General features: G+C 44.7%; 2 protein-coding genes across 7 annotated transcripts in view; one reads left to right on the top strand and one right to left on the bottom strand.

The window, feature by feature from the left end:
- CAMKK2 (calcium/calmodulin dependent protein kinase kinase 2) overlaps nt 1-2,162 on the top strand; it is a 65,356-nt gene extending 63,194 nt beyond the window's left edge. For all 3 annotated transcript variants that reach the window (XM_036754781.1, XM_036754789.1, XM_036754771.1), the window contains one exon: nt 1-2,162. This exon is cut by the window's left edge and continues 1,270 nt beyond it. The gene's annotated coding sequence lies outside the window, so the exon portion shown is untranslated.
- A 16,371-nt stretch (nt 2,163-18,533) lies between these two features.
- On the bottom strand, nt 18,534-54,749 carry P2RX4 (purinergic receptor P2X 4). Of its 4 annotated transcripts, XM_036755235.1 has the most exons (12): nt 54,548-54,749; nt 47,699-47,846; nt 41,941-42,012; nt 41,702-41,774; nt 40,808-40,904; nt 31,862-31,942; nt 31,331-31,472; nt 30,949-31,085; nt 21,210-21,303; nt 21,000-21,065; nt 19,860-19,955; nt 18,534-19,215 (listed from the first exon to the last, which is right to left on the bottom strand). In XM_036755235.1, the coding sequence occupies exons 1-12, from the start codon at nt 54,679-54,681 to the stop codon at nt 19,192-19,194; spliced, it is 1,164 nt and encodes a 387-aa protein (XP_036611130.1). In that variant the 5' UTR covers nt 54,682-54,749; the 3' UTR covers nt 18,534-19,191. The 4 variants fall into 4 exon arrangements, with proteins under 4 accessions (XP_036611130.1, XP_036611121.1, XP_036611104.1 ...); XM_036755226.1 differs by lacking the exon at nt 18,534-19,215 and having other exon boundaries at nt 19,242-19,955; XM_036755209.1 differs by lacking the exons at nt 18,534-19,215; nt 19,860-19,955; nt 21,000-21,065; nt 21,210-21,303; nt 30,949-31,085 and adding an exon at nt 21,316-23,912.
- Between the last annotated feature and the right edge of the window lie 16,976 nt (nt 54,750-71,725).

Here is a 71,725-nt window from a genome sequence, read left to right as displayed (position 1 = left end):
GGCTATATAGCTGGTGAGATACCACAGCTCAATTCTGGGGTGGAGCTGTGTAGGAAGTTTCCTTTCAGCAGCCATGCAAATTGCAAACCCTGCTGTGAAACCTCCACAGGAAGCCACCAGGTCACTTGTGGCCTCCTCCTGGAGGAGATTGTACCATCTGGGAACAGTCCCCAGTGACAGGTGAGACAGGTCTCCACTGTCACGTTGAGATGTTCTTCCTGGTGGCAGGAAATCGGGCTAATTCCCCTTTTCTCTTCTCACCAAGAGCATGACTATGCATTCTTTTTTAGCTTGGAATCTGCTTCCCGCCAGAGACACAGGTTGGTCCCATCTGAAGCCCCAATGGAAGGGGAATTAGCAAGGTTCCACCTTTGTTTCTAGGCTTCAAAGCACACCTTTCTTATACATTTTAAGAGTTTGATTGGATGGAGTCGTTCAGGTCCCTGAGGCCACCTTCTTGAGGATACTTTTCTCTCAATAGCCACAGAGACAGGCTGGGCCTGGTGCCCTCCTCACCTCCTGGCCCTGCTTATGGGGTTTGGGCTCCATCCCTTTTAGGCAGACTTTCTGGATGTCTGGAGACAAGGTCAGGAATGCCAAGGGCTGAGTCAGACTGTTTGCCTTTCTGACATCCAACCATTAACTATTTCCTGATTGTCCTTGACCACAGAATACTTCCTCCTCCAGCACATTTTAAAATTGATGATAAATCCCTGCATAGATCTGAGATCCACCCCCTGTTGTTGGTAAGTGGTTAGTTAGCTCATGAGAAGCACCTTTGGAAATAATGACTGTTAACCTTATTCTTAGTCCCAGGGTGTCTGAGATGGCCGAGCAGTACATAGACATTGTATTGAATCTCCCTCGTGTTTACACCACTGCATCAGGCAGTGCCATGGCTTTACACAGTTTAAGGGGCCTGGGTCTCACTGCAGCTTCTGATGTCTGTGCTGCGGGTCAGCTAACGATCAGGGATTTAGAGCTCAAAGGGACCTTAGAGGTCATCCAGTCCAACTTCCTCCCTCTTATTTTACAGATAAAGAAACTGAGGCCAGAGGTCACACAGATGGGTAAGTTGCCAAGGGCAGGATTCAGACCCAGAGCCTGTAACTTCTGATTCATCACTCTATCCAGGTCAACCCCACACCAGGGGGTTTTCATGGACACCACAGGCAGGGGGCACTCAAGGGTTACAACCTTCCTTTGGCACAAACTCTTTGGAGTTCCAGTCCTTAAAAAAAATTAAGCACATTTATTAAGGAAGATGAAGTGACTACTAATTACATTGGGCTTTTAAAAAAAGTCCAAACAGCAATTGAGTAAATGCAAGTGTGGAAGAAAGGGACACCAGCCTTTTCTCCCCCTGCTTTGAAGGGGGACAGAGAAGAAGGGCCTAGGTTCACATCCTGGTTTTGTCCTGTATGGCCTGTTTAATAACCTTGGGCCATCACCTCTCTGGGCCTCAGTTCCCTCATGTGTAAAACTCGGCGGGGGGGCTTTCCAGCTCCTAAGTCAGTGACCCCAGAGCCTGTTTTCATCACTCTGCCAATCTTCTGTCTCTGAGGTCAGAGTTTGGTGGAGGCAGCTTGTGTATGTGTGAGTAGGGGATGGAGGGTGGGAGGAGGAAGCCTCCAGGTTAGCATCAGAGGCTAGAAGCTCTGGCCACCTCATGCGCCTCTTTTCTCCCACTCTTCACTTCTCCTTCAAGCGGCACTGTGTGGGCCATGCAGATCCCCAATATTAGAATACAAGGTGTGACTCTCCCCTCCCTAGGTTAGGATTGCCCCTCTCTATTTTTCGGCAGCTGTGAGCTTAGAGTTCTTCTAAATGTTAGAGAGCTGTGATCTTCACGGGTCTCCAGAAATGCCATGGAAAAGAAAGACACTGATTCTGTCTTTGGTTCCATCTTCTCTATGGTTCACTGGATTTGACAGGTTTCGAGAGATTGCTGCTGCCTCTTTGATTCTGTGGTTTATTTAATGCCCAATGCTTGTGTTCATCCCTAGTCCTTTTTACTATGCATTTTCCTTTTATCAGGTGTACAAAGTTAAATACTGTGTATTTATCACTTAAATTACATGAACTTAAGAGAAAATGAAACTTTGGTGTTTTTCCACAGATGTTGAAGCTTGTAAACTTGAATAAACAGATAGTGAAATGGTCTTGTTCTTTCATGTGATTATTATAACCTCTCCTCAGGTCCAATCCCCCCTTCAGTGTTTTCAGGTTTTGTTTACATTATTGTAGTTGCCTCTTGTCTTGTTCACCTGGTTTCCGATTACTTCCCTTGACATCGGTTCATATAAATCTTCCCATACTTCTCCGAATTCTTCATATTCATGGATACAATCAATAAATGAACAAGCTGCTAATAAGCCAGGTGCTATGTCAAATTTGGGGGATACCAGGAAAGGCAAAAACAGCCCCTGCCCTCAAGAAGCTTATATTCCAATGCAAGAACATACAAATTTATAGCCGTTCCCCTTTTGATCCAACAAGTACCTACTGTGGGAGATCAGTTTGGAAAAATAAGTTGGAGCTAGAATGTCAGGAACTTAAGTGCCAAACAGAAGAGTTGGTATTTGATCTTGGAACCCAATGGAGAGCTATTGAAGCTACTTGAGTAGAGGTTTCCATGGGCAGAGCCATTCCTTAGACATATCTATGTGATAATTTTGTGGAAATGGGGGGAGAGGAGAGCCTGAAGGCAATTAGGCTGAAGTAATTAAGAGATGTGAGGAGTGATGGAACTAGGGAATTCACTCACTGTGTAAATGGAGAGAGGAGAGTGAAGCAAGACATATGGAGATAGAATTTGATAAGATTTGGCAACTGGAAGGGAAGGGAAGGGAAATACTGTGTAGGAGGATGAGTGAAACTCTCAACAAAAATAAGGACAATAGGGGGAGAAATGGGTTTTGGGGGAAAGATGAGCTCAGTTTTAGAAATGAGCTTAAGAAGCCCAGAGGCAGCTTAGTGGAGAGAGCCACCAGGCCTGGAGTCTGGAAGACTTTTTAATTCTGTGGTTTATTTAATACCCAATGCTTGTGTTCATTCCTAGTCCTTTTTACTATGCATTTTCCTTTTATCAGGTGTAATTAGATTCCTGTGTTCAAATCTGACACTTCCTAGCTGTAGGACCTTGGGTAAGTCACTTAACCTTGTTTGCCTCAGTTTCCTCATCTGTGAAATGGCAAACCACTGAAGGAAATGGCAAACCACTCTAGCATCTTTGACAAGAAAACACAAAATGGGGTCATAAAGCGTTGAACATGACCGAAATGACTGAGCAAACAGTGTCAGCAACATGGAATTTCCACGTAAAAATGTCTAGCATGTCAAGACAAGTATTTATTTAGTGCCTATTAAGAACGCAGAGTCAGAGCCAAAGTTCAAATCTGATCTGATTCAGTTTTCTCATCCATAAAATGGATGGAGGTAGTAGTAGCCTACTACCTACTGCCCAGGGTTGTTGTGAGGATCAAATAATTCACATCTGTAAAGAGCTCTGGAAACCTGAAAGCGCTATAGAAATGCTGGCCATCAGAAGGTAACAAATATATGCAAACATGCTGTATACAGCATACATTGGGGATTATGGGAAACTACTAGAATTAAGAGCAATTGGGACAGGTATCCTGAAGGAGGTAAGATATTATCTGGGACATGAAGGAAGCCAGGAGGTGGGGATGAGGAGGGACAGCATTCCAGGCATGGGGGAGAGTCAGAAAAAAGCCTGGAGGTGGTGTGTTTTGTGCAAGAAACAGCCCTGAGGCCAGTGTTACTGGATTGAGGAATATGACAGGGAGTGAGGCTTAAGAAGACTGGAAAGGTGGAAAAGGGCCAGTTTAGGGAGTGCTTTCATAGCCAAACAGAGGATTTTACATTCCACCTTAGAGGCAGTAGGGAGCTATTGCAGGTTATTAAAAGGGGGTGATGGGGGCAGCTAGGTGGTGCAGTGAGTAGAGCATTGGCCCTGGAGTCAGGAGGACCTGAGTTCAAATCCAGTCTTAGACACTTGACACCCTTACTAGCTTTGTGACCTTGGGCAAGTCACTTAACCCCAATTGCCCCGCCTTCCCCCCTCCAAAAATAACTAGATAAAAGGGGGTGATGATGACATGGCCAGGCTTTAGGAGGATCACTCTGGCAGCTCAGTGGAGCCTGGACTAGAGTAGGGAGGCAGACCCACCAGCAGCTGTTGCCGTAATCCAGGTATGAGGTGACAAGGGCCTGCACCAGGGTGGTAACAATGTCAGAGGAAAGACGTCATGCAGGCAGTAGTTGATGAGAGCTGGAGTCATCTGCATAAAATCATTTTTAAAATAAATTATTTTTATTAGTATTTATTTGTAAATATTTATTAAAATGTTTAAAATTATGTTTAAAATAAAACAAAATTTTAATTTAAGTAAAATTTAAGGGATAGCTAAGTGACACAGTGAATAGAGCTTTGTACCTGAAATCAGTAAGACCTGAATTTGAATCCCACTTCAGACCCTTACTGGGTTGTGTGATCCTGGACAAGTCACCTAACTGTAGTCTGCCTCAGTTTTCTCAATTATAAGGTGGCCACCGCCAGTAGTCTTGACCTATGTCTTGCCACTGGACTCTGATGACTCTGGAGGAGAGAGTGACTTCGTGAAACTCTGCCTCACTCAGATCCAATTCACTTGCAAGTCAAGACATCACCCTCCAGATGTCATCGGTGCTCTTTGAGAATGGAGGATGAGCAATGATACCGTCTGTAAAATGGGAATGATGATAGCTACCTCCTGGTGTTGTTATCAATGAGACATTTGCAAAGCTCTTTGCAAACTTTAAAGAACTCTATGCATGCTAGCTATTATTAGAATGATGATCGAACCCATCGGAATTGATGCGATCCCCAAGAAAGGAGAGAGAGAGAAGGGCCCAGGATAGCCCTGATGCAGGCCCTGGGTTGTTGTTTGTCCTCTCGAAGAGGACCTTGACTTCAGGGTGGTGAAGCCATGACATGGAAGTGAATTGGATTTAAGTGAGGGAGGCGAAGGCCTCTTTGGCCCTGGGACAAGGGGTGGAACATAGTCTGGCAAAAGAGACAGAAAGAACAGCCAGACAATCAGGAGAACCAGGAGAGAAAAAGTGTCATGAAAGCCCAGGGAGGAGAGTGCCCAGGGTGAGAGGGTGATTCAGAGTGGCAAACCACAGAGAAGCCCAGAAGGGTGGGGATTGAATAAGTGCCTTGGGCTTTCTGCTCCATTTCTAATGATCTGCTTAGAAGAGTGGAAACATAGTTTACATACTTTCTGCAGCCCTTCATTTTGCTCATGCCAGTCAAGGGCTTCATCTCTCTTCTTCTAACTGCTTTGGATGCGTGATTTTTAAAAATTGGGCCTGTGATTTCACAAGTGTAGGAAAATCTCAGTGAAGACATTCCCTCTGCTTGTGTTGTTCCGGCACCTGGTCTACAATTTAGGTGTATTGAGAGGTTGTGCATTGCCCAGGGTCTCACTGAGGGACGCCACGAACTCGGGTCTTCCTGGCTCCCAAGTTGGTTCTACCACACTGTTTGACCCCCTCCAAACATCCTGGATCAAAGAGAAATTCTCTGTTTGGCCCTTGAAGGCCTCTTCCCACCTTCCAGTTTCCTTAGACTCCGCCTGCCTACCCCATGAGCCATTGACATTGGCCTATTTGCTGTTCCTCACACCACAAGACACTCCATCTCCTGAGTGGGATGCTAGCCTGCATTATTCCTTCCATACACACCAGGGACATAGGCTTCCTTGCTCTTCCTCACACATGACGCCATGTGCCTTTGTGCTGGCTGTCCCCCATGCCTGGAATGTTCACCCTCTTCCTGTTATCTTCCTGGGCTTCTGGGGTCACCCCGGTAGTAGGTGACAGAGACAGGATCTGACTCAACTAAAATCCTACCTTCTGCAGGCCTTTCCGGCCCCCCCCCCCCCCCCCCCCGCCAAACCCCTTCTCAGCCGATGATAACGCTTCCATCTGGCATCTGTATATGGAAGGTAATCTCAGCTATACCAGGCTACTAAAGCTTAAAATTGTACTAAGAAGTGAGCAGAACCTGGAGAACATTGTATACAGGAATAGCAATATTGGGGGCTGCTAAGTGGTGGCAGTGGTGTAGAGTGTTGGCGTGGAGTCAGGAAGACCTGAGTTCAAATCCAGCCTCAGACACTTACTAACTGTGTGATCCTGGGCAAGCTGCTTCATCCTATTTGCCTCAGTTTCCTCATTTGTAAAATGAGCAGGGGAAGGAAATGGCAAACTCCTCCATATCTCTGCCAAGAAAACTCCAACTTATGATGGAAAATGCTGTTCACATCCCAGAGAAAGAACTTTGGAGTCTGAATGCAGATTTGAGGTATACTATTTTCTCTCTCTTTTTTGTTTTTTCTTTCTCAAAGTTTTTTTCCTTTGGTTCTAATTCTTCTTTGTCCACAGGACAAATGTGGAAATATGTTTAACGTGATTGTACATGTGTAGCCTGTATCGGATTGCCCGCTGTCTGGGGGAGGGGGGAGGGGAAAGAGGAGTAGAAAATTTAAAACAAAATCTTCTAAAAGTAAATGTTGAAAACTAAAATAAGTAAATATTTAAAACAAAGAAAAAAGAAAACTCCAAATGGGGCCATGAAGAGTCAGACACAACTGAACAACGGACAGCAATATTGCAATGATGAGTAACCGTGAAAGAATTAACTGCTCTAATCAACACAAGGATCCAAGACAGTTCCAAAGGACTCGTGATGAAATATGCTTTCTCCCTCCAGAGAGAGAACTAATGGATTCTGGTGCAAATTGCAACAGATTTTTTTCATTTTCTGTATTTTCCTTGCTTTTTTTTTTTGACATGGCAAATATGGAAGTGTTTTGCATGACTTCAGATGTATAATGGGTATCATATTGCTTGCCTTCTCAATGGGTGGGGGAGGGCCTGGAGGGAGGGAGACAATTTGGAACTCAAAATTAAAAAATGAATCTTAAAAAAATAAAGATAGTAAAGCAATTTTTAAAAGCTTTTCTAAGATGTTTGGGACACCCAGGCTAGCTCATATGTTTCATTATTTGCATATCGACTTCTCCGGGCTTCATCATGGTCTCCAGAACCTCATCACCCCAAAGATCTCATCATCCCTGGAGCTTGTACCTCCTCAGTACCCTCGCCCTGGGGCGCCTCTCTCCTCTCCTCCCTCTCGTTGGAGAGGATGGAAGGCGGACATCAGAGAGCTCCTCCATTTAAGGCTGGTGCCCAGGACCACCATCTCACTATTTCTGCCTTCCTCTGTGCTGGGCACCCTCTCTCCCTCCTCTCTCTTTACCTTCTTGTTATATGTTGTCTCCTCCATTAGACTGTGAGCTCCTCAAGGGTAGGGACTGTCTTTTCACCTTTCTTTGTTTCCTCAGTACTTAGTACAGTGCCTGACACATAGTAGGTGCTTTATAAATGTTACTTGACTGACTCCCCTATTAGAATGTGAGCTCCTTGAGGGGTAAGGACTGGTTTTTATTGTTTGTTTTGGGTCTTTTGCTTTTCTTTGTATCCACAGAGTTTGGCACTGTGCCTGACACACAATAGGTGCTTTATATTGTGACTTGATTGACTGACTCCCCTATTAGAATGGGAGCTCCCTGAGGGGTAAGGACTGGTTTTTATTCTTTGTTTATTTTGCTTTTCTTTGTATCTCCAGAGCTTACTACTGTGCCTGGCACACAGTAGGTGCTTTATATATGTGAATTGACTGACTGACTCCCCTATTAGAATGTGAGCTCCTTAGGGTAAGGACCAGCTTTTGTTTGTTTGTTTTGGGTCTTTTGCTTTTCTATGTATCTCCAGAGCTTAGGACTGTGCCTGGCCCACAGTAAAAATATCAAAACACTTATTGGCTGACTCCATAAATGTTAGTAAAACCCTACCTGCGGCCTTTCTAGCAGAGAGACTCAGTATTACCAGCTGCCACTAGTAGACAGCAGAGATGTCTACTAGTCTAGCCTTATAAAATGGGCAACTTTGAATAGAAACAAGGGAAGGAGTCCTTTGACCTTTGGGACCCAAGAGGGACGTCTTGGTTCCAGGATCAGATCCAAAGCCTGGAGGAAGGGGAGGTTGACCTGGTGCTGGGGTACAAGATGAAAACATCTTTCACTCCTGTTTTTATGCCAGTAGTTGTGAAAGTGAGGTCACCTGGCCCTCAGAAACCTTGAGAGGCAATATCAGAGCAGCCCAACAGATGGAGGTGTGATTCCATGGAAGCTGCTTTCCAACAACTCAAGGTCAGATCAACAGGACAGTGGGAAGTGCAGGCACTTTTCCTCCCTCTCCTCCAGGCCCATTCTTGCCATACTTTCATAAGATCACAGATTTGGAGCGGAAGGGGAACTTAAAAAGCCACTCTGTTCATTTTTACAGACAGGTCCAGAGAGAGACTTGTCCAAGGTTACACAGACAGTATGTTTGTTAGGAGGCAGGGTCTGAGCTCTTAAGTGAGGCTCTTTATGACCTGTACCATGTTAGACCAGTAAGACAGCTGGGGCTTATAGTCAGTCTACAAGCATTTGTTAAGCACCTACTGTGTGTCAGACACTGTGCTAAGGGCTGGGAGCACAAAAGGCAAAAACAGTCCCTGCCCTCCAGGAGCTTACAATCTAAAATGGGGGCAATGACATGTAAATAACCATGTACATACAAGATACATCCAGAGTCAATTAGAAGTCACATGGAAATGTCTTCAGCTGAATCTAGAGCAGGGGCTCTCCTTCATTTTCTTTGTGTTTGGGACCCCTTTGGTGGTCTAGGGAAGCCCATGTACTCCTCATAATCATATTTTTGAACACATAAAATAAAATGCACAGAATTACAAGGAAATCAATTCCATTGAAATAGTTGCCAATACTATTTTTAAAAAATACGTTCATGGAGCAGGCCCAGGGTAGAATTACTGGTTACGGCAGTGATCCCCAGGCCTCTCAGCCCAGGACAGGAGTCTTTTGGAGCTACTGGAAACACCAGTGCAGAGCCTGTGGCCTTGGAGGCAACTACCCCTGAGGCCTCCAGCCCACAGTCTAAAGGTTTGAAACTTGCCTTCTTGAACTTCCAAGAGCCATGATGACCAAGCAAAACAGCTCTCATCCCTCCCTTCCTTACCCAGATAATACTCCCTCGGGAGAAACCCTGAAGTAGAGGAGCCAGAAGTGGGGCTTCAGTAGCTTTGTAGCTCAGGAAGCTGGGGAGTCCCCCTCTTGTGGTGGTGGAAAGAGAGGTGTCCCAGTAGCCCCCACCTCAGAGAACAGAACAAAGAAACACCCAAGCAGGGTGGAGCTAGCAATTGTCAACACCAGGACCCGATGTGCCTTTGCACAGCCAGGGGAAGTGGCAGACCCCACTGCTGAGACCACCTAAGCTGTAGGGCTGGCCTAGAGGAAGAGGATACTTCCAACCCTCCCCCACACCACCAGATACTAGAGGTCACAACACACAAAGCCAGTGAGCACCAGAAGCAGAGATCCACTTTAAACAAACACCATGAAAAAACAAACCAGAAGACCAAAGACTATTGATTCCTATTATGGAGACAGGGAAGATCAAAATACCCATTCAGAAGAGGATGGCAGTGACACTATACCTACATCTGAAACCTCAAAATGGAATGCGAGTTGGTCTCCATCCCAAAAAGCATTCTTGGAAGAGCTCAAAGAGGATTTTAAAAACCAAATTAGAGAGGTAAAAGAAGAGAACAAATCTTTAAAAAGTAAAATTGGCAAAATGGTTAAGGAGGTTCAGAATATATTTGGAGAGAATAACTCCTTAAAAATTAAAATTAATTAAATGGGAAAGGAGATACAGAAGCTAAATGAAGAAAACAATGTGTGAAAAATTAGAATTGGTCAAGTAGAAGCTAATGACTCTATGAAATACCAAGAATCAGTCAAACAAAATCTAAAGAAAGAAAAAATAGAAGAAAACATGAAATATCTGATTGGGAAAACAACTGACCTAGAAAATAGTTCCAGGAGAAATAATCTAAGAATTATTGTTCTACTGGAAAGCCATGATGAAAAAAAGAGCCTAGACAGTATCTTCCAAGAAATCATTAAGGAAAATTGCCCTGAGGTCCTAGAACCAGAGGGTAAAATAATCATTGAAAGAATCCACCAATCACCCCCTGAAAGAGGTCCCAAATTGAAAACTCTGAGAAATATTGTAGCCAAATTTCACAATTATCAGGTCAAGAAGAAAATACTGCAAGCAGCCAGAAAGAAACAATTTAAATATCATGGAACTACAGTCAGGATCACACAGGATCTTGCAGCTTCTACAATAAAAGACAGGAGAAATTGGAATATGATATTCCAAAAGGCAAAGGAGCTTGGACTACAACCAAGGATTAACTACCCAGCAAAATTGAGCATAATTTTTTAGGCAAGGAGATGGACATTCAACGAAATAAGGGAATTCCAGACCTTCCTGATGAAAAGGCCAGAGCTCAATGGAAAATTTGATCTTCAAATACAAAACTCAAGAGACATAAAAAGGTAAACGGGGTGAGGGTGGGGGAACAAAACTATGTTATTCAATAAGGGAAAATTGTTTACATCCTTATATGGGACTATATTGATTTACATATGTTATATATATGTCAATCTTGAGAATGGTACAGTTATTATGACAATTGAAAGGGATATACATAGACTGAGGGTGTCAGTATAAAGTAACTGATGTGAGGATAAAAAACATAATTAAGGGGTACAAAGGGATTGTTCTGGGAGAAGAGGTAAGGAGGAGGTAGAAAAGGGTAAATTAAGTCGCATGAAGAGGCACAAAAACATAGAGGAAAAAAGGTAGGGGAAAAAAGCAGTGTTTGAGCTTTACTCTCATCAGATTTGGTTCAAGGAGGGAATAACATACTCTGATAAGTATAGAAATCAAACTTATCCTACAGGCAGTAGGAGGGGAAAGGGGAAAGAAAAGGTGGGGAGTGGATAGAAAGGAGGAAAGAAGTAGCAAGGGAAAAAGGGTAAGATAGGGAGGGGTGTCATTAGGGAGGGAAAACTGAGGAAGATGGTGGTCAAAACCAAAACTCTTTAGAGGCGTGAAAGGGAGAAGGGAGAAATAAAAGCAAAAACTGGGTGGGGGAATAGGATGGAGAAAAAGACATAACTGTGAATGTGAATGGGGTGAATTCATAACTGTGAATGTGAATGGGATGAATCTCCCATAAAACAGGGGTGGATAGCAGAATGGATTAAAAACCGTAATCCTACAATATGTTGTTTACAAGAAACACATTTGAAACAGGGGGTTACACACAGGGTAAAGGTAAAAGGCTGGAGTAGAATATATTATGCTTCAACTAAAGTAAAAAAAAGCAGGAGTAGCAATCCTAATCTCAGACAAAGCAAAAGCAAATGTAGATCTAGTTAAAAGAGATAAGGAAGGACACTATATCCTGCTAAAAGGCACCATAAACAATGAAGCAATATCGTTACTTAACATATATGCACCAAGTGGTATAGCATATAAATTCTTAGAGGAGAAGTTAAGGGAGTTACAGGAAGAAATAGACAGCAAAACTATACTAGTGGGGGACCTCATCCTCCCCCTCTCTGAACTTGATAAATCTAACCTCAAAATAAGCAAGAAAGAAGTTAAGGAGGTGAATAACATTTTTAGAAAAGGTAGACATGATAGATCTCTGGAGAAAACTGAATGGGGATAAAAAAGAATATACCTTTTTCTCAGTGGTACATGGCACATACTCAAAAATTGACCATGTACTAGGGCATGAAAACCTCTCAATCCAGTGCAGACAGGCAGAAATAGTCAATGCATCCTTTTCAGATCATGATGCAATTAAATGTATTTGTAATAAAGGACTATGGAAAGATAAACTAAAAATTAATTGGAAACTAAATAATCTAATCCTAAAGAATTAGTGGGTCAAAGAACAAATCATAGAAACAATTAATAACTTCATTCAAGAGAATGACAATAATGAGACAACATACCAAAATGTATGGGATGCAGCAAAGCAGTTCTTAGGGGAAGTTTTATACCTCTAAATGCTTACATGAATAAAATAGATAAAAAGGAGATCAATGAATTGGGCATGCAATTGAAAAAGCTAGAAAAAGAACAAATTGAAAATCACCAATTAAATACCAAATTAGAAATATTGAAAACCAAAGGAGAGATTAATAAAATTGAAATCAAGAAAACTGGTGAACTAATAAATAAAACTAAGAGCTGGTTTTATGAAAAAAAAAATAAAATCAATAAACCTTTGGTCAATTTGATTAAAAAAAGAAAGAAGAAAATCAAATTACCAGTATCAAAAATGAAAAAGGTGAATTCACCTCCAATGAAGAGGAAATTAAAACAATAATTAGGAATTATTTTGCCCAATTGTATGCCCATAAATGTGACAACCTGAGGGAAATGGATGAATATTTATAAAAATGTAAATTGCCCAGGTTAACAGAAGAGGAAGTAAAATACCTAAATAATCCCATCTCAGAAAAAGAAATTGAGCAAGCCATCAATGAACTCCCTAGGAAAAAATCTGCAGGGCCAGATGGCTTTATATGTGAATTCTATCAAACATTTAAAGAACAATTAATTCTCATACTTTATAGACTATTTGGGAAAATAGGTGAAGAAGGAGTCCTACCAAATTCTTTTTATGACACAAATATGGTACTAATATCTAAACCAATTTCCCTAATGAATGTTGATGCAAAATTTTAAATATTAGAAAAAAGATTGCAGCAACTTATCAAGAGAATAATACACTATGACCAGGTAGAATTTATTCCAGGAATGCAAGGCTGGTTCAATATTAGGAAAACTATCAGCATAATTGATCATATCGACAACAAAACTAGCAAAAACCATATGATTATCTCAATAGATGCAGAAAAAGCTTTTGACAAAATACAATATACCTTCCCATTAAAAACACCAGAAAGCATAGGAATAAATGGAGTCTTCCTTAAAATTGCAAGTAGCATTTACCTAAAACCATCAGCAAGCCTTATATGTAATGTAGATAAGCTAGATGCATTTCCAATAAGATCAGGGTGAAACAAGGATGTCCATTATCACCCCTATTATTCAATTTGGTACTAGAAATGTTAGCTTTAGCAATAAGAGAAGAAAAAGAAATTGAAGAAATTAAAATAGGCAAAGAAGAAACCAAGTTATCACTCTTTGCAGATGATGTGATGATTTACTTAGAGAATCCTAGAGAATCAATTAAAAAACTACTTGAAATAGTGAAAAACTTCAGCAAAGTTGCAGGATATAGAATAAACCCACATAAATCCTTGGCATTATATATTACTATATATTACTAACAAAGCCCAACAGCAAGAGATGGAAAAAGAAATTCCATTTAAACTTACTATAGACACTATAAAATATTTGGGAGTCTATCTGCCAAGACAAACCCAAGGCCTGTGAATATAATTATGAAACACTTTTCACACAAATAAAGTCAGATCTAAATAAATGGAAAAACATCAGTTGCTCATGGTTAGGCCAAGCTAATAAAATAAAAATGACAATTTAACCTAAATTAATTTATTTATTCAGTGCCATACCAATCAAACTACCAAAAAAATTATTTTACAGAGCTGGATAAAATAATAACAAAATTTATCTGGAAGAACAAAAGGTCCAGAATATCAACAGAATTAATGAAAAGAAATGCTAGGGAAGGTGGCCTAGCCATACCAGATATTAAACTGTACTATAAAACAGCAGTCACCAAAACTACTTGGTAGTGGCTGAGAAACAGAGTGGTAGATCAGTGGAATAGGTTAGGGACACAAGATGCAGTAGTCAACAACTATAGCAATCTACTCTTTGATAAACCCAATGAATCCAGCTTCTGGGCTAAGAAGTCACTATTTCACAAAAACTGCTGGGAAAATTGGGAAATGGTATGGCAGAAACTGGGCATAGACCAATATCTTACACCACATGCCAAAATAAAGTCAAAATGGGTTCATGATTTAGGAATAAAGGCTGATACTATAGGAGAGCAAGGAATAGTTTACCTGTCAGATTTATGGGAAGGAGAAGAATTCATGACCCAACAAGAGATAGAGAGTGTTACAAAATGCAAAATGGATAATTTTGATTATGTTTAATTCAAAAGTTTTTGTATAAACAAAGCCAATGCAACCAAGATAAGGAGGGAAGCAGAAAATTGAGAGAAAATCTTTACAACCAGTGTCTCTGATAAAGGCCTCATCTCTAAAATATACAGGGAACTGAGTCAAATTTATTGGAATATAAGTCATTCCCCAATTGAGAAATGGTCAAAGGTTATGAACAGCAAGTTTTCAGAGGAAGAAATTAAAGATATCTAGAGGCATATGAAAAAATGCTCGAAATCACTATTGATTGGAGGAAGGCAAATTAAAACAACTCTTAGGTACCACATCCCTCCTGTCAGATTGGCTAACATGACAAAACAGGAAAATGATAAATGCTGGAGAAAATGTGGGAAAATTGGAACATTACTACATTGTTGGTGGAATTGTGAACTGATCCAGCCATTTTGGAGAGCAATTTGGAACTATGCCCAAAGGGCTATAAAATTTGCATACCCTTTGACCCAGCAATACCACTTCTAGGGCTATATCCCAAAGAGATTCACACAAGTGGGAAAGAACCCGTATGTACAAAAAAATTTATAGCAGCTCTTTTTGTGGTGGCAAAGAATTGGAAATCAAGGGGATGCCCATCAATTGGGGAATGGCTAAACAAATTGTGGTATATGGATATGATGGAATACTATTGTGCTATAAGAAATGAGGAGCAGCTGGACTTCATTATGAACTGGAAAGACTTATATGAACTGATGCTGAGGGAGGGGAGCAGAACCAGATGTATCTGTAAGGACTAACTTTGATTGACTTGGCTTCTCTCATCAATACAAGGTTCAAAGACAGCTCCAAAAGACTCAAGATGGAAAAAGCCACGCACATCCAGAGAAAGAATTATGGAGTCTGAATGCAGATTGAGGCAAACTCTTGCTCTCTTTTTTCCTGTTTTTTTATTTCTCCTTTCTCATGATCCGTTCCATTGGTTATAATTCTTCACTACAACTGGACTATTATGAAAATAAGTTCAAGGTGAAGGTATATGTAGAACCTACATTGGATTACATGTCGTCTTGGGGGGAGGGAGGAGAAGAGGGAGGGAGGGAAAATTTGGAACCCAAAAAATTGTGGAACTGAGTGTTGTAAACTAAAAATAAAAAATAAATTTATAATAAAAAAAAGTTCATGGACCCTGATTAAGAATCTCTGTTCAGAAGGTTGGCAAATTTTCAAAGGAGGGCTGTACTGGTTAGCTCTGGGCCCTTGGAATTTAGCAAATTGTTCTTCTTTTGGCTGCTGGGGTTCTGTTTTCACCACTCACCTCACCCCAAATCTGGATATAAAAGGTCACATCACTAAAATCAGAAGACAAAACAGACAGCATGGTGACTTGAGGTCAGGAAAACCTGGATTCAAATTCTACCTCAGACACTTACTGTGTGACCTTGGATAAATCCCTTAACCTCTCTGAATCTGTTACCACATTGGTAAGATGATGGGGCTGGGCCCAAAGGCACCTTTCAGCTCCAGATCTCCTAACCATTTCTAACCCAAGTGTCCCCTGCCCCCTGGGCATCCTCAATTCCTTCCCACCTGACCCTATGTTCATTCTGTCCCCTCTGACAAGTAAGCTTTCATTTTATCTTGCAGGCAACTGCATCACTTCCTGGGCATCTCCAAACCAGGCTGACAGCCCCGTCCTCACCTTTCTGGCTCCCCCTATGTGCTGTCTTCCCCCACTAGACTATAAGCTCCACGAGGGCAGGAATTGTCTTGTTTGCTTGTACTTGTATCCCTAGCCCTTAGTATAGTGCCTGGCATTGTAAATGCTTAATGAATGCATCTTTCTTCATTCATCTGTGATTTTATGACTAGGAAGAGGTACCTTTCATAACCATTCTTGTCCCAACAAGGAATAGAATCAGTCAGTCAACAAGCATTTATTAAGTGCTTACTATGTACCAGATAGAGGTGGTTATAAAAGACAAATATAAAGGTTGACTAGAGATGGTCCAGCTTCAGAAGAATGCTCCTCTTAATGGAAGGGATAGAGGTAGTACCGAGGTAGATGCCTGCACTGAGTAGGTCCTAAGCCTGCAGAGAGGCAGCATATCACTTTATTAAGAATCCAGCAAAGGAGTGCAATATTTGAGTCAGGTGATGGTCTCTAATCATCAGCCCAATAGTCACCTTGCTTTTCTGCTGCACCTGTGGATTAGCATTCTAAAGGCTGCTGTTTCCACTCTCTCCTTTCATCTCCTTGCCTAGGCAAACCCCTCTACATGCACAAGTAACCCCATTCCACCCTATCTTCTCCAGCAGAACACCCCCTCTATCATCCCCACTATCACTAATCTTCAGTCTCTCCCTGTCTCTACTGCCTGCAAACATGCTCCTGTCTGGCCATCATCCAAAAATTCCTCCTTTGGTACATCCATTTCTGAGAGTTATCATCCTCAATCTCACCTCCTTTTGTGTCTAAACTCACTGAGGTAGCCTATACTCTGTCCCTCTATTTCCTTTCCTCTCGCTCTCTTCTTAACCCCTGATAATCTGGCTTCTGACCTCATCATTCTGCTGGACCTGCTCTCTCCACAGTTACCAATGAGCTCTTAATTGCCACATCTAACAGTCTTCTTGATGCTCATTCTTCTTGACCTCTGGGTAGCCTTTGATACTATTATCACCATCTTCTTCTCGATACTTCCTAGGTTTTGGGGACACCACTATCTCTGGGTTCTCCTCCTACTTGTCTGACTGCTTCTTCTCTGCCTCTTTTACTGGGATCTTCATCCAGGTGATACCCGCTAACCACAGATATCCTCCAGAGCTCTGCCCAGGGTCCTTTTCTCTTTCTATAATGTTTCACTTAGTGATCTCATCTGCTCCCTTGAGTTCAATGATCATCTCTATGCAGATGACTCTTGGATCTTGTTTATCCAACTCTAACATCTCTCTCCTAAGCTCTAATTTCCCAACTGTCTATTGGACATCTCAAACTGCATTGTCCTATAGACATCTTAAACTGAATGTGTCTAAAACTAGATTCATCATCTTTCCTCCAAACCTTCCCCTCTTCCCAACTTCCCTTTTACTGTTGAGGACATCATCATGTGTCCATCCCCCAGACTCACCCCCTAGGTATCATCTTCATCTCCTCACTCTCTCAACTTCTTCCCCACCCCACCCCCATATCCAATCTGTTGCCAATGCTGATGATTTCACCTTCATAACATCTCTGGTATACCCACTTCTACTCCTCTGACATAGCCACCATCTTGGTGCAGGCTGCCATCAACCCATGGCTGGACCATTGCCACAGCCTGCTCTGTCTCAAGATTCTATCCAAGGCAGTCTTTCCTCTACCCAGCTGTCAAACTGATATTTTTAAGGTGTAGTTCAGATCATGCCACCCACCCACTCCCCATTATCTACACGATCAAATAAAAAAAATCTTTGGTCTGACTTTTAAAGCTCTTCCTAACTTGGGCCTCCTCCTACCTTTTCAGCCTTTTTACACTTTACTCCCCAAATACTCTTTGATTCAGTGACACTGGCCTCCTGGCTGTTCCATGAACAAGACTCTCCATCTCTCCACTATTTCCCACGCTGGAACGCTCTTTCTCTTCCACTCCCACTACTGACCTCCCTGGTTCCAAGTCCCAACTAAAATACCATCTTCTACAGGAAGCCTTCCCCAACCTAACCAGTGCCTTCCCCTTGTTAATTATTTCCTATTTATCCTGTATATAGCTTGCTTTGTTATTTCCCTCATTAGACTGTAAGTGCCCTGAGGGCAGGGCCTATCTTTTGCCTTTTTCTATCTCCAGTGCTTAGCATAGTGCCTGGCATATAGTAGTTGCTTATTGCCAGAAAGGCCAAGACTTGACAACACACTGGATATGTGGGCTCCGTTTGACTCAGGAGCTGAGTATGGCGCTGAGAGTGTGGGGCCTAGGTAACGTAGATGATGCTAGTGCCCTTGGCAGTGCCTTTCCCAGTTGGGGACTGGGTAGATTTTTGTGTGGGGGAGGGAAGGAGGAGGAAGACAACGAGTTGTGTTGAATTTGAGATGCCTACAGAATACCTAATTTGGTCTGTTCAAAAGGCAGTGAATGATGTGTGACTGGTACTCAGGAGAGAGCCTAGAGCTGGATAGATAGGTCTGGAGATTATCTCTATAGAAATGATCAATGAACCCACTGAAGGAAAAGGTACAAATGTATAGACTCTATACTATGGAGGCAGCCCATGGTGGTGGAAGGAACACTGGATTTGAAGTTGCAGATCCGGGTTTCAATCCTTGCTCTGTCAAACAATTATATTATATTCATTTTGACTAAGATTTCTAAGATTCGACTAAGATTTGTTCCAATTCTAAATCCTATGGAAGCTTTTGTCTACAGTCACACAATATTTCAACTGATAAAATAGATCATGTTTTATTTTTTTAGGTCTTTAATTACAAAGGAATCAGAACAAGGAAAAATGCTCCTAAATATACATCATAATAGAGTGGATGATTTCTCTGGCTCATAGGAAACAAGTGAGCTGTGAAAAGCTCAAGGACCCTCTAATCTTGGGTGATCTTGGGTGATCCCAGGTGATCTTTCCCTCAAAAGTATTTAAACTTGTGTGTTTAGATGAAGAGATATTGTTAGAAGCTGAGAGAATGGGGCCTTTTTCAGAGGCTCAGGTGGCTCAAAGCTTTGGAGTAAAGAAAGCATCGAAAAGGATTATCCAGTGTTCCATAAGATGCACTGATGTTACTGTGCTCGGATAGGGCCAACGGACTTCAGGTTGTTACAACAGAAAGGAATGCCAAACCTGAGCAGCAAAACAGGACCAAGTAACAACCCATTTACTGGCTATAAATAAGTGTCCAGCATGCGACTCTTAGGACAGCAATCTTGGAGATGCAGAAGTAGGCAGTGAGTCGAGGCCTTGGAAGGAGGACCAGCCTTCTCCACGAAGGCAGCTGATTTTTCCCTTCTTGGCATCCTGAGGTGAGGACTCCTGGGGCAGTGCAAAGACAGGGCCAAATCTGGTCCCGGACGCCACAGGGCTGACTTCGTTATTCAGCTCTATCATCGAGCCCCTGCAAAAAAAGACAAGCGACTCCCATTCAGCAAAGGTGTTGGCCCTGTGGGCCTGCTCTGAATGACATAATGTGCTGCTGTGATGGTACACCTTTTACCTGTGTGCAGCTCTGATTCTAGGCACATTGTTCTGGCCTTATTAGCCCCAGCTGTACATCACTTTACTCCCTATTCTCCTATCATCTCCTTGACAACCTCATCAACTGCCTGAGGGCCTTCTCTTCTCCCTCGCTAAGACTGGAGCCATAATCAACTCTGGCACTGTTCCTGGATGGAACGTGCCAATCTAGTCTCTTAGGGCTCCAACCATCATCCCTGAAACTTTCAGGACCAAAATACCCCTCCTTGGCCACCTCTCTCCTCTGTGTGCTGTCTTCCCTTCAAGAATATAAGCTCCTTGAGAGCAGAGCATGCCTTTGCTTTTCCTTTTGCAACTCCAACACTCAGCACAGTGCTTGTACTTAGGTGTTTAATAAATGCTTTTCCCTTCATTTATTCATCCACTTTGGGAGCCCTCACCATGACAGCCATAGGAACCAAGTCATTACCCAAATCATTTTTCTCTTCTCCTAAGAGCCTAAAGGTGAAAGTAAGGATCTGTCTCGGCTCATTTCTTCTGTGAAGTCTGGAAAGGATCGATTACCTGGTTGTAGTCTTCTACATACTTGTATTTCTTCTCTCGGTAGTAAAGCCTCTTTTTCATCAAATAGAGGACGACCATGTCACACAGGACTGTGGCCTGAATTGGCGATAAAGAAACAACAGAAGGTCCGAGTGACTCTGCCCTCTCATTTGATGCTACTCAGACCATTCACTCCCCTCCCTGCATATCAATCACAGCTAGTGAATTAGCGGTGTGTGGAGCATTGGGTATATTACCTCGGTGGATCATAAGATGTTGGGAAGTGGGGACTATGGTTATCATTCTGTTTTGTTGCCTTTGTTCAGTCATTTCAGTCACATCCATCTCTCCATGACTCCATTTGGGGCTTCCTTAGCTACTCTAGTGGTTTGCCTTTTCCTTCTCCAAACATTCCCAGGTTGAGAGACGGGAGATTTTTTGCTCTGAGTTACACAGTGGATACAGAGCCAGATCTGGAGTCAGGAAGATCTGAGTTAAAATCCGACCTCAGACACTTACTAGCTGTGTGACCCTGGGCAAGTCACTTAACCCTGTTTGCCTCAGTCAAATGAGCTGGAGAAGGAAATGGCCAACCACTCCAGTATCTTTGCCAAGAAAACCCCAAATGGGGTGATGAAGAGCTGGACACGGCTGAAATGACCAAAACAACAACAACAAAGCTAAGAGTGTGCAAGGCAAGAGTCATACTTGGATATTCCAGACTCCAAGTCCAGATCCCTACCCAACTACAATGTAGCCCCTTGGATGCTTATGGTCCCTAAATATCATATTAAAAGAACAGATCAGGGAATGAGTTATAAGCTCTAATAGACAAGAAGGGCCTCAGAAGCCATCAGCAATCCTGCCCACAATGTCCTTAACAAATGATCATCCACTCTCTGCTTGGGGACCTGCTGGGCTCATCTGACTTCAGGACAGTTCCCAAGCTCTGGGAAGGAGGCCAGGTATTAACTCTGCCCAGCTTGGCTGCAGGGAAGGAGGAGAAGTAAACCTGAGGGAAGATTAAGTAAAGAGCTATGGGGTCAGTCCCTTATTTCCAAAGGGGCTCAGTGATTACAGCGAGATTTACCTCTCTGGGATACACCCGCCCTGCCCCCACCCCCCACTGTGGTTAGCAACAAAGAAATACAGACTTCTTACCACTCCAAACAGTGCCAACCCAGAGCCAATGTTTATCATGGTAGGGATGATATCGAATTTCCCAGCCTGACAAATGAGAAACATTGGAGATCGGGTCAAGAAGAGAAGAGAAAAAGATGAGCTAGGTGTCTCTCCCGGCCTCTTAGAGGGTTTAGTTGGCTGGTGCTTGGCTTAAGATCAGCTGAGATAGGAGAGAGACTGGGGCTCTACCTTTCCAAAGACAATGATGTCAAAGCGGATGCCGTAGGCCTTGATGAGGGTCCGGACCTCGGTGCCATTTTCATCCTTATAGTATTTGGCAAACCTGGGGAGGAAATGTGGATGTTTTAGCACAGCCCTATGGATGCTAGAAGAACTGACCCCTGGCCACTTCACCAACTCTAGGGTTCCTCAATTTGCTCATGCCAATCAGCAGGTTAATAAGCAGCAGTGAGTGCCATTCAATCGGTTTGAAAAAGTTACAACATCATGCAGCTGGGAGCCAGTGCCTTGCACATATGAGGCATATGATAAGGACTTGACAAATCAATGAGGAAGGTTGAGTCCATTTTCTGGTGGTTAAGACTGTTTTCCTTCTTGTTGTTCAGCCGTTTCAAACGTGTCCGACTCTTCGTGACCCCATTTGGGGTTTTCTTGGCAAAGATACTGGAGTGGTTTGCCATTTCCTTCTTCAGCTCATTAAACAGATTGGGAAACTGAGGCAAACGGGTGAAGTGACTTGCCCAAGTGTCGGGGGCGACCCCGACCGCCGCCTCTACTTACCCTGCCCTTGGGTCTTCGGACGTCTCCGGCTCCTCTCGGGGGAAACGAGAGGAGAAACACCAGGCAGAACACCGGAGGAGTAGGCAAACGGCTTTATTGCATGGCTTGATAGAAGTTCCCCCCCGACCCTCTCTGGGGCGTGCTTTATATATCCTATCGGGGTGTTCCGGGTTGGCTCCTTCCCAGTTCCTCCCTGAGGGTGGAGCTCCTCCAGTAAGAGCCGCCCCGGTGCTGAGGTGGCGAAAGCCACACAGGCATTGCCATGTCAGCAGGTCCAGACTCCCTGGCGTCTCACTACCCTCTCGGGGGGCCTGGGTCCAGAGCGCCCCTAACAACTCCCCCTTTTTGTTTTATGACATCGGCTTTTACAGCCTCTAAGGAGCGGCACAGAACCCCAAGGATACAAGAAGTCAAGCAGGGCAGGCACAAACAGAAGAGAAAGGCAAGTATGAGGAAAATCCCTCCAATGGAGACCCATTGGAGTAACTGGTGGATACTGAGAGCGTCCCACCAGTCTCTGGCATTGTTATAGTCCTTTTCCCAATCATTACTGAATTGCATAGTGGCATTCTGTATGGCCTCAATGACCTCATCTAGCATGTGGAGTTCAGTGGTGAAATTAGTGGCAGTGTTGGCGTCTTTAAGAAGTCTCTCTAATTGTGCATACTGGGAGGCATTGTAGGGAATAGGGGTTACACAAACAGGATAATACTTATAATGGCACTGTAACCTCATATACCGAATCAGTAAGGCTTGTTGCTGCACGACCACTTCAAGGACTTCCTTGAGGGTCTGTAGCTCTGAAAACAGCAAGCGGTCAATTTGTTCTTGGTGTTTCCACGCAAGACCCGATTGGACCATAAAGTTTTGCAAGGTGGAGGCGACGAAGGCCAACTGTTTTTGTAGCCGGATGATCTGGACTTCTTCCAGAATATTAAGGGCTAAATTGACGACGGATAGTATGTCGCTAAGACCCAGGCCTTCCCTCTTTCTACGCAAGAGTTTATTCAGTACTTCGTCAGTGGGAGAGAAGGCAAATGGGTCAGCTTTCACTGGGTGAACAGTATATGGGGGTATGCGAAGGAGAAAGATAGTAAAGTTAACATGAGAACTGTTTAGGGTGTTGGTCATGACAGGGCTAGAACAGGACACATTATACCCTTCCACATAAGTTATGGTTAAATTCCTTGGAGGGCATAGGAGGAACATGGAATTATACCCCGTCTGGACTGTTCCGGTCAAGCGGCCTTGTTCGGTGTTCGGAGTGCCATCAAAGTGACCATGAGGAGAGCTGAATATTTTGTTCCAGATGTCGGAATGATTTAAGTGGGGCGGAATGTTGGAGAAGTTTCCCACAACCACTGTAGTATAGTTGAGAGCCAATCCAATCTTCCATAGGTGCGTTTGGGGACGCCCAGGTTGGGGAACCGGGACGGGGGCAACCAGGGTAGGTTGGACTGCTCCGTCCCAAAAGCTGATCACGGTTGCATTCTTTGTTGGGCCCTGTCTGCACCTGCCTGTAGAGCACGACGCTAGCGGGGCAAATACTGATGAAGAGGCCGAGCAGGGTGGCAAAGGTGACGTCCCCGAGCAATTAGCTCCCACATGTGTGATCGCCGAAAGATGTAACCACAACCACCCTGGATGGTCAGAAGGATGAGGGGTCTGATCAACCTCTAAATGAGAGAAAGGAAAGCAGAAATTATCTGTTTCGTTATGAGTCTCATTTAAAAACACGCAAATAGGCTGGGTCCATGCATGCCAGGATAATGTCTTATTATACCGCCGCTCGACTATTGCGAGGGGCTTCCCAGACCCTCCAGTGATGATGGACACATTGCCGGACACCACAAGTGGGAGTGCCTCATGGCTCCAGGTCACCAACTGGAACATCGGGAGATTCGGGGTAACGGCCCAATGCGTGGGGTTCACTGCCAGGGGTGGCAAGATGGTAGGAGCAGCCGTGGACGGGGTCGCCAACTGGATCATGGCAAACAGGCAGATAAGGACGTTGTTCAAGGCACCCCTCTTTCTTCCGACGGTCCTATTCTTCCGCCGCGGTCTCCGTCCCCTGAGGCGTCGTTTCCGACGGGGGTATGACTTCGCGGACCCGGCGGTTGGGCACCCACACCTGTTCTCCTGTTGCGTCATCTGCAGAGACACAAAGATACCCCTTCCCTCTTATTAGCACCTTCCCTGGACCATGCCATTGTCCTTCCTCGTCTTGCCAGCAGATGGTACTGCCTTGAAGGCACGAGGCTGGTGGTGATGCCTTTGTCTCTGTCCTCTGCCTCCCGCACCAGCACCCAGCATAGTATCTTAGTGCGAGCGTGAGGCCGTCACGAAATTGTAAAAAATTGGCAGTAAAGGTAGCTGTAGCGAGCTGCGCATGGGTCAGCCTACCCGCCACTCCCCCTTTTTGTTTTATGAGAATAGTTTTAAGGGTGCGATTGGCGCGTTCCATGATGGCCTGGCCGGTGGGATTATGTGGAATGCCGGTGACATGGGTGACACCAAATTCCCTGAGGAACTGGAAGAAAGCATTGGAGCGGTATGCGGGGCCATTGTCTGTCTTAATGATGCCGGGAATGCCGGCAAAGGCGAAGCATTGGAGAAGGTGGGCAATGACAGAGGTGACAGACTCCCGGGGTTGAAGGGTTGCCATAATGAACCCGGAAGAGGTATCAACACAAACATGAATGAGAGATGATTTAAAGTGGGTGACATCCATTTGCCATAAATCGTTAGGACAATCACCTCGTGGATTAAGAGAATGCTCCGCCGGTGGGGGGCGGAAAGGGACACAGGCGGCACAGCGTTTCACTATTTGGCGTGCCTCTTCTCTGGGGACGCCGTATAGGTACCGCAAAGAGCGAGCAGAGAGGTGAAATTTCTCGTGAGCAGCCTGAGGCAAATAAGAAAGGGGGCTTATGAGAGCTGCAGATAAGGAGGAGTCAGCTATGTGATTACCCCGATAAATGGGTCCCTCCAGAGAGGTATGTGAACGTACATGGAGGACGTAAATGGGGAAGGTGCGAAATGCAAGTAGTGCTTGAGCCTCTACGAGCAAGTCAGTGATGGTGGATTGTTTGGTCATGATAGTGGCATTTTGCAAGGCAAGCAGGGCGGAGGCACAATACAGGCTATCAGTTATTAAATTAAAGGGCTCCGCCGGAAGCATTTTAAGGGCTTCAATTATGGCAACCAACTCATTCTTCTGTGCTGAATGGAAAGGCGTGGGGAACACGTGTAAAATATTTCTTTGTGGGATATACACAGAAGCCTTGCCAGATTTTGTTGCATCAGTGAACACATTGGGGCCTGTGACAGGATGCTGCACTACCATGTTCTTAGGCGGAATGACAGGCATTGTTTTCCATCCTCTAAGAACGGGAGGAAGGACGGAATGTTGAAATAGGTGGGTAGTGTATATGGCCGCCCAGTCAATATACTCCTGAGCAAGGGCCTGCAGGGTCTCAGGGGAGATGGATAAATTGATCAGTGGGCGAATCCCGTAGCTCTGGACGGATCGCTCGCTGGCCCGAAGGATGTGTAGGGCAAGTAGTTCATATTTGCAAGGTAATACCCTTTTTAGTCTGGGGCTATACAACCATTCTAAAATACCATGAGGTTGGTATAAGGCAGAGATATCTCCCTCTTTGTTTAACAGTGCTAAGAAAATAGGCTGCTTGGGATCTCTGCGGACTAGGCAAGAGGAGGTTAATTGTTAAATATGCTGTATCAGTTTAAGTGCCTGAGGGGTCCATTGATGGGGCGAGGAGAGTGAGGGGTCACCTCTCAAAATTTTGTACAAGGGTTCCATCTGTTGGTCGGAGATAGGAATGACAGAGCGTACCCACTGTATGGAGCCAATTAGCCTTTGAAAATCATTTAAAGTTGTCACTTTATTTATATCAATCGGGGGAACTGCACGAAAAATGTGGTCTCCTGTTATTCTATGACCAAGGTACTGGAAGGGATCGGTGGTCTGCACTTTATCAGGGGTGACATAAAGTCCGTACCTTTTGAGAGCCCCCGTGAGTTGCTGGAGGACTGCAGAGACCGCTTGGGTCGTCTGCGCAGCGATTAAAATGTCGTCCATATAGTGTATAATCATGGCGCCGGGGAATTGTTCTCTCACTGGCTGTATGATGGCTGCTACGTACATCTGACATACCGTGGGGCTGTTGGCCATGCCCTGAGGAAGTACTTTAAATTGATACCGTTCGGCAGGGGAGGCCAAATTAACGGAAGGTACTGAGAACGCAAATTTTTCTTTGTCCTTGGGATGCAGGGGAATAGAGTAAAAACAGTCTTTTATATCAATAACTGCCATCTTCCAACCTTTCGGGATTGCAGTGGGTGTGGGGAGGCCAGGCTGTAGCGTTCCCAGAGGCTGCAAGGCTGCATTGACTTGCCTGAGATCTATGAGCATTCGCCACTTCCCACTTTTCTTTTTAATCACAAAAACTGGAGAATTATAGGGGCTAAGGGATGGTTCAATATGATTTTCCTTTAACAGTTGCTCTATAATTTCTCGAAGGGCAGAGAGCTTTTCTATGGTCAGGGGCCACTGGTCAACCCAGATGGGGTCATTGGTTTTCCATTGCATCTGAATCGCTCTCGCCGTCGCAGCGGCCCCTATCAGTTTAACCCTGAGTGCTCGGTGGAGAGCGTTGCACCCATGCCTGCAAGGACGTCTCTCCCCCACAGATTAATGGGGAGGCCGCTGACATTGAGTGGTTTAAACAGCCCTTGAGTGTCCTCGTATTGCCATTTTAAAAACCTCAGGGATTTGGTAGCAAGCTGGGTCCCCCCCACCCCGGCCACAGAGTGGCTCACCTTTTGGGTTTCCCAAATAGGGTCCCAATCCTGACTACATATGACAGAGACATCAGCTCCTGTGTCCAGCATCCCTTGAAGGGGCTTTCCCTCTACCATGAGGGTGATTATTGGTCTCTCAGGAGTTATCTGCTGGACCCAGGAAACGAGATCCCGTCTGTGAGAGAATAAGTAGTCTTTATCAAGCCAGGGGACACTAATGGCTTGGGCTATTTCCTGTTCTGGGCCCAAGGTCACAGGGAAAGCATGAGGATTCGTAAACCAGATCTCAGTTCCTTTTGGGGGTAGGACTTGACTGTGTACTATAAGAAGGGGATAGTTGGCAATCCCTATGACCAACCGCGGGAATTCCCGGGGTAGGACAGACACTGAAACAGTTGACCATGGGGGTACCTCTAATTCGCCAGCTGTAGTTTTAGTTGCGGCTACCACCAGAGGTTCACTCAGTTTTCCTTGGTGGTTGCAGGGAAGGCTGAGGGCACAGGCCGGGCGTGGTCTCGGGGGCCCTCCTTTTGCTTTAGGGAGGACCCCCTCCCCCCGTTTCCCTGATTCCTAGGATTGGAACGGCAATATTTGGCCATATGCCCTGGCTTGCCACAGGAGAAGCATCTAATGCTCTTGGGCGGTGTTCGGCAATTGCCTCTCATGTGCCCTTCCTTCCCGCAATTGAAGCATGTTAGTTTCTTTCCTCCCCCACTCCATTGTGCCATCAGTTGGGTCTGCTTTTCTAGGCAGGAGGCCATCGTGGTCATGGGGTCGCGGTTTGGCAGATCCATCATTTTCTCAATGATCTGATCAAGGGAAGGATTATGTGGCAGCGATGCAAGCGCTGCACGATATTGCGGCAACAGCCCTTCCTTCACTAACTGCACTATTAGTGGCGGTACAGCGCCTGTCTTACCAAAGGTGGCATGGACTACTGTTTGCACTCTGCTAATAAAGTCCAGGGGTAGTTCATTATTTCTCTGCTTTAGGGAAGTTAAAGATGCCTTGCCCCCAGGGGTGCCTAATTTCTGGAGGGCCTTGAGATGACAGGCATTTACCGCTTTTCTTACATTGTCATCATAATCCAACTGTTGCTGCAGGGTACTATAGGGCCCCGAACCCAAAATCATATCTAAGGCATCTTGCTCATCTACGATGTTATTTTCTGCTATGTACTTCCTCGCTTCTCTACGGGCGTAAGCCCTGAAGGCGACCGCCGTGGCAGGTTCAAAGACTGCTTCGGCAACCTCCTGGAAATCAAAAGGCGTCCAGGGGAAGGAATAGCAAGATGATTCTAAAGCCTTTTGAACATATGCTGATCCGGGGCCATATTTCTGGACGGCCTCTTTCAGATCTCTAATGAATTTAAAGGGGACGGGCCGGTGATGTCTGGTTTCATTAGGAGCCCCGGAATTCTCTATTAGCACCGGAAGAGCCATCGGGGAGTCCCACTCTGCCCAATCGATGTCCTCCCCATCCTTAGCAGCCTTACGAAGGCTGAGGGAGAGCAGGCTTTCCGGAGCCGTGACCGTCGTTGCTTTTTCGGCACGGTACCGGAAACCTTTCGGCGCTCCCAGTGACATTGCCGCCATAAGGGCGGTGGCCGCTTCCTCCTTCTCTCTGGACTCATGAATTCCCTCCCACCAACTCCATCTTTCCTTTTCCTCTTTTCCCTCCTCTAGGGGGCGCCGGGGCGGTAAGTGAGCACTCCCTTTTTCTAGGGAGTTCCACAGTTCCTTCTTTTTTGGGGCTTTTAACAGTTCCTCCTCTGGAGGGGGAAGTGGGAAGTCCCCATTGCCTTGTTGTAGGGCTTCCCAAGGATAAATGGATTTCGGCTCGGGGTTTTTCTCCTCCTCATCGTCTGAACCCGCTAGAGATGCCCCTACTTGGGCACCTCTTTCATCCCATATAGGGGGTGGCTGGGGCGATAGGGCAGCCCCTATCGCCGAGTAGATCGCAAAGTCTTTAGGGTCTAAGAATGAGGGGTCCGTTTTATGATAAGAGGCCATTTGCTGGCCCACCAACCCCCATTTCTGCGGTCCAGCCACGGGCTGACCACCCAGATCTTCTCCACCCACTCTCTACATGTCCTTATATGAATTTTAATGCCTTGTTCTTTGCAGACCTTGTAGATCTGGCAGGGGAGTACGCCTTTGTCCTCCGGTTCAACTCGGGCTTTGCTTACTTTATGTCCCATTCTTCCCAAGGACGCTAACCTTGGGGCTGCCTGATCTTCCGCACCTCCGCGGGCTAGCGGCCTTCCGGTCCCTGTTCGGGCGCCAGCTGTCGCGGGCGACCCCGACCGCCGCCTCTACTTACCCTGCCCTCGGGTCTTCGGACATCTCCGGCTCCTCTCGGGGGAAACGAGAGGAGAAACACCAGGCAGAACACCGGAGGAGTAGGCAAACGGCTTTATTGCATGGCTTGATAGAAGTTCCCCCCCGACCCTCTCTGGGGCGCGCCTTATATATCCTATCGGGGTGTTCCGGGTTGGCTCCTTCCCAGTTCCTCCCCGAGGGTGGAGCTCCTCCAGTAAGAGCCGCCCCAGTGCTGAGGTGGCGAAAGCCACACAGGCATTGCCATGTCAGCAGGTCCAGACTCCCTGGCGTCTCACTACCCTCTGGGGGGCCTGGGTCCTGAGCGCCCCTAACACCCAAGGTCACACAGTGGCTAGTACAACGTCTGAGGCCCGATTTGAACTCAGGAAGTTGAGTCTTCCTGACACTAGGCCCAGCGCTCTCTGCACTATGGTGCCACCTCGCTGCCCATTTTCTTTCTAAATCTGCCTAACAGACCACGACAAACGCTTCCTCACAAGGATGAGGAGGGTCAATACTCATCAGAAAGTTCCTTTCTCTGTTCTCATCACAGCCTGTATCAATTCAAACTAATTCAATTTTTTAAGTACCTATTGTGTGCATGGCTCTGTTTCAACTCTGGCTTTGTGATTCATTTCCCATTGAATATTATTTCTATAAGACCACCTGACCACTTAATAAAATTAAAACACTTTTAAAAGTAGCCACTAGGTAATTAGTTGGAATCTTTAGTGAGCAGCAGAAAGCTGCCACACTATGCGCTCTTCAAGAAGCCAACATTACCTCAAGGCCTTGGTTTTTAGGGGGCAAAGCCATTCCTGGAAAGCTTGGGGATCTGCCAGAAGCAGCTCATGACCTGACTGTGACGTGTCCAACCTGCCTCCTCTTAGCTCGTGTGCAGTGACGGCCTGTGGCTGCCTTCACTATGCTCCAGTGCTCAGCTTGGTGCCTTGCACTCAGGAAGCATCTCCTACATGGCCACAGACTGGGCCAGTGGGCAACTGCCCAGCGATTCTGAAAATCGGGAGCAAGTGTGGACAGTTGACCACAAAGCCAGCCCCCGTGCTGGGACACATGCAGGGCCATTCTTGCTCTATGGACATGGTATCACCTCTGCATTCAAAAGACAGAGTGGGTTGTGGGGCCATTATGGTCAAAGAGAATTTTTTTCCATTGGATGCTGGGGGTTCTGGTGTCTAAGCTGATGACTCACCACAAGAGGGAGACCACACAGCACAGAATGCTGCTGAGACGGCCAGGAGACATTTTCTAGTGGGGCCTCTGATGTGGTTGGCATGCAAAAAGATCTGGCTGGGGAACTGCGCAGAAAAACCAAACTGACAAAAACTTACATGGCCCCATGTTGCGCTGTTTCAGAAAGGGAGGGGAAAACAAAAATGCCTAGCTCTGTTATTGTCTTACCCAAAACGCTAGCATTAGTGAGGTCACCAGTGAGGCCCCCCTAGAATTAACACCTGTGTGCTGTCAACCCCTGAGACCATCTAGCCATGAGTTCTTAACCTGGGGTCCAGTGATTTGTTTTTAGAAAATATTGATAACTGCATTTCTTATTTGCTTTTCTCAATAATTCTATAGATTTTATTTATGCATTTAGAATCATGATTCTGAGCAAGGGCCCACAGGCTTCCCCCAACTGTCTGCCCAAGGGGTCCAAGACACAGAAAAGGAGAGGAACTTTCACTCCATCTACTCCAGTTCCTGCATTTTACTGCGGCAGAAACAAGGCTCCCACAGGCACAGCTGACATTTGAACCTCTTGCCTTCTCACTAACTCTCAGCCGGCTACTTCCTCCACAAACCCTCCCGATACATGCACCAAATCCAGCCTGGATTTAGCTACAACAGCTTTTGGTTGCAGGAGGTTGGCCCTGCCCAATGCTGTGTCTGGCCAGGTTCTCCAAGGGCACAGGCACTAGAAATGGATAGTATTTCTTAATCCCAGCTCATCAGTAATGTTTGTCCTCTCCCCTACCCCCCTAGCATCCAAGTAATAAGTAATGTATCCTAATGTATCCTCCTACCTGAAGTTATAGCCAGGGGAGACTTTGGAGTCAGAGTCCTGGCCGTCAAGGCGGAGAAATGAATACTTTGGCAAGCAGTGGGAGGCGGACAGGTCCAGGTTACAGCCCCAGTTGATCTGAATGCCCATGATGCCTCCCTGCATGCTCCAAAGCAAGACAATGTTAGGGGTCAGTGGGAAAGTGGACGCCAGAGCAAAGCTCCAAAGAGGGCTAATATATTGAGGCCACCTGATCACTTAAAAAAATCAAGACTTTCTTAAAAGGCAGTAGCAACTGAAGAGCTCTATCCACTTGGCTAGCTAGCGGGTGGCTATCATTCCCAGGAAGGTCTTCCCCATGGAGTCATGCTAGAAGTGCACTTCCAGGGAAGAGCTGCGCTCACCTCCACGGCCATCTGCTGGAAGCTGTGTCCTGCACTTTCCACAATTTGGCCAAGACGGAATATGGGGCAGAACGGGTCTGTCTCGGCGTCGTAGATGCATGACCTGAGGTAGCTGGCGTTAGTCTTGGGAAGGATATTTCTCCTGTAACAGGGAAGGAGCAAAAGGGAGATTCAAGGTAAGGAAGGGGGAGGGAGAAAGAGTTAATGAACAGCATTCCTCCAAGACACTAGTTGAGCTACACGCTCTTCCTAATGATGTCCTTCAGGGATTCATGACTTCATCTCTCTCCATCAGTGTCAATGGCAACCCACCTGTCTTAGGAGGTAGTTCTAGGAGATGCTTTGCCTCCCTTACCCGCCACATCACCCCTGGTGAGGAGCCTCCTCTGAATTTAGAGGCCCACCCTAGCTAACAATGGGCACAGTCTACAGACCTTTCCAGTTTGGGAGGATGTACATGGCTGGCACAGGCTTCAGAGCCCGGGGTCTCAGGCACTAGAAGATGATTTTAGTGAAGGCCCCAATACTTACTTGGTGAAATTAAACTTGCGATACCAGATGTGGTTCTTAATCAACATGGTGAAGTTCTCTGCAGCTTTCAGAAAGGCAGGTCTGAAATCACACACACACACACACACACACACACACACACACAATGTAAACAGGATCCATCACAGCTTCAAGATGTATTAGTCTCTCCTTTCCTTCTCTCAAATAGGAAAAGACCCATTGCCTCCAACTGCACAAAGTAGGATGCTAAAAGCTGGGAAGAAGAGGGGTTTTCAATCAAATTTAGAGGTTTCCTCGCTTATGAGCATGGGGCAGCCAGGTGGTGCCATTGTGCATAGAGCACTGGGCTTGGAATTATAAGACCCATCTTCATGGGCTCAAAACTGGCCTCAGACACTAGCTGTGTGACCCTGGGCTAGTCACTTAACCCTGTGTGCCTCAGTTTCCTCATCTGTATAATGAGCTGGAGAAGAAAATGGCGAACCACTCCAGTATCTCTGCCAAGAAAACCCCAAATGGGGTCGTGGAGAGTCGGACATGATGGGAATGACTAAAAAACAAGCTTATGAGCTCGAAGGCAGGGCATGGTCCATTATAGCAGCTTCTGAGGGGAGAGGGAACAGACAAGCCCGAGCACTGGCTGATGAGGTGGGCCAGTGGGGCCATGCATTGTCAATACTTACAGTTGGCCCTTGGGGCTTGATGGTATGCATACATCCCCGGACAGCTTAGTGGCTACAGTCACAGAGCTGGTTTTACAAGTTAAACCAAAGTGAACTCTGCCTACACACTGATACCCTTCCCTGACGGGCACACTATAGGCATGCCTCCTCTGGCACTGTCCGTTGCCCCACCAAGGAGTGCCCCATCACTTTCTGGTTGCTTTCTGTTCACCAAGGCTGAAGCTATCCTGTTTCTTCCTTTTTTCTTAATTTTAAAATTTTTATTTTCATTCAAAATTCTCTCCCTCTCCTTACTTTACCTCCTCCCTCACCTATTGAGAAGGCATATTATACATTATACATATGAAATCATATTATACATTATACATATGAAATCATGCAAAACATTGTTTTGGCCGTGTTGTAGGGGGGAAAAACAAGAAAAACAAAGAAGGTGAAAAACAATATACTTCCATCTGCACTCAGAGTTCATCAGTTCTCTCTCTGGAGATGGAGAAGTATTTTTCATCACGAGTCCTTTGGAACTGTCTTGGACCGCTGTATTGGTCAGACTAGCTAAGTCTTTTGCAGTTGATTGTTGTTACAACATTGCTGCTCCTACGTGTAATGTCTTCCTGGTTCTGCTCACTTCACTTTGCATCAGCTCATGTAAATCTTCCCAGGCTTTTCTGAAACCATCCCCTTTATCATTTCTCCCAGCACAATAGTATTCCTTCACAAATATATATCACAATGTGTTCAGTCATTGATGGGCTATCCTCTCGATGTCCAATTAGGCTTATTTTCTTTGATGCATTTCTGTAAGGGGAGTCGAGTCTACGGGCTCTGCCTGACAACACATGGCCTCAATCTAAGCAATATGAAGTAATGCCAACCACTTATTTAGCACCTGCTGTATGTGTGGCGTAGGAGCTTTGAGAGACACAAAATCAGATGAGATGGAGTTCTTGCCCCAGTGCTTAGCACAGTAATTGGCACACAGTAGGTGCACATCTAATGCTTGTTGACTTGGTGGCCTTGTGAGTAGAGAGACTGGGACATTTAGAAGAGATGTTGTTAAGGCAGAAATGACAGGATAGGATAATGGATCTGATGTGTGGGTTGAGTGCACCTAAGGAGACGAGTATGAGTCTGAGGGACTGGAAGGCCGGTGATGCCCTCAACCGTTAGAGGGAGGCTGGGAAGAGGAGGGATTTTGGTGGGGGAGGGGTGGAGAGATAGTGAGTCCAATTAAAGTATAATTAAGAAGGATATTAGAGGATTATGGAGTAGAACCTGACTAGGCAGATTTAAAAAGGAAAACAGAAAAGATAAAGTAAGAACAGGTCAATGGAACAGCGAAAGGGTAAAGCAAATGGATGGAATGGGTTGGTACGTAGGGCAAATTGATGAAATAGGAGATTGGTACAGGGCTGAAGGGCAGGTGTGTTTGGCTGTAGAACTGGAGAGACTAAGAAAAGGAGCTGAATGGGGTTATCAAGTTACTAAGAAGTGACAAGAGGCATGAACATTCACACGGAGATAAAAATAAGCCAAAGCAAAAATACTGAAAATCTCAGCCATTCAATCAATAAACATTTATTAAGCACCTACTATGTGCCAGGCATCATGCTAAGGGTAGGAGATACAAAAAAAGGAAAAAGACAGTCCCAGTCCTCAGTAAGCTTATAGTCTAATGGGGGAGACAACACACAAACACACAAACATACAAAACAAGCCACATACAGGCTAGATAAGAAATAATTCAAAGGGAAAGAGCACTGGAATTAAGGGGCGGGGGTTCGGTTGTGGAAGCCTTCACACAGAAAGTGGGATTTTAGTAGGGAATTAAAGGAAGCCAGGGAGGTCAGCAGTCAGAGCAGGGTGTGGAGAGCATTCCAGGCATAGGGGGCAGCCAGAGAAAAAGCCCAGGGCTGAGAGATGGAGGGTCTTTTTTTGTAAAAGAGCCAGGAGGCTGGTGTCATTGGATCAAAGAGTATATGTTAGGGAGTAAGGTGTAAGAAGACTGGAAAGGTGGGTCATGAAGGACATTCAAAGCCAAACACAGAATCTTATATTTGATCCTGGAGACAAGAGGGAGCCACTGGAGTTTACTGGCGGGGAGGGAGGATATTGTCAGACCTTCACTTTCAGAAAACTTGTGGAGAATGGACTGGAGTGGGGAGAGACTTAAGGCAGGTAGACCTCAATCTACATGTAACATTCCAGGTGCTAAGTAATGAGGGGTCTGCACCAGGGGGTGGCAGGGTCAGAGGAGAGAGGGGGTGTATTTGAGGGATGCTGCAAAGGGGATCGACAGGCCTTGGCAACAGCTTGGACACAGGGAGACAGGAGACCATTAATAAGGAATCCAGGATGATTCCTAAGCTGGGAGTCTGGGGGATGGGGAGGACGGAGCTGCCCTTTGCCATTACAAAACAGGAAAACCATGCAGTGCCTTGCTTCCAGACGTGCGCCTCCAGATTACGACACTTCTGCCACACACCAGTGACTGTTCTCTAACTGAAGGCTGATCTCTCTCCTAGAGGAGAAGGGGAAAGAACTCACAGAGCAGATTGGCTCTTCACATTCCAGGCTGTTAGAGAGAAAGAAGCATTCTCATGGGAAACAGACGGAAGTCTTCAATGGGGAAAATGAGATCTGAGGTGGAAGAGAGGAGACATCGCCCCTTCCCACCCTTGTCAGGATGTGGACGAGTAGTAGAATGTAGCCCAGAGGAGAAAGGGAAGGGAAAGGACAGGAGGAAATCAGAAGTTAAAGACAGACTTGGGGCTCTGGAAGGAAGGAGGGAGGAAGCTGGCGGGTGAGAGAGCCGCCGTTCAGGATGAGTCAGACGAAGGAGAGAACGGCTGGAGCTTCTGATCTCTGCTCCCTTTGCTGATCTGATTAAGAACCACAGTGGTCTGTTGTCTTCTTGGGCACATAACAAGGCATGAGGAGAGCCTCCAAAGACTTACCCAATTGGATGCCACCCATGGAACACAACCACTCATTTCTGGTGATTCCCATGGATACTAATGACATTGCCAGAAGGAAGCTGGAAAGCATCACAAAAGATTAGGAAGTCTTGGGCAAGAAAGTGAAGATCTCCTGGGCACGGGTGGTGTTTTTCCTCACTGTTGCCCCTTGGAGGCAAAGGGGTGTAGAAGAGAAAAAATGATCTGGGAAGTAAACAACAGCTAAGAAGGTGGTGTCTAGGAATGGCACCTGAATTCCTGGACCACTGTTCAAAACACAGGGGCGAGGATTCCTAGCTCAAAAGAGAGTGCATCTTCCAAAAGCATCCAAGAATGGATCTGCAAATTGAATCAGATGGGGGAGGGAGAAGAATTCTTCTGTGTATCCTCAGGATTAGACACCACAGATGAGTTACAGAGAAGGAAAAAGAAGAGTAGCTCAAATTGCTGTCATGAGATTTAAGTGCCTACTGTATACCAGGCACTGTGTTAACTACTAGGGATACAAAGAAAGGCAAAGACAGTGCCTGCCCTCAGTCTAGTAACAACTCTGTACAAACTAGCTAGAGACAGGATAAACAGGAGAGGGAAGGCATGGTGGCGTTGAGGAGGTTTGGGGAAAGCTTCCTGTAGAGGGTGTGTGTGTGTGTGTGTGTGTGTGTGTGTGTGTGTGGTGTTATCTGAGACTCGAAGGAATCCAGGGAAGCTTGGAAGTAGAGATGAGGAGGGACTGCATTCCAGGCATGGGGGACAGCCAGGGAAAAAGCCTGGAGTCTGGAGACGGAGGGTCACGTGAGAGCAACAGCCAGGAGGCAGGTGTCACTGGATCGAAGGTTATGTTGCAGGGGCTGGGCATAAGAAGACTAGAAAGATGGGAGGGAAAGGAGCCCTTAATAGTAAAATCCAAAGCCTCCTCAAACATCTAGGTACAAAGGTCAAAGTCTAGGCACTATCGGTCCTAACCCAAGGGGCAAATCTGACCTTATAGTTATTATGATGGGATGAAACCCATGATGGGACTATATACGACCATGCATGCTTTATTCAAAAGAAACAGGAGAGAAAAAAGGGAGTTGAGGTGAGGTAGCAGTGAGTTTTAAGAAGGTCTATTTGTAGAGCAAGTCCAGAAATCAGAGAGAAGGATTATCTCAGAGATTATTTAAGTAAAGGCCAACGGAAGGAGAAGGTGAAGCCATCTTGTCACTGGAATACACTCCAGATCATGTGGATAAAAGGAAAAATGAAAAGTTTTGGGAAATAGATCCCAAGCCTGGCATAGAAAGACTATGTAGTAGTGACATAGGGCTTTAATCAACCAGAAATTTGCTTCAATTAATCAGAGCTCTCCCTTGGCTAAAAGCAGAACAGTGACAACTTCTTGATTTGCCTTAAGGATAATTTTATCCTTCAAAAAAAAGGCAGAGGAACTCCCTGCCCAAAGTCTCCTCTCACTCCAGCCCATCTTCTACTCAGCTGCTAAAGTGATTCCTAAAGTGCAGCTCGGATCCCATAACTCCTGCCTCCCCTCAGTAAACTCTGGTGGCTCCCTATTAAACATAGGGTTAAAACATAGAATCCTCTGCTTGGCATTTAAAGCCCCTTCTGGTTTCCTGCTCTATTCCTCTACACACTCTCTGACACAGCTACATTGGCCTCCTTATCTGTCCCCAATGGCTGGAATCCTCTCCCTCCTCACCTCTGCCTTCTGGGTTCCCTGGCTTCCTTTTAAGACCCACCTTCTGTAGGAAACCTTTCCCATCCTCCCTACTTCTCATGCCATCCCTCTGAGAGTATCTTTCAATAACACTGGACAGATCCTGTATGTATCTAGTAACTTACCTTCCGTCTTCCCCATGAGAATGGGAGCTCCTTAGGGTATAAGGACTGTTTTTGCTTTTCTTTGTGCCCCTAACACTTAGCACAATGCCTGGCACATGGTAAACACTTAATAAATGTTGACTGATCTGATACTAATGGGAAGAAACTAGTTGCTGGGGTGGAAATAATAGGAACTTTGGTGGCAGATGATCAGGTCCTCTTAAAGTCTGTGATAGAAATCTGGGCAGGGTCTCCCTTCAAATCTGGGGACGTAGATTTCAAAAAGGTTCAGAGGAAAGATGTGTAGGATCTCAAAATGCCATAGAGGAAATCAGTTCTGGAGGGATGGGGGAATGCACAAAAATGCAATTCAGAAGACCCAAAGGAAAACAATTTCAGGGAAGAGAAAAAAATGAGTTGTCTTGAGAGAATGATGTAGATACACTGGGGACTCACCAACTAACTTTTGAAAGCTACATATGGAAGATTTTTGTTTGTCCTTCGTTCTCAAAGAGGACCATGACGTCAGGAAGGTGATGCCATGACTTGCAAGTGAATTGGATTGAGGTGAGGGAGGGCTGTGCAAAGTCACCAGCCTCACTTTCTCCTCTTGAGGTATCTGGGTGCAGTGGCCTGATATAAATCAGGATGACTGGAGATGGACGTTAAGGTCTGGTCAGTGGATGACAGTGTAAAGACAGTGTCAGACTACACACGTGTGGCCTATGTCAAATTGCTTACCTTCTCAATGAGCGGGGAGGAGAGGGAGGGAGAGAATTTGGAACTCAAAATTTGAAAAAGTAACGTTAGAGTTGCTTTTACATGTAATTGGGAAAAATCAAAAGAAATGAAAAAAAGAGTTAAAAAAAAACCCCAGTGTCAGGAATGCTAAAACTCTGAATGAGCTGAGGTCAGGGAGGGAAGCTGAGGACAACAAGAGGGGTTTTTAAAAGACTTCACTGGGAGGAAAAGGAGGATCAAAGGCCTTTGTTTGGCCTGGGTGGGATGATGACAGAGAGAGCAGTTCAATGTCTACTTTGCTTCTGCTTTCTCTGCCAGAAAGAAAGACCTCTACACAGGAAACAACAGGGCAAGGCTGAGTAAGAGGAAGTTAATCCCCCAGATTGGTGATGAAAGAGTGAGAGCGCCCAGACCTCCCACCATTAATTCAAGGGGCTGAGGCTGGATGAGCCGGATCCATGAATCCTGGGAGAGCTGGCCTGTGGGATTTCGGAGACGACTGAGTGGTCATGGCAAGGGGGAGGGGCAAATGTCCCAATTTTTTAAAAAGGGGAAAAAGCAGAGTTTGCGTCAACTAGAGATCAGTGAATTTGACTTTTATTCCTGAGACAATTCTACAATCGATCATTAAAGAGCTTATCAAATATGGAGAAGGGAAAGTAGTGGACAGGATGTGTCAGACTAATCTCATTTCCTTTTTCCCCCGAAAGGATTACTAGACTCGCTGGTAAGAAGAAAGCTGTGTATAGGGCTTATCTTGATTTTAGCAAAACTTTTGGCAAAAGTACCTACTTCATACTCTTCCAATTGGAGATACTGGGATCATATGACAAGATCATCAGCTGGATCTGGAGCTGGTTGGAAGTTGGAGTCAAACAATAATTGTTAACAGTTCAATATGAATATTCTAGGAAGTCTCCAGGGCAGTGCCCCAGAGATCTGTCTTTGTCCCTGTGCTACCTAACACTTTTATCCGCGATCTGGATAAAGGCAGAAATGGCTTGATCATCATTTATGCAGGTGACAATAAGAGGGGTGACAGGGCTAACACTGTGGATGATAAGAGTCAGGGTCCAAAAGGATCTTGAAGCGTTAAGAGTTGAATCTCATGCAATTTGGAACTAGGCCCAAAGGGCTATAAAACTGTGCATGCCCTTTCACCCAGCAATACTGCTTCTAGGTCTGTATCCCAAAGAGATCATAAAAAGAGAAAAGGACCCACACGTACAAAAATATTTATAGCAGCTCTTTTTGTGGTGGCCAAGAATTGGAAATTGAGGGGATGCCCATCAATTGGGGAATGGCTAAACAAGCTGTGGGTATATAAATGTGATGGAATGCTATTGTTCCATATGAAATGGTAAGCAGGCAGACCTCAGAAAAACCTGGAAAGATGTATATGAACTGATGCAGTGAAGTGAGCAGAACTAGGAGAACACTGTACACAGTTACAGCCACATTGTGTGAGGACCAACTTTGATAGACTTAACTCTTCTCAGCAATGCAAGGATCTAAGACAATTCCAAAAGACTCATGATGGAAAATGCCATCTACATCCAGAGAAAGAACTTTGGAGTCTGAATGCGGATCAAAGCATGCTATTCACTCTTTTTTGTTTTGGTTTCTTCTTTCTTATGGTTTTTCCCTTTGGTTCTAATTCTTCTTTACAATATGACTAACGTGGAAATATGCTTAATATGAATGTACATGTAGAGCCTATATCAGATTGGGGAGAGGGGAGGGGAGCGAGGGGGAGAAAATGTAGAACTCAAAATCATATAGAAGTGAACGTTGAAAACTAAAAATAAGTTTTAAAATATATATCTTAAAAAAATAAAAATAAAACAATGAAATTCCAAACAAACAAACAAACAACAAAGAATTGAATCTCCTATGATAAAATTCAGTAGGGATAAATGTAAAGACTTATGCCTGGGTACAAAAAAAAAAATCAAAGTACAAGATGAGGGAGACACATTTGGACAGCGATTGTTCTCAAAAAAGATCTGGGAGTTTTAGTAGGTTATAGGCTCAACAGAGGGCAGCAAGCCTATCACCTCTCTTGTTCTGAACATAGTACTTTTATTAAATGCCCCCAAGAGCTCACGATGGGCAGCTACGTGGTACAGTGGATAGCGTGCCAGGCCTGGAGTCAGGAAGACCTGATTCAAATCCAGCTTCAGACACTTATTAGTTGTGTGACCCTGGGCAAGTCACTTGACCCTGTTTGCCTCGGTTTCCTCACCAGTAAAATGAGCTGGAGAAAGAAATGGCAAACCACTCCAGTATCTTTGCAAAGAAAACTCCAAAAGAGCTCAAGAAGAGTCAGACACAACTGAACGGTGACAAAGAGCTCATCAGCTTTCTTTTTTTAAAGCCAATGTGTAACTGTTTGACTCTTATTGGGCTTACTGTTCACTAAAAACTCCAGCCATTTACCTATTTCTTTTTTTTTGTCTAGCCACAACTCTTCCCTCCTGATCTGTTTTTTTGTTTTGTTTTGTTCTTCTCTTTCATCTGTAAAATAAGCAGACCGGATCAGAAGATCCCAGGCTTCTCCCCACTCAAAACACTCTAGGATCTCTCGAATAGACATTTTTTGTTCCCTATCCCGAACTGCTGCCTTGGCCACCTTTAGGAAACTTTTGTGACATACCCAGCACAGTAAATATTTGTTGAATGAGACTAAACGCCTCCCTTACAAGTCAGGGTTTATGATCTCTGGCACTTCCCTAGCCCTAGGTCTGGGCCAATTTGTCATGACTCACCGGGGCACGTAAGTGTCGTCCTCCACCGGACACCAAGCCATCACCTCACATGTCTTCACGTGATCATTAAAGTCAACACATTTTCCAGTTGCCACTCCTGCAGCAGGGTAAGGAGGTACAAGGAGACAAGAGCCTTACCCCAGTGTAAACACCCCAGCTTCCCCCCATTCTCCACTATTTGATCCATGGGCACCTTAATGGAGTCTAATCTTCTCTTGTTTACAAACCAAGCAACTTTAACCTGTAAAGATTTGGGCATTGGCATAAAATCCAGCTGCATAATGGCATAAGGTCTCACAAGAGAGTTACTTATTTCTCAGTGCAAATAGATACTTCCTGGGGTATGAAAAAATTGCAGAGGGCCAGAGATCTAGGTTATTAAGTGCTGGTCTAGGGAATCCTGAAAAGTTCTATTCCCTTGAGTTTTTTCTATCAGAGAAGGGATGACCCCTACACTGAAGTAAGACCCATATGGGGGTGGCTAGGTGGTGCATTGGATAAAGCAGCAGCCTTGGAGTCTGGAGGACTTGAGTTCAAATCTGGCCTGAGACACTTGATGCTTACTAGCTGTGTGACCCAGGGTAAGCCACTTCATCCTGATTGCCTTGCAAAAAACAAACAAACCAAAACCCACATGGGTCTTATTTCAGCATGGGCTCACCCATTCTCTGAGAAAAAAACTCAAGGCCACTCTCCCCATTACAGAAGGTCAAATTGAGAGGGGCTCAATTTTCCAAGTGTTAGTGTCTGCTGTTCCAATCAAACCCTTCATTCTTATTGGAGCCAACAAAGAAAACATGAACTTTGAGACTGCTGGCATTCTCTAGCCAGGAATCACATATTAAGAACATCAAATAGATTCTATCAAGTGTACCATAGGAGGGAAGGGCATACCATTGCCATGGACATCAGTGGAGCCAGGAATACAGTTATCATCTGATGTACACACAGTTTCAGGATCTGGATACTGGAAAAGACAAAAATGAGCCAAAATTAGGCCCCATGTGGGTTTATTTTTGAAACCACACCCAGTGCCCACATCCTAGCCCCCACAGTGCTCAGAAGAATGAAGAATAAGGAAGAGGATTGGCATCAGTGGCCCGCTGGCCTGTTCAATAAGAATGCTTACCTACCTCGGCACAGGTGCCTTGTCTCTGGTTCAAGGTAGCAATGATGTTGGTCATGACAAACACCGCGTTCTCCTGCTGTAGAATGGGGAGAGGAAAAACAGGGATGTTGGCATACACCTATAGGCCACACAAGAAAAGTCAACCACCCATCCATTTAAGTACTATAGGCTGCTCTCAAGCGCCACATTGGAAAGCAACTCAAGAGTATTCTTGGTGATCTCTACCAGAAAGGCTCACCATTCAAACTGGCTTCTCAAAGGCACTTCTCCTTTTGGAGAAGTAAGCTGCTGCTCCTTTGCATAAGCCTTTACCCCAGGCACCCAAGTACCTAGGCTCAGAGCGATTGATCATCATGCCCAGCATGGTAGAATGGAGAGCAATTTCTTCCCAACCTACACATTTCTTTGGATATGCTGCCCCCAACTTTGCCCAACATTTTGGGTACACTTCATAGAACCTATTTAATGTTTTTAGTACAAGATTCCAGGTTGTATAATGACTGTAGGACCAAAGTCCGTGTTTTCTTTGTCAGGCTGGATATTAGCCAAGCGTTTCATCTTCTACCACAAGAAAAGTCTGAAAGCCTTTTCCTTCATCTCTCATCCTTTCCTTCATCTTTTCATCCTTTTCCTTCATCCAATGAAAGAGAGGGTTGAAATCCATTCTTTTCATTCACTCAAGTTACCAACAAGTGTTTGCCAAATATCTGCGTGTCTAACATTTAGTCTTTGCTTATCTCCTCCAGCCAGATCCAAATAGACCCAGGACTGGCCTGCATCATTCATTCTTTGGCTATTTAATCATGTTCACAGTACGTGGTATGATATTTTCAATTTGCTCTGTGTGTGTGTGTGCGTGCGTGCGTGTGTGTGTAAAGTTTTGCTTTATAAGCAAGACTTAAAAAAATGGCAAACCACTCCAGTATCTTTGCCAAGAAAACCCCAGATGGGGGTCATGAAGAGCCAGGCACAACCGAAACGACTGAACAACCACAACTCTCTGAGGCTGAAGATCATGCCATGCTACTTTGGGGCTAACAGCACCTAGGTGCCTGATACACTGGTGCAGAAGTGACCTGAGTGACATCCAGGAAACCAATCTAATGGCATTTTATTTTACATAAACCGACATTGATTAAATGGAAAACCATAGCTAAGAAGACAATTTAAAAAGAACCTATCAATAACAGACTTTTTTTTCTCTTCCAATGAGATATGACACCTTTGCCTATCACTGAACCCTGTCCTGTGGGGACAGGCAAAGGAATGCAAGAAGGATTTGTGTCTGTCTTTATGTTGTTGCTGAGTCATTTCAGTCCAGTTCAACTTTTTGTGACCCAATCTGGGATTTTCTTGGCCAAGATACTGGTGTGGTTTGCCATTTCCTTCTCCAGCTCATTTTTACGGCAAACAGGTTTAAGTGACTTGCCCAGGGTCACACAGCTAGTAAGGGTCTGAGGCTGGATTTGAACTCAAGTCTTCCTGACTCCTAGCCTAGCACTCTGTATCCACTGAGCCACCTAGCTGCCCCTTCAGTCCTTACACTGTTTAAAAAAAGAAGAAAGGATCTTAATAAAAATAAATTTAATTGGAAGGAAATGATTAACAAAGTGTGGCTGGAATATTTTGTAACAAAATTTGTATACTTTCTGGCCCCTCTTATTTTAATTCATAAGAAGGATTTAACATAGCCTTTTTACCAGAGGCTCCTGAAGAAAATGAGGTATCTAGAAAGAAAGGCATTGAGTTTTAAATAGATAGCACTACTAGGGTCATAGAGTTAGAACTGGAGGCACAATTGTTAGAACTGGACCTTAGTCCAAACCCCTAATTTTATTTCTTTTCTTCTTTTTTATTTTTTTCCTTTCATTTTTAAAGAGGGAATCTGATTTGCCTAAGGTCACATGAGGAAGACCAGGGGCAGAGAGCAGGGGCAGAGTAGGTCAGATCTTATTACAAATCCTAAAACACACAAGAGAGATACACTAGATAGACAGTAATTAAAACAGCAGAAAGACAAGATCAGGACACACCTAGACACAATGTAAAGTCCTGCCCCATCCTCCCAGACCACAATTTCAAGCTTTTGCTGAGTCAGGGGCAGATACCACTGGTACCTGTTCTCCTATGGAATTTCCATAGGGCAGGAGGCCAACCAGACCCCTCAATGTGAGGAGGGCTCTGAAATTTGCCTAGCTGTGGCATTCGAACAGGAGAAAATCCATCATGCTGGGGATTAGGGGAGGAACCAAACAGATGCCTTTCAATCCTCCGATTGAATTTTTTTTTTTTTTGGTTTTCAACATTTAATTTTATAAGATTTTGAGTTCCAAATTTTTTCCCCTTCCCCCTCCCCAAGTTGGCAAGCAATCTGATATAGGCCATACATGTACAATCATATTAACCATATTTCCACATTAGTCATGTGGTGAAAGAGGAATCAGAACAAAAGGGAAAAACCACAAGAAAGAAAAAAAAAACAAAAAAAAAGTGAAAATAGTCTGCTTTGATCTGCAATCAGATGCCACAGTTCTTTCTCTGGATGTGGACAGCATTTTCCAGTCTGACTGAATTTTCGGTCTGATTGATTTTAATCCTCAATCTGATCACTAGGGAAAGAGCAGATGGTTAGGAAGGCTGACAGAAAAGCTTGGGAATAAGTCTAGGGCTCAAATTAAAAAACAACAACGAGAAGAAAAAGGAGACTAAGAGAAATAAAAATGAGGTTAGGTAACTAGAAAGTCATAACACAATAAAGCAATATTATGCCGGAACAAAAAAAGATCTGATAATAGTATCCCAAGACAGAGAGTGACGAGAAAATCCAAGAAAAGGAAAGAGAAAGCAGGTCTTCAAATTCTAGGAGACCAGGACCAGCACAAAAACTCTGGAATGGTTCAAAAGGGATGTAAGATGATTAAAGGAGGAAATAGAGATGGAAATTGGGATTAAAATTAGGGAGGAAATAAGTTTGCTGAGAAGAAATCTATTAAGACAAAACAAAAGACTAGGTAATATGGAATGTCGGAATCTCGTTAGGAGAGAAAATACAGGCTCTGAAAAAAGAGAATGACAGATTCAGAAAAACACAGATGTAAAATTTGGATTCAGTCAAAAGGCCACACTTAAGGATCTAGAAGGCCACATGTGGCCTCAAGGCCACAGGTTCCCCATCCCTGGTAGGCAAAGAAGGAATAGAAGGGCTAGAAATAGGTAGTAGGGGACATGAGAAACAGGGAGAAGTCCTGCAGATCTAACCTTTAAAGTTGATTTGTGAGAAAGCCAAAGAATCTTTAATCCCATCAAGAATGGAGAGTCTTTCTATAATCCATAAAGCGCCACAGCTCAGACTGGCCACAGGAGGCACCACAGCTGTGTATTGCTTTAGAACAGTTGTGATAGAAAGGTCAATATTAATAATGATAAGACAGAGCGACCTTTTCCATGGCAATTTAAGGTTTGCAAAGCACTTTCCATACGTTCATTCATTTGACCCTCACAACCCTCTGGTGAAGTGGGGCCTACAGGTATTGTCATCTCTACTTTACTGAGTAAAGGGACTTACCCAAGGTCATATGAGCAGGATTCAGACCTAGGACTTCCTGACCTCACATCCAGCATTCCACCCACTATCCCATGCTGCCTTTCTAAAAGGAGACTTGGTAGATCTTATATTCTCAGAAGCAGGCTACAGTCAAATTAAGTCGACCAAGCATTTATCAAGAATCTACTAGGGGCACTTAGGTGGTGTAATGGATTGAACACCAGCCCTGGAATTAGAAGGACCTGAATTCCAATCTAGCCTCAGACATTTGACACTTACTAGCTGTGTGACCCTGGGCAAGTCGCCTAACCCCAAATGCCTAGCCAAAAACAAACAAAAAAAAGAATCTACTATATATTCTAGACACTGTGCTAATCATAGCAGCTTCATGGTAAGCTGTAATATCTGCAGATAACGTTGAGTTCTCATAGAAACAGTGTGATCTGTGGATGCCGTGGCCATCTAACCATGATGCTCATTTTAATTCCCTTCATAGAACACTACTCTTCCCTGCTCTGGAGCCTTACAACTCACCTTCACACCTGAAGAATCCATTATTTCATCGGGGGGGGGAGGGGGGGGATATTACCCAAATGACTGGCATCTGAGATCCCAACCTTCCTCACTTTTAAGAGTTTCTGTGGCCAAAAAATTAGTCATCTGGTATCTAACCAGGTAATAAGACTGCCACCTCACCAGGGAAGTCCTCAGATAAAAGATATCTGATCAGGAGGACCAACAGCTTTCTGTTCCTAAGAAGGTTGATGGAATACCAATAAGCATGAAGATGGGAGGATTTGCAAGACTCCAAGTAATTTACTTTTCCATATTTTTCTTTGTATAATTTTAAGTCTCCCATGAGATCTAAGCTATGTATTATCAATTCATCATGATTTGATTGATCCAATGGATGAAAGTGCAGGTCCAGGACTGGCCCCCCACCCCCGCCAAAAAAAAATTCTTCCATCACAGTCCTGAGTTAATCATGGCCACTTATCTCCATTTGTTCATGCTTGTGATGTAAACCATATGGAGCAAGGAGTCCACGTTTCTGTTGTTCTAAAGAGGTGATAACAGTCATTAAAAGCTGTGAATGGTCAACATTTGCTTTAGGACTTTTATTCCAACGAAGAGATCATAGCTTAGGAAGGCCACTCCCTAGACAGGAACAGCCTCTTGCTCACATTGGCTTTTAAAAATTATTGATATATTGATAAGCTCAACGTATAACTTTCAAAGCTGTCCTATTTGCTGGTGTTTCTTTCTGGCCTTTTCTCGTTCTCTTCCATATATCTTTTTAAAGTTGTTTTAGCATCTTTTTTCTTTTGCTTTTTGTTATTCTATCCTTATCCTCTCTTTTCCTCCTACTCACTCCCATTAGGGAAAAAAAAAGGAAAATAAAACCTTTGTAACAAATACACAGTCATGCAAAACAAATTTCTATGCTGGCCATGTCTGAAAAGGTCTATCTTATTCTGCATCTTGGGTCTATCAGTTCAGGAGGTGGGTGGCAGCATCAATCCTAGGGAATAACAATCCTGAGTCTTTCAAAGTTGTTTTCTATAATATTTTTGGCACTGTATACATTTTTTTTCTGGCTTGCTTCCTTCACACTTTATACCTTCACGTGTCCCATCTTTCTTGGTCAGTTTCCTTCTCATCTCTAATTACTATCAAAGTTATTAGTCTACAAACGTAATTCCTTGCTGATACATAATATTGTTCCATATTGGGGCAGCTAGGTGGCATGGTGGATGGAGTGCCAGCCCTGGAATCAGGAAGACATGAATTCAAATGTGGCCTCAGATACTCACTAGCTGTGTGACTAGCAAGTCACTTAACCCTTTTTGCCTCAGTTTCCTCATCTGTAAAGTGAGCTGGAGAAGGAAATGGTAACCACTCCAGTATCTCTGCCAGGAAAACCCTGGAAAATCCAAATCCTGTCCATGACACATTCATTTGAACTCTCCGATTGCTAGACATTCTAAATTACAAAAACACTGATTTGCAACAGTGGGAGGAGATTTCCATATCAGGAATTCCCCACGCACTAACAAAAATCATATGTCCAGACCAGAAAAATAAAAAAAAAGTTTTGTCAACAGGAACTTAGAATGTCTATGGCGTAATAACTATTAAATCACAGCTGCAAAGCAAACAAATAGGAGACCTCAAGACAAGGCATGAGCACGTGAAAGGAACAAGGTGTGAAATGGACCTGAGCCGGGACCACATAATCCGCCACGTCCCAGATCCGGGGCCCCAGGTCAGAGGTGTTGGTCAAGGCCACACCTTTCATCTTGGTGGTAACGGAGCTGATGACTGAGTCACTTATTTGGTAGCCTTTCTGCCACACAAACACCCACCTGTAAAACAGAAAGCTGATTAGACAAGCAGCTTTTCAGCAGGTCTTTGTACAATGAGGTTGGGGCTTTCTACTCGTTGTCACGTCGTTTAGATTTAGGGGTTGGAAGGGACCTTGGAGATCATTTGTCCAAAGTCCCTTCTTTTAGAGACAAGAAAACGAAATGAGAAAGGAAGTGACATAATTAGAAAAGCTGTTGTTTAATTCCGGGTCTTCTGACCGCAAAGCCAGATTTTTTTCCTAGATCTACGAAGAAAGCATTTCTATGTGTCAGGCCCTGGGGATACAAATGGGAGCAATGCAAACAGTTCTTGCCTTTGAGGAGCTTACATTCTAGTGGAAGGAGATGACATATAAAGGGGAGCTGGAAGGGGGAGAAGCAATTCTAGAGGATATGGGATGAAGATAGCTGGGAAGTGCCTATAGAGGCCTAGTACAAGGTAAAGCAAATGCTCCCCTATCAGACTCTGGTGGTCCAGTCAGTGCAAGGTTATGGGAGATGGGAAAGAGGAAAGATGATGACCGTTTGTCCAATCACTTCAGTCGCGTCCAACTCTTCGTGACCCCATTTGGGGTTTTCTTAGCAGCGGTACTAGAGTGGTTTTGCCATTTCCTTCTCCAGCTCATTTTACAGATGAGGAAACTGAGGCAAATATGGTTTAAGTGACTTGCCCAGGGTCACACAGGTAGTAAGTGTCTGAGGCCAGATTCGAACTCAGGAAGATGAGTCTTCCTGACTCCAGGCCTGGCGCTCTATCCACTGTGTCTCCTACTGGCCCCATGATGCCTGTAGTACAGACAGGTAATAAGCTGTGCAGACAGCTCATTGCCTCTAGGTTGCTTCTGATACCTAGGGGCTGAAGGCCTTCCATTTCATGGTCATTTAATGGTTATTTGGTTGAATGCCAGTAGTGCCTACTATGCTTGATCTGCAGGAAATCACAAAAATATATGAGATAATCTCTGGCCTCAAGGAATTTGCACTCTAGCAGATCCTGGATTCCATCTCTCCCTTTCACATGAAAATGCTTGTTTTCCTGGTTTGCAGGAGCGGTAGAGGAAGCAGCTGAAGAATCCTTCTCTCCTCTGGAAACTGCCATCCCCCAGGCACAGACCCTGATCACCTCAAACCCCGGTGATTGCAGTACCTGATGGTGGGGGGATGAAGCCTGTCTGCCTCGGGTCTCTCCCCACACCTGTTCCTCCCCCATTCAGCCACTAAGTGATCTTCCTAGAGCACAGCTCCAAGCATGTCATTCCCCCAGGATCAAATATAAACCCTCCATCTGACTTCTAAAACCCTTTATAACCTGTCCCAGAAGCAGCAGGTGGCACAGTGGATGAAACACTGAGCTTGGAGGCAGGGTGACCTGAGTTCAAATGTGATCCCAGATACATAGCTCTGTGGCCCTGGGCAAGTCACTAAAATAAGCAACAACAAACCTCTGTTTGCCTCAGTTTCCTCAGCTGTAAAATGGGGAACATAATATCTACCTCAAAGCACTGTTGTAAAGATCAAATGAGAAAACACTTGTAAAACATGCTTAGCACAGTACTGATACACAGTAGGCACCATATACGTGCTTGTTCTTTTCCTTTTACTCCTCCCTGCCAAATGTTTTTTGCCCTCTCATACCTTAGCCTCCCCCACCCCCCATTTATATCTTGTAACATAGTTGCTTGGAGGTTGTCTCCCCAATTAGACTGTGAGCTCCCTGACACCAAGGACTTGCCTTATGCCTTTCTTAGCATATAGCAGGCACTTAATAAATGCTTACTCACTGATTTTAGAAACGTTGAGTATTTTTAAATTATCCTAGTTTTGAAAGTTTTCAACTAATCTGAAAGAAACTCTTATCAATCGATGTCTAACTACTAATTCTGAAAGAAGAGCTGCTGCCCAGTCTCTGGTCAGCCCAGAAAGGTGTCATCTCTTGAAGATATGTAGATGGCTCCAGGACAAGGGCAAAGGGTGGAGGCCCTGGAGCGATCCACCTGAGCTGGAGCTCCCATACCTGATGGGTGACCATTCCAGGCATGGGGGTCACAAGGGAAAAGTTATGAAGTTGGGTGATGGAGTATCTTATGTGAAGACCAGCAAAGACCGGGTCACAGGTTCACAGAGTACTGAGAGGGGAGTAGGTAATGGGACTGCAAAAGTAGGAAAGGGCCTGGCTGTGAAATGCTTTAAAAGCCACAAGATTGCATATTTGATCTGGGAGGTAATAGGGAGCCACTGGACTTTAATGGGGGGAGGAGATGACATGGTAGGGCTTTGGCACCAGACCAGAGGATCCGTGGGCGTGGAAAATGGCGTGAGTTCGGGAAACCAACCAGAAGGCTATCACAGTTACTTCAGGTCACTTGTGACCAGCTGGGGGACGGTGGAAGGGAGAGAACCCTTTGAGGGGAGTGGTTTTAGAAAAACTGGGCAGTTTTAGGGAAACAATTTTTCAAGATTAAGTGACTATTGCTCTAAATCGATGAAGCAAAATGTTACCTTTTCCCTTACCCTGAATTCTATACCTTGTATTATATCATACTGTGAAATTTTCTTGTTTGGGAATCCTGTAAATGTTACTTCAAAATGTCTTATGAGGAAGAGATGTTCAAAGGCATGACAGACTCTGCCAGTTTGGACAGTTCTCTCTACAGAAGAATAATGCCTACATTTAGAATAATGGTAAGTCAATAAACATTGTTCCTGGCAGGCTTCTGCCTAAACTCCAGAGTACGATATTTATGTTTTTTGCTTTGACAACCAGAAGGAAAGCTAAGCTATCCTTTTCAAACCCTGACTGCAGGGGAGGGCAACAAAAGCACTGATAACAGATGACAAACATCAGTAAATTTTTGAAGTAATAAGAGGACTACAAATTGCTGTCTTTGACAAGAGAACTTTCTGATCCTAATGCTATAAAAACTGATAGGAATTCATATTTTGTTTCTCTTTCTGGGTTACTTCTATCAGTTAAACCTCAGGATGAGTTTCAGTCGAATGGCTAGGTTCACTTGGTCAGGGCAAGAACCTTCATATTTTACCATCACCAATTAAAAGCCAAAATGCAGCTGGGAGTGTATGGCCTCAAATCAATCATACTTGGGCCATACCATGATGGGCTACTGAAAATGACAGGATTTGGGTCTGGGAAATGCATTTTGGAGTTCCTTTGCTCACTGACTTTAAAATGACTACTTCTTGTCCGAATTCAAGATATATACAGAACTGTCTGAAGTATATTCTAAGAAAAGTCATTCTCCTATAGATAAACAGTCAAAAGGTATGAGTAGGCAGGTTTCAAAGGAAGAGATATGTTATCAACTGCCATGTGAAAAAAATGATCCAAGTCACTGATAAGAAATGCAAATATTAAAAACTCTGAAATTGTACCTCCTGCCCATCAGATTGGCAATGATCCAAAGAAGAATGTAACAACTGCTGTCAAGGCTGAGGCAGGCAGGCAGTCCAATCACTTTGGAAATATGTATACATCACTAAAATCTATACCACCCTGAGGCTGCTATCCCAAGGAGATCAAAGGCTGAGGGAAAGGACCCCATATGTACACAATTAGTTTATAAATAACACTTTTTTGTTGGTATAGGAAAGAACTTGAAACAAAGTAGGTGCCCATCATTTGGGGAATAGCTGAACAATTTATGTCATATCAGTTAATCAGCAAGCATTTATTAAGTGCCTACTATATTCTCTCAGCACTGGAGATACAAATTTAAAAAAAGAAACAATCCCTACCTGTAAGGCATTTATATTCTAAAGGGCAAGACAGGTACCTACGTAAGTATGTAATTCTAAAATATGTGAACATAATGGAATATTTTTGCAATTATATTCTGGAATATAATTGGTATATTATTTCATGGGATATAATAAGAAATTAAAAAAAGAGAGCTTTAGAGATACCTGGGGAGACTTGTATGAACTGATGCAGAATGAATTGAGCAGAACCAGGGGGACAATTTATACATTGACTGTAACAGGTAATCTGATCAACACAAGGACCAACCATGACTCCAGAGGATACATGACAAAACCTGCTTCCTATCTTGTGTCAGAAAGATGATGGGCTAAGAGTGCAGAATGAATCTATATTTTTGACTGTGACCAATGTGTGATTTTGATCATTTACAAAGAAAGGATTTTATTTTTAGCTCAGGAGAATTATTGGCGGTGGAGAATGATAGCGATGTAAGAAAGAAACATTAAAATATAGAATATAAGAAAGCAGAAGGAATTTCATAAAGGGACACAGTGTGGTAATAAGCTAAATTTAACATATACTTAAAATAATTTGTAGGTAATATTCATGATTTCATATACAATCCTATTTTTGTTTTTTTTTTGTATGTGGAAATGTTTGTCAAGCTTATAATAATAAAAAAAATAAAATTTAGCCCTAAAAAGCTGTTTTCAAGAGAATCATTGAGTGTGGGCATGGGCTTTGCCAGAGCCAAAGAATCATTAAGGAGAATTAATCCGGAAATGTAATTGGAGAATAGAAATGTCCCCCCCCCCCCACCTTGTTTTCCCTGAAGATTTTTGACTGGAGGAACTAAAGTAGATAGAAGGGATTAAACCAAATTAAGAATTTTATCTTTGACCTATAGGAGCTTAGAGCTCTTCTAGGAGGGACACAGACAGATTTCAGCACCTGCTCACACCGGACTGAAAAGCCACAAGAGGAGAAACTGTCAAGGAAGTAATTCATTAAGTCCCACCCAGGTGGGTGCCTTCGTTCACTTTCCTGGACTCTGGTTTGGGAGAACAGCTGGGTGCCCAGCTCCGGCATGTGTTAGACCAGCTAGAGAAACATTCTCGAGCAAAACGGGCAAAGTTCTCTCTGAAGCACAGTCTGTATCATTGCTCAAATCCAATCGATGGTCAAGTCCTTTGTATCCTTAGAACATTCCACACTCCTCTGATACCCCCGTTGTACATCATCTCATGCCTAGACCATTGCAATAGGTGCTGGTGGGTCTGCCTGTCTCCAGTCTTTCCCCAAGCCAGTCCATCTACCACTCAGCTGTCAAAATGGTCTTCCTAACATACAGGTCTGATCATGTCCCCACCCTCCCACCCAATAAATACCGGCTCCCTATCACGTTCAGGATCAAATATGAAATCCTCTGTTTGGCTTATAAAGCCTTACCTGGCTGGCCCCATCCTACCTTTCTAGTCTTACCTAGTCTTCGGTCCAGTGACAATCAACAAACACCAATCAATCAATCAATCCATAAACGTTTATTAAACGGCTGCTACGTGCCAGGCACTGTGCTAAGCGCTGCTGTTCCTGACCATCTCCCGGCTCCTGGCATTTTCTCTGGCCGTCCCTCATGCCTGGAAGGCTCTCTCTTGACCCCAGATTTCCCTGCTTCAAGTCCCAGCTAAAATCCCACCTCGTGCAGGAAGCCTTCCCAACCTCTCTTGATTATTGCTTACTTCTCCTGTATAGAACTTGTGTGTCCCTAGATATTTGAAGGCTACCTCCCACCTCGGACTGCAAGCTCCTCGAGGGCAGGGACCACCCTTTTGCCTTTGCCCTCAGCGTCCAGCACAGCGCCTGGCACATGTTATTGTTCAGTCGCTTTGGTTCACTCTTCCTGACCCCATTTGGGGTTTTCTCGGGCGAAGGTACAGGAGTGCTTTGCCATTCTGCCCTCCGGCTCATTTTACAGATGGGCAAACAGTGCCGAACGGGGTTTAAGTGACTTGCCCAGGGTCACACAGCTATTAAGGGTCTTGAGGCCGGATTTGAATACACAGAAATAAGCACATAGTAGGCGGTCAATGATTGGTTGCTCCAGAACATCAGCCGTTCAGGGAGTGAGGAGGGTGGAGGTGAGCTATAATGACAGCTCAGGCTGGGGACACAGGTTTGGGGGAGCGGGGACCCTGTGAAAGTGGCGGGAGAGAAGGAGGAAGAAAGGCAAAGCTAAACGTCTAGAATAGCCTCGAGGGGTCGTCAGTATCCCACAGCAAGGTAAGGTGCGAGCTGATCTACACGTGACAAGTCCAGCTGAGAATGAGGGGTGCTGGGGGGTGTCCTGGGGGAGGGGGTGGGGCTGAGCCTTGGGCAGGGAAGCTTTGGGGTGGGGGCGCTGGGCTGCATAACCCCAGGGGACGTCGGGATTCAGGGCTGGGGGGGGCGGGGATGAAGATTCACCGCGGGGACCTCGGCCCCTCCCCGCATCCACGTGGTTGCACAAAGCTAGGCTCCCTCCCCACCCGCCCCCTCTCCTGCTCCAGCGGAAACCCCCAATCATTCGCCCCCACCCCGGGCTGTCGCTTCCTCCGGCGCCTCCCACTCGTGACTCCCTGGCGCCCGGAGAGGTCGCCTCGGGAGAAGGAAGAGCGCCCCAGGGATGGAAGGGGGGCCCCCCACCCCCTGTCCTGGGCTGCCGCAGGGGGCGTGGCCAAGACTCTCCGCGTTAACCCTTTCCTTTCCTCCCCGTCCCCGCAGGTCTCTGGGCGCACCGCAAGGGGGCGCCCTCGGGCCGGGTCCCGGGTGGTGGCGCTGGTCCTGCAGGTCCCGCAGGGTCTGTCGGGTCGGGGGTGGTCGCACGCCCGAGCCGTTCCCCGGGGGCCGCGGGGCCGCGCGCGCGCGCACCCACAGGGGGCGGCCGCGCGCGCTCCAGCTCCTCCCCCGCCCCCCGCCGCCGCCTGAGCCCGGGGCGCGCGCTCACCCGATGACGTAGGCCAGGATGATCAGCTGCACGCCGCGGTTCATGAGCCCCACTTTGCGGCTGCGGATGAGGACGATGCGCGGCGTGTGGTACTCGAAGAAGAAGCTCGACAGCGCAGCCGCGCAGCCCGCCATGGCCCGCCGGGCTCGGGCCGAGACCCGCGTCTCCCGCCTCTCGCAGCGGCGGCTGAACCGAGCGCAGGCAGAACGGCCCGGGCGGGGCGGGGCCGGGGAAAAGGCCGTGGCGGCTCCGCCCAGCACCCCGCCCTCGCCCGGAGCCGGAACCGCGGCCGCCCGCGTAGACGCGGACCCTGAGCGCGCGAACACCTGAGGAAGTCCCCTCCCCGGGCAGCCTCGGGCCGCTCAGAGTTAGAGACCCGGGTGGGGGCTTGGTGGTGGTGGGGGACTTAAGCTTGACCTGGGCCCCTGGATGTGGGGGCGGGGCGAACCTGCGATCGTATCTCTGTAACACTCCCAGCGTGGGCTCTCCCTCCACCGCTGCCCAGCAGCTACTGACTTGTAGCTGACACCCCGGAGAACTTCCTGCGGCCCCTGAAAATGACCAGCCCCGGGTCACACGGCCAGCCGGGTCAGGGACAGGATTCGAACCCGGGACTACTGTCTCTGAAGCATCCGCCCTGTCAGGGGCTGACACAAGCTCCCTTAAATACTAGCATCCTCGTCCACGTTTAACCGGCTCACGGCGGAGGCCGGGGTTAGGGTGGAGGCCATAGCCGCGGACTGGAGTGGGGGATGAACCCCGAGTTTGTCATGGGACCTTCGGGACCATCCAATCCAACTCCTTATAGTGAACTGAGGGATGAGCCTTCCTTCCACTCTGTCTCTTGTCTATGTCTCTGTCTCCCTCCCTCTCTCACCCCCCTCTCCCTCCCTCTCTCACCCCCGCCCCCCTTTCTCTCTCCTCCTCTCTCCCTCTCTCCCCCAGCTCCTTCATGAAGGGAGTTTACATACAAGGAGTTCCAATGAAATCACAGCTCCAGCCTCTCCCCTCCCCCCAAAGTTCCTTCTGGATCTAACTTCTCTCGTTTCACCTATGAAACCTGGTGTGGGGTGGATGCTGCGTGACTTGGACACCTTGAAAAGCGCCCTTAAGCCCGGCTGGGTTTCCCTCCCCTCCGCATACATTGGAGATGCTGATAATGGCTCCCTTTTGCAAAGAGCTTGTATAAAGCGTTTTGGCTACAGGAGCCACCTCCTCCCAGCTCGCCAAAGTCAGTACTCGGTTTCGTCTTTTCTCAGCGGCATCCGGTTGCTAAGCACCTGATCTCCGGGGCTGCTGAGGAGGGTGGGGTTTTTCCTCCTGTTAGCTAAGAGGCTCCTAGGGGCCGGGGCCTGGAAAACAGGTGTAGCTAATTTGTTAAACTAACCCCAATTTCTAGGCTAATGGAGAGGTAACGTTTGTCCATTTTTACAAGCACTTCTCAGAAAAATGCCCCTGGAATCTGATTTCTAACCCATTTGTGACTAATGGGTAATTTATCTCATGGTAGTTTTGGTGGAGAAAGGACCCCGTGGAGGGACTTTAGGCCAGATGTGCCCCCCTTAATTTATATAGGGAACGTTTCTGCCACTTTCTTTAGTTAAGCCATTTAAATACAGGTGTGATTGACCCTTAATGTAGCTCTGTTTATTAGCCTCTGAGAGGACACATTCCCCTTTGGCTGAGGTTAGAACCAGTGGGGGCAGAGGGACCCCCTAGGAGATGCTCAGACCCAGAGTATGCACTCCCTCCTATATATAAGCAATGTTGCCACTCCCTCTGGAGGACATAATTTCTTATTCATTTAAAGCTTCGAGGATGGGCTGCTCCACCCTAACTTATCCAGCACCCAGCCGCTATCCAATGGACAAGAGACAAGCTTCTGAAAGATTTTTTAATTGGCCCAGGTTAGAATTATCTCATGACTGGAGAAAGATGTTGCCGCCTGGTCCATTTAAGATTATACCATGGCAATCCTTTTTCTGGCTCCTGCCAAACTCTGCCCCAGACTCTGCCCAGGTGGATAAGCCCACTGAGCCTGGGGGCAAGGGCATAGCCTAGAGATGGGGCTCAGAACAGTCTAGAAGCCTGGGCTGGAAGGCGTTCTTCTACATCTCACTGCCATCTTATGCTACACAATTCTAGCCTGCCAATTCTGCAAGGAAGGGCCCTTAGAAACTAAAATGGTGGCGTTGGAGGGAACCTTGGAGCAGAGGATGTTAGAGCCAGAGGAGAGAGAATCTAGTCCAGTTTGCTCATTTGACAGCTGGGGAAGCTGAGGCTCAGAGAGGGGGAAGGTGGCTTGTCTGAGGTCATGCCAATATCAATGACAGAGTCCTCTCTACTAGACTATAAGCTCCTTGAGGGCAGGACTGTATTATCATGGCCTCACAGGACTTAGAGCTGGAAAAGGACTTAGGATCTTAAATGTCTGGGTTAGGAAGGACCTTAGAACAGAGACTGTCAGAGCTGGAAGGGGCCTTGGAACATCAGAACCGGGAGAAGCCTTAGAACAGAGAATTCCAGAGCTGAGAGCAAGTTTAGAACAAAATATCAGAACCAGAGGCTCAGTCCTCTTATGAGACTGATGACAGATGGGGAAACAGGCTCAGAGAGGGGGAAGTGTCTTTTCTGCGATGACACAGTGAGTTAGCGTCAGGGTTTCCCCAACTAGATCGTAAGTACCTTCTAGGCAGGACTATTGTCTAAGGGTTTAGAATTGGAAAGTATCTGAGAGTTACTTATTTTATAGGTGGGAAAACCAAGACCCAGGAAGTAAAGGGATTTGCACTGGATCACACAGGCATAAAGGAGCTGAGCCAATATTTGAACCCAGATCTTCTAAACTTTATGTGGGGCCAGAGCAGAAGACCCCCATCAAGCTGTAGGGGGACTGATCAAGCCCTCAGGGGCAGCTCACTCCCCTCTGCCTGGCTTGGGTTCTGTCCCTCTAGGAGAATCTCCTTCAAGGGCACCCTGTCAGAGGAGCACATGTGGGAAAACAGCCTGGGGCTGCTGACAGGATACCTGGGAGAGATCCTGGAGGCCATCACCAGCTTGGTGGACAAGTGTCCTCCGGCCGTGAGAGCAGCTTTCAGGTAGCTGCACCAGAGGGTGGAAGAGCACTTCCCTGAGACTGAGCCATAAGGTGGGAAGGGGTGGGGTGGGAGAGAGAGGGGAAGAAGGAATGGGCTTGGGAGCATGGGGGCAAGGGGAGGCAGACACTGCATGGAGGCCACTTCACACGTATGCGGTGCACTTAGGAACTCTTCACAAGCTGGTGAGGAACCTAGCTCAGGTGCTATTGTCTTCCCTTTACTACTGAGAAAACTGAGGCCCAGAAAGCATAGAACATCAGAGCTGGGAGGGACCTTAGAACAGGTAATGTCAGGCTGGGAGGGGCCTTAGAACAGAGAATGTCAGAGCTGGGAGGGGCTGTAGAGATTTCATTTAACCCTTTATTTTAAAATTGTTTTTTGGAGAGGAGAAGGGAAGGCAATTGGGGTTAAGTGACTTGGCCAAGATCACACAGCTAGTAAGTGTGTCAAGTGTCTGAGGTCCGATTTGAACCCAGGTACTCCTGACTCCAGGGCTGGTGCTCTACTCACTGCGCCACCTAGCTGCCCCTAATCCCTTATTTTAAAGAGGAGAAAATTGAGAGTTGAGAGAAGTTCTCTGAACTTCTGCTGCTCTCATCATCAAGACAGTTTCAAGGCCTCATGATGAAATATGCTATCCCGCTCCGCAGAGAGTACTGATGAACTCTGGGTGCAAATCGAAATATAACTTCAAAATGTTCTTTATTTTTCTTGCCTTTTCTTTTTGTACCACGGCTAATATGGAAATATGTTTTGCATGATCTTACATGTATAATTAATATATTGCTTGTTTTCTCAGTGGATGGGGAGGAGGGAGAGAATTTGAAACTCAAAAAGTAAAAATAAATTATTTTTAAAAGAAAAAAAGACAAACCATTTGACAGGGCCAAGAAGTTTGGTGGCAAGACCTAACTCCTCCTAGGTTTTCAGCAGCTGTGCCCTGATGTGCCCAAATGAGGCACAGGCCACAATTACCTCTTGTGGTTACAGCTGCGGGTTATAAAGCTGATTACACCCATCATTCAGACTCACTTTTTAGTATGTGGAAAAAAATGTAAAAAATAGAAACAGTTTAAGCTTTACCACTTTTCTGTGTTGTATCTGTGTGTGCTTGTCGATGTGCCCCTCTTTGAGTGTGTACACTTCCTGCCATGAGTAATGCATCTTTGTTGGTCTTACATTCAAGTTTTTATTAGGCACTATTGGTGCATATGAAAATAAGAGAAATAAGATTTGGAGCTGGAAGGAATCTTTGGGATGACTGAAGCCAACCCCTTCATTTTACTGCTGAGGTTACTGAGTCATGGGCTTTAAGCAAGCTGGTGCCCTTGCACAGACCCCCTCACTTAAATCCAATTTACCTGCAAGTCATAGCATCACTTTCCTGATGTCATGGTCCTCTTCCTGAATGGAGGACACACAACAACAAACCCAGGTCCCCTGATTCCATATATCCATTGCTGCTCCCACACTGCCTTGCTGCATAAGACCTGCCAATAGGACATTTACAAATCAAATATTCAAGTGGATTTGTGATTTTATCAGTCTGGGTTTTCTTTCCTAAATTCTAGACTGCAAACTCTCCATACTTGCTGAAATCATGTGACTCAGCTTTGTCCTTCCATTAGTTTGCCACAGGGGCACCATCCAATATGGGTGGGTGGGGGTGGTTCCTTGATTTCTCTTGACATCCCAGAGATAGCAATGGAATGCAGCAGCTTTCTGGTGGTATAACCTGATCTTTTACTGTATGGCTGGCCTGTCTTCCTTCTCATTCATACATTTGTTTAGTGATACCCTTTACTCCCAGTCTTCTGAACAGTTGCTTGTTGGCAATCTTTTAGAGCCTTTCACACCTACTATGTACCTCTTCATCCTCCTCTGGGTAATAGTCATTTTAAACTCTTTGGAGACTATAATGTTTCATGAGGCATGACTCTAGGACAACCCTGGGTAGAATTTCGATATTATAAAAATGGTCCTATATTGTTCAAACGTCACAGTCCCAGCTGTGCCTGGAGAAGAAGGAACAAAGAAGAGAAAAGCAGCAAGATGGAATCGGGCCTAGGGAGAAGATTTGTGCTCTAGATGACCGAACTTCAAGGGAGAGCATCAAGGGATTGAGTCATGAGGTGCCTTATGAAGGGAAAAAGGCCAAAGGCATCGGGAAAAAAAACAACTCAACTTGGACATCTTCATTACTATGAAAGTATCAAGAGATGATGACCTATATGCCTACATAATGTACCTGTCCTTCGTCAAAGTATTAGGAGGGAGGGAAGAGGCCACACTATTCCATGGTAGACTGAAACTTTGTCATCACACAGTCATCACACAATCGACTGTGAAAGATGTTGAAAATACCAGATCCTAAGATACTCTATTGTTTGTGGAATATTACCAAAAAAATAGATTAAAATGTTGCCTTAGAGGTCTTTCTCCAACAAGATGTGTCCCATGCATATGGAAAGGTGAAACTCCCACCCCAATTAATGTAACACACACACACACACACACAAAACAGAAGGCTCGGATAGCTCTACTGAATCAATTAACGAAATGTATAAACTAGGTGACTAACTTGAAAGGATGAAAGTACTTTGATCATTGGATAAAGATAGATGATATCACACAAGAACTTTCTTATGATTGGCTGAAAGAATTGACCCACCAATGGGCCTGTATATAAAACAGAAGGCCAGTTCGACATCCTGGAGTTAATAAATGTGAGTTGACTGACTGACATAGGTGACTAAGGATCCCCTCTCTTCTGTTTCTACAAGTTTTTGCTTGAAGACTTTTGTTAAGAAGGAATCACTACCTCATGGGCAGCCCAGGCCACTTTAGGGCAGTTGTCATTGTTAGGAAGTATTTCCTTACATCCAAGGTCTTGTGGAGAAGTTCTACCATGTCCCTGAAAGGGAATTGTTTAAGAGGGGAAAAGATTCACATCATAGCTCCCTTTAGACTATGAGTTCCTTGAGGGCAGGGACTGGCTTTTTACCTTTCTTTCTACCCCCAGTGCTTAGCGCATTGCCTGGCAGACAGTAGGTGCTCAGTAAATGTTTGTGGACTGACTGACTCTCTAGTATTAGTAGAAAACTAGTAATATATACTCTGGAGAAAAGAAGACTTAGGGGTTTTTTTTGGTTTGTTTTTGGATGGTACTTTTGATTGCATTGATGTAAAAAGACCTTTGGTAAGGAAATACTTTCTTGTGATACAGCTCATCAATTGTTCTACCATTTCTAGTCTTTGAGAGTTATCAGGGGGCATGGAGAGGGGCTTTACGAGGTGAAGTGAGTTTTCCGGGATCACCTAGGCAGGATGGGTCAGCGCTGGAACTTAAAACAAAATGGAGACCATGATGCTAACCTTAAAATATGGCTGTCATATAAAATTCAACATGAACCAGGAATATATTGATCCTGACAAGAGTAATTGATTCAACAGTCTAATTAGCACAGGGTAGAGAATGGTTAACAGCCCCTACAAAATAGAGGATGTGCCTTTTCCTAGGATGTTATTGTTATGCAGAAGGTTAAAAAATATGATGTATTTTTCTTGTGAGAGGAGGCACAGATCAGCTTCTCCAGGCTCTCATCATCATCCCTCCCACAACCCCAAGGGGGAGTGAGGAGAGAACAGGAAGTTCAGAACAGTGACCATTTTGGGGTGTCAAAATATTTAGGAGATGCCCTGTTTCTCAGAGCTAAGGCCCAGCAAACAGACTGTGTCTTGAGCTTGGCATAACAATAATCCTTTGTGCTAGGGATGATATCACCCTCTGGCAAAGTATATTGCTTGGAACAGCACCAGGTGTTCACTGAGGGATTTATTTTCCCTATTCCTCAGGGCTGTCCATCACATATTCACAATACCTGTTTCTTGTCACTGACAAGCCATGCACTCCTGTTCCTATCAGAGAACTCTAGATCTGTGCCCCACATGGTGGGCACGACCCCCGAGACTTGAGATAATGCTGTTCCCACATGGCCCATGAGAACAGTAACCCAAGACCTAAAAATGATTATGTCGTGGTCCAGCCCAGGATGTATATAAGACCTGCCTTTAGTCCAGCATGTCAAGCCCTCTTTCTTGGGGGAGGGAGGCCTACCATATGCATTCATCATTTTCCTCACTCTGAAATTAATTAAACTTCTGTTTGTGTCCTGACTCTCCTCTCTCTAGCCTGCTTTGTTTGTTTGGCTCTGGCCACCCACAGGTTAGAAGCCGGTTCCAGTCCAGCTGGTCGGGGGACCCACAGGTAGTGGTGAAAATGTGCTGGGGGGATGCCTGGAGATGGAGTTCTGGGAGCTCTTGGGCCAATTGGATGCAACCACAGGAGAATAAGACTGCACAATTCAAAAAGCAAGAAATTTGCATTCCCATGAAGCCAGCAACAGCCCCGTTTCCAAAAATATCACAGAACAGCAGTAAAAATGAAAAATCAAAGCATCTCGTCCTTTGAGAGAATCTGGCCCAATTAATTTCATTCCTGACTTTGGATCCTGATAATATCCTTTAAAGGAAGGTTATGCATGATACCGTCTAGCATTAAAATGCAAAGCTGCTCTTAACAAAAAAAAAAGCTATCTGGGCATTGGGCACATAGTAGGCACTTAATAAATGCTTGTTGACTGACTGTTGACCAACTGTCCAATTAGTACATCTTGGAACATAAACATGGTGAAGTCAAAGATCCCTGATAATAGTTCTCATTTATATAGATCAAATGATAATAAAATGACAATATTGAGCATTTGTATAACACTTTAAGGTTTGCAAAGCTCTTTATTATCTCATGTGATCTCTTGGAGGTAGGTGCTATTATTAGCCCCCTTTTACAGATGAGGAAACTGAGGCACAGAGCAGTTAAATGGCTTGCCCAGGGTTACCCAGCTAGTGTCTGAGGCAGGATTTCCTGATTCCAAGTGCAGTGCTTGTCCACTGTGCTCCCAGTAATACGTAGCACTGAATATTAAATACTTCTCTCAGCATAGTGTTAGAGCCATTAAGGGATATCTTTGATATAGAGAACTCCCAGGTGAGGAAAGGCCCTCTGCCAAAGCAGGTTCTCCTCCTTCTTGGCAATTTGGAATTTTAGCAAGTTGGGGACAGACTCAATTGAGCAACGATTCTCAAATCTTTGTGGTCTCAGGACCCCTTTACCCTCTTAAAAATTATCGAGGACTCTCTCAAAGAGCTTTTGTTTATGTGAGTCACATTTATTGATATTTACCATGTTAGAAATAGTTATAATAGTGAGCATTTGTGTAGCACTTTAAGGTCTGCAAAGCACTTCACAAGTATGATTTCATTTGGTCCTTGGGAAGTAGGTTCTGTTTATTATTCCCTTTTACAGATGAGGAAACTAAGGCAAACAGAGATTAAGTGACTTGCCCAGGGTTACACATCCAACAGAGGGGCTTGGCATTGGAGTGATGAGGTCCTTCTTTCACTGTGTTGATGTCTGCAGGAGCTCTTCATTTGCCCAGCGAAGAGCAGGTCATCAATTCTTTTATTTTGGCGGGGGGGGGGGGTCATCAATTCTTGCCTCATTATAATGATAATTTCATTCTTCAAAAGATGTAGAAGCAATATGAGTACTTCCTATTTGGGACTTGATTTTACTGCAACCGGGGCTACAGTAGAAAAAGATGAGGATCTGTCAGGTGTGTGTGTGTGTGTGTGTGTGTGTGTGTGTATGCGCACGCAAATGACCACTCTGTCATAAGGTTTGTGGTAAAGAAGGAAAGGAAAAGCAGAAATAGTCTGATATAGATTTTAGAAGAGAAGATTTGAAAAGAGTCTGAGAAAAGAATTGGTAGGATTTAATAGCTTAATAATCTGCAGAGGAAGTCAGCCAGGGAATGGGAGGCTCTTAGGGATGAAATTCCGAAAAGTCAAGGGGAAATTATTCCAGGGAAGAATAAAATGAGAAAGTGCCTAAAAAGATTGATGTGAACGTACAGGAAACTCATTGACCAGCCCAGATTTTTTAAAAGTAGAAGCAGGGTCAGGTTCCTGACAATAAATAACAAAAGAGGAATATGTTAAGAATGGTGGTTTGGCTTCACTAGGAACAAGTCATGCCAGACTAACCCTACTGCCTTTTTTGGGATAGGGTTACACTAGAATGTCACACAAAGGGAATGCTTCAGGTATAGTTGACCTACATTTCAGCAAAGCATTTGATAAGGTTTCTCATGCTTTATGTCCCACATGAGTAATACTGTACAAGGGGATTGTTGGCTTCCAATCCCGAGATTCTGGGATCCTATTAGCCAGATTTGTGCCCCACTTTATTTGTCTTCTAGGAATTCTTAACCTGGGGTCCTTGAGCCTTTTAATATTTGATAACTATCTTTCACTATAATTGGCTTCCTTCGCCAGCCTAACACTTTATTTCGCACATTTAGAAACCCTATTCTGAGAAAGGGTGCGTGGATTTCAGACTGCTAAAGGCACCCAGGACACAGAAAATGGGAAGGACCTGAGGTAGTAAATGAAGGGATTGGACCAGACCCCTTCTAATGTCTCTTCTGACTTTAAAATTCTCTGGTTCTAGCATCTTTCAGGACCCCATTTGGATGTGTCCTGCTTTACCTGGGTGGCATTAGTGGACAGAGCACTGGACTTGAAATGAGGAAAACCTGAGTTCAAATCCTTGTTAACTGTTTGTCTCTAGGGCCATAGATTCCCAAAGTAGGCCATACCATCCGCTGGTGGGTTGGTGCTGGAATGATCCAGGTACAATCTGGGGACATTGAATAAAAATAAGGGAACAGTGGAAGCCTAAGGAAAGAAGATAAGAAAATTTTGAAAAACTGTTCATACAGGTTTCATCTGTTGTGTAACAGGATTAAAGTCATAGTGATTACAATATTTTCCAATTTATTTATCTAATTATTTATATTCATTATATATTCTATTCTATTCTATTACATTATATTACATTACATTATGTTATATCATATTAATAAATTATTTATATCTAATAATTTATATTTTTATATCTAATATATTATTTATATATTTATAAATATACGAATTATATATATGTTTATATTTAATATATTAATATCTACCAATTTATCTAATTATTTATTTATTTTCCAAATAAACACACAAAATGCAAGTTATAACCCATCAGTGGTCAAGTCTGCTGAAAGGTCTTAACAAGCAAGTGTTGGCAGGCAAGACTGTCACACATTGTCAGAAATCCAGCTTGCATCGGTAGAAATATGTACAAGTAATGACTTGTTTACAATACGATGCTATAAGGTTATAAGATGTAATATTGCATCAGCAAAATTTCAACACAGGAAAACAACCCACAAATTTGCAATAAATTATTAAATTAAATTTAAGATGCGTCATTTAAAAAAATTTAATATTTTTTGACATGATGCAAATTTCAAAAAAATTGTTAAAGGGTTAAAGAAAGTAGATTTCCACTGAGTAAATTTTGGTCTAGGTAAATCACTTCAGCTCTTTTAGCTTGAGTTTCCTCATCAGTAAAATGAGGATAATCACAGCATCTACCCCCCACGGCTATTGTGAGGATCAGATGAGATAATATGCTTGAAGGTCCTTGCAAGTTTTATAATTCTGCATAAATGCTAGCTGTTATTACTGTATGTTCCTAAGAGTTTGCATAGTGGAATCCATTTTTAACTTCCCATTGGAGCATCAAAAGGACCTTACCAGGAGTATTTTTAAAAGCATTTTAATGCAAATATTCCCTCCACAAACCAATGTGTCATTTATTGGGAATAACCTGCATTTTCTTAGCTGATAAACCTCTTTGTTACTATCTTAAGAAGAGATTTTCTGGTCACCCATCATGTGTCACCTTTTTCTCTTTCTATAAAGACTTTTCCTTGTTGCTCAGTCACTCAGTGAAACCAGACCCCTCACATTTTATTCTTAAAAACTAACATCATCAGAACTGTCTCTATTCTCCAGAGGACCGATCAGCTCACGAGGAGGTGGCTTTGCTTGGGGATTTTAAGAGTGTTACTAACATCTGCCGGACAGATTGCTCCTTAGGGGTTTCCAAAGCTCTCCTCAGGAGGCAGACAGGGCATCTCAGGTCATGCCTTGGCTTTCTACTAACTGGCAATTCAAAAATCGGCAGAAACCAAAGGGACCGACAATGAGTCTCAGTAAGTTTACAGAACGGTTGTAAATGCCCAAGTCGTTTCAGGGTGCTGGATGGAACTCCAATTATACACAGAAAAAGCAGATGCCTTTCTACTTCTGTTAATTATTTCCTGTTTGTCCTGCATGTAGTTTATTTATATTTACTTGTTTGCTTATTGTGTTTCCTATTACACTGATAGAGGGCAGGGACTGTCTTTTGCTTCTGTTCTCTATACCCAGTGTTTAGCACAGTGCCTGGCACACAGTATGCACTTGTTCACTTGATAAGTACAAGGCAAAGAATCAGTTTAATTTCTTAGAGGCTGCTTAAAACTGAAATACAATGTCTGTCAGTCAGTCAATAAGCACGTATTAAGTACCTACTATGTGCTGAGCTCTGTGCTAAGCATTGGGGATACCAAGAAAGGCAAAAAAAAACACTGTCCCTGCCCTCAGGAGTTCGCAGTTTAATGGAAGAGGTAACATGGAAGCAATTACATACAAATAAGTCTTAAACTCAATGAGCATTAAGCGACCACCTTCACTGCCTTGGGACATCAAGGTGGTACAATGGATAGAGCGCTAGGTCTGGAGCCAGGAAGACCTGAGTTCAAATCCAGCCTCTGAACCTTACTTACACTCAGTCACTCAACCCTGTTTGCCTCAGTTTCTTCATCTTTAAAATGAGCTGGAGAAGGCAATGGCAAACCACTCCAGCATCTCTGCCAAGAAAACCCCAAATAGGGAGTCAGATGTGACTGAAAAATGACTAAAATTCAGTGTGCCTGGCCCTGTACTAACCTCTTAGGGGTGTGTGTGTGTGTGTGTGTGTGTGTGTGTGTGTGTGTGTGTGTGTGTTTTAGTATTAGAAAAAGACCTCCAAGGCCTTCTGGCCAAATTCTGTCATTTTCACATAAGAAAACCTAGGCCCAAAGTTGCTTCTATTTTCTTCAGGAGGTTGTGGATAGAGAGCTGGCCTTAAGTCAGCTTGAGTCAGTCTTGTCCTGCCTCTGACGCCAGCTGCAAACCTCAGTTTCCTCATTGATAAGATGCCCCAGACTAGCACCAATATATTCCCCTAACATTTTACAAGTCCCTACAGGAGGTGAAGTTACTTTGGCAAATATGTTAGGTACAAGGAGACCTTGACCCTGAGGTAGCTCCTGTCTTAGATAGGAAGGCTTACGCTTGTTAAATGTGTGATCAAAGGATCTCTTATCTCGAGCAGGAAGGCGGGCTAATCTAACCCTCCCCTTTTACAGATGAGGAAACCAAGGCCCATAGATAATTTGCCTAAGATCATTCAGATACTAAGTAGAAGAGCCAGGATTCAAATCCAGATGGTCAGACTCCAAATCCCTGGTTACTTTATTCTTCTTGCTCAAACAGGAGCCCAAGACTGGAAGGCCTGGCCAGCTTATGGCTTATAAAATAAAGATGTAGTTTGATATACCCGGCAGATCCTGATAAAACTGTTACCATCCGTTTGCTGTCAGGATACAGGGACTTGTTCCTCCGCTTGCCATCGAGGTATCAGAAGTTGTATTTTGGTTGTCAGGGATGGGACCAGGGGTGTAGGTTGCAGGCTCGGCTGGTAGATATCAATTTCTATAATTCCACCCTGGAGAAAGGAAACAGAAGGTGAGGTTAAGAGCAACTGGGTATGGCTTTCCATCGTCACCAAAAATAGTAATCTGCTTGATACTTCAGCTAAAGTGGTCCATCCCCTCCCAGAGACCTGGTACTTTTCTACTTTTGTGCTCTTGCTTGGATTAACTTCTTAAAGAAGCCTATTCACTGAATGGGCATTACCTCACTCAAAGTGAGAACCTGAAAATCCTTAGCGTGAAAGGGCCAGCGTCTCCCACTGCACCCTGGGCCATCTCTAGTCCTTCTAGTGAATATCAGGCCACTGGACCCAGATGGCTCTGGAGGAGAAAGTAAGGCTGGTGACCTTGCACAGCCCTCCCTCACTCAAATCAAAGTCAACTGCAAGTCATGTCATTATCTCCTTGAAGTCACGGTCCTCTTCAAGAACAAAGGACAAACACAACAACTCTTGCTTGGACTGTTTTCTTCACCTAAAATTAGAATGTAAGCTTCTTGAGGGCAGAGGTAGCCTTTCTTTTTACTTGTAATTGTATCTCCAACACTTAGTACAGAGTCTGGCACATATTAATATGCAGCTCTGCCTCACTTAAATCCAATGCACTTGCAAGTCAAGATCTCACCCTCGTGATGTCATTGGTCCTCTTCGAGAGCGAAGGATGAACAACAACAACAAATGATGACAATCACCTATAATACTCCCCTCCTGCTTGAATCTTACTTATCCTTTAAGATCCAGCTCAGATCCCAGCTCTCTGTGAAATCCTCCTTGACAGTTTCCACCCGAAGTGCCCTCTTCCTCCTGAGACTTCCCCAGAACTTATTAGGTACTTATTAGACTTGAAATCTAGTCCATGGGATCCTACCTAGCCTTCTTCTGAATCCTTTCTAATTGGCTCTGCCCGTATCTAGGATTCATGTATAACAGGGGTTGGATCAGATCTACAGGAATGGGGAGCCTGCAACCTCAAGGCCACATGTGGCCTTCTAGGTCCTTGGGTGTGGCCCTTTTGGCTGAGTCCAAGTTTTGTAGAACAAATCCTTTCATTAAAGGGATCTGTTCTGTGAAGTTGGATTCAGTCAAAGGGCTGTACTTGAGGACCTAGAGGGCCACAGGTGGCCTCGAAGCTACAGATTCCCCACCCCTGGATTAGAGTATGCTTCATGGAGCATGTCCTCAAACAACAACTCCTTTTCCACCTGGAGGTACTCATTTTGGACTCTGACTTTTCCATCATGCTCCCATGCCAGGAACCTTTCTCCCACCTTTTCAGCTTTCTTTTTCATATTGCCTTCTCCCATTAGATTATTAAGCTCCTTGGGGGCAGGGACTGTCTTTTTTGTATTAGTATCCCCAGTACTTAGCACAGTGCCTCATGCATGGTGATGTTGTTCAGTCATGTCCGACTCTTCATGACCCCATTTGGGGTTTTCTTGGCAAAGATACTAGAATGGTTTTGCCATTTCCTTCTGCAGCTCATTTTACAGATGAGGAAACTGAGGCAAACAGGGTGAAGTAACTTGCCCAGGGTCACACAGTTAGGAAGTGTGTGAGGCCAGATTTGATGAGTCTTCTTGATTCCAGGCCTGGAACTCTATCCACCGCACTACAAAGTTGCCCTGGCACATGGTAGGCAATTAATAAATGTTTATTGACTATTGGCATGGGGCCAATCCCATGGAGTATGCCTTAGGCTCCCTTGGCAACTTCCAAGGGCTTCCAAGTCCTTCAAAGCTGAAGGACCTGCTGCTTTGGGATGATGCAACACATCCTGAATGGTCCCTTGGAACCCTCTGCCCTGTGATTGTCTGGGGGTGGGGAGAAGGGGAAAGGTTACATCTTCAGAGCTTGGCCACTGAACCAGGAAGAGTCATTTACATAGTAGACTTTGAAAGGAATGATTCCTCTGGCTTTCTCTCTTCCTTCCTCTTTGTGTCTATATCCAACTGGAGACTATAAGTCTGTATTGATTGATAGCTCCTGCCTGGACTCTCTCTAACCAATGAATTCATGAACTACTGGATGGGACATCTCCTAGTGGCAAGTAGTTCAATTGCAATTTATGAAGGGGGCAGAGAAAGAAATCCCCTCTTCCCTCTCCTACTGTGCTGCTGTGGTATAGGCACAGGAGCCAAATTCAACACTCTTCTGATTCTGAACTTTCAATTGGTCCACTGACTCCAGTGTTGGCACACTAAGCTTTTTAAGGGTGTCCAAGGCCAATTTTTAGCTAATCAATCCCAAACTCCCTTTCTAATTCAGCTGAGGAATCTGGCCTCAGACACTTCCTACCTGTGTGACCCTAGGTAAGTCCCTTAACCCTATTTGCCTCAGTTTCCTCATTTGTAAAATGAGCTGGAATAGGAAATGGCAAAACACTCAGGTATCTCTGCCAAGAAAATCCCAGATGGGGTCAGACAGTCAGACATGCCTGAAATGACTGAAATATAACAACCCTCTACATGTGAATACTCAAGCTTTCCTCTTCTCTACTCTAAACTCCAGGACAGTTTTCTATCATTTTTTCTATGCTTTCTATTATACCAAGTTTTCCATCATTTCTGTTCTAGTGGACACAGTCTTTCCTGTTAGAGTTAGATCTGGTTCTTAGATGACCTCACACGAGTATGCCTTCCCGCCTCCCCCGCCCCCATTCTTTAACAGAACAACAGCCAAAACCTGAACTCAACAAACACCAAACAAAACCAGCTTTCCCATACTCTTAGAACAAGAGATGACAGTACATGGAATAGGGGTTCTCTATTATGAAGACAGAGCTTGCTTTTATGTTTAAGTACATCATAGATTCTACATGTAATTGTCAAAGCTGTCCTACTGGTCTGTGATTCCTGCTAGATTTCCTTCTATTCTCTTCTCTTTTTTTTGGTAGGGGGAACCTTTATATCCCCCTTCCATGTCTTACAATCCACATACCTTCTTAACATACAATGCTACCCTATGCTCCATTTTATTCATCCTGTTTCTTTTGGTTAAGTTATACCCAGACAGAACCATGGTCCAGTCATGACTCTCCCCACCCCCAAGTACCTCAGTGATATCTGTGAGATCACAGTTACCTCCTTGAGATCTCTAGCTCATCTGGATTAATCTTTGGTTATCTGTGCGTAGACATGGGAAGCCATAGGGTTTACAACCGGATCATTCCTTGGATTTTATATGCTATGAACTGCTAGGTATCTCAACTGCTCAAGTCTTCTTCCTTCACTGTAGTTAATACTTAGGAGGTAGGGCCTGGATCTGTGATTTCATTGGTAAAGATAATTCTTGGGTCAGGAATCTCCCTCCACCAGTTCAGGGTGCCATCTTCTCTGTAATTTATTATCCTAGAGAGTGGACTAGATGGTCAAATGACTTGCCCAGGGTCACACAGCCAGGATGTATCTATAAAAATACAGTCTTTTTCCTCCCCCGTCCGGTTTAGTCTTTAGGTAATCTAATCTTCTAAATCATATTTTCAAAACACCAGGCAGACTTATTCTTTTTTTTTTAAATTTATTTAATATATATAGTTTTCAGCATTGATTTTCACAAAAGTTTGAATTACAAAATTTTCCCCCGTTTCTACCCTTCCCCCACTCCAAGATGGCGTATATGTTCCCCTGTTCCCCAGTCAGCCCTCCCATCTGTCACCCCACTTCCCTGCCATCCCCCTTTCCCTTCTCCTCTTGTAGGGCAAGATAAATATCTATGCCCCATTGCCTGTGTATCATATTTCCTAGTTGCATGAAAAAACTTTTTTGTTGTTGTTGTTTTTGAACATCTGTTTTTTAAAACTTTGAGTTCCAAATTCTCTCCCCTCTTCCCTCCCCACCCACCCTCCCTAAGAAGGCAAGCAATTCAACATAGGCCACATGCGTATCATTATGTAAAACCCTTCCACAATACTCATGTTGTGAAAGATTAACTATATTTTGCTCCTTCCTAACCTATCCCCCTCTACTGAATTTTCTCCATTGACCCTGTCCCTTTTCGAAAATGTTTGTTTTTGATTACCTCCTCCCCCTATCTGCCCTGCCTTCTCTTGTCCCCCTCTTTTATCCTCTTCCCCCTACTTTCATGTGGGGTAAGATACCCAATTGAGTGTGTATGGTATTCCCTCCTCAGGTCAAATCCGATGAGAGCAAGATTTACTCATTCCCTCTCACCTGCCCCCTCTTCCCTTCCTACAGAACCACTTTCTCTTGCCACTTTTATGCAAGATAATTTACCCCATTCTATCTCTCCCTTTCTCCTTCTCTCAATATATTCCTCTCATCCCTTAAATTGATTTTTTTAGATATCATCCCTTCATATTCAACTCAC

Source organism: Trichosurus vulpecula, chromosome 1 (assembly GCF_011100635.1).
Source record: "Trichosurus vulpecula isolate mTriVul1 chromosome 1, mTriVul1.pri, whole genome shotgun sequence".
In the NCBI taxonomy this organism is placed as follows: domain Eukaryota; kingdom Metazoa; phylum Chordata; class Mammalia; order Diprotodontia; family Phalangeridae; genus Trichosurus; species Trichosurus vulpecula.
Note: the sequence above shows the minus strand (reverse complement) of the source record. Positions and strands in the feature narration are given on the sequence as shown.

Coding starts and splice junctions, on each gene's coding strand:
- P2RX4 (XM_036755209.1), bottom strand. CDS start 54,681: ATGGCGGGCTGCGCGGCTGCGCTGTCGAGCTTCTTCTTCGAGTACCAC. Junction 31,943..40,807: donor GACGACACTTACGTGCCCCG/GTGAGTCATGAC, acceptor GTGTGATTTCAG/ACCTGCCTTTCTGAAAGCTG. Junction 31,473..31,861: donor CGCAAGTTTAATTTCACCAA/GTAAGTATTGGG, acceptor TCCCTGTTACAG/GAGAAATATCCTTCCCAAGA.